Source organism: Alligator mississippiensis, chromosome 4, assembly GCF_030867095.1.
Source record: "Alligator mississippiensis isolate rAllMis1 chromosome 4, rAllMis1, whole genome shotgun sequence".
Lineage (NCBI taxonomy): Eukaryota > Metazoa > Chordata > Crocodylia > Alligatoridae > Alligator > Alligator mississippiensis.
Window position 1 is genome coordinate 43,339,332 of NC_081827.1, and position 72,089 is coordinate 43,411,420.

Below are 72,089 nucleotides of genomic sequence, written 5' to 3' on the forward strand. Positions count from 1 at the left end.
CTAGCAGACAGCCGATTTAGACTGGACATTAGGAAGAACTTCTTCACAGTTAGAGTGGCCAAGGTCTGGAACGGGCTCCCAAGGGAGGTGGTGCTCTCCCCTACCCTGGGGGTCTTCAAGAGGAGGTTAGATGATCATCTAGCTGGGGTCATCTAGGCCCAGCGCTCTTTCCTGCCTATGCAGGGGGTCGGACTCGATGATCTATTGAGGTCCCTTCCGACCTTAACATCTATGAATCTATGAATCTTTGGCATTTCATGGGTGGAAGGGGCATGCTTCTTGTCAGTGAACCCAACTTCAGAATAGATTTAATGTAGACCTTGATACCAAGCTTTATCTGTCAGGAAATAGGCAGATTATTTCAAAGTGAGGTGCTTATTTTAATTGCTTCCTACTAATTGGCACACAATAGCCATGTCAAAGATTAGATTTCTTTTACTTCACAACATTTCCTCCAAAGTACACTGAAGACACAATTCTGTTTCCTTTTGTGCAAACAATGGCAACTTTTTAGCCATATCATTGTCACTTATATTATCCCTACACTGTGGGTGTGTAGGCATACTTGCTTAGACATTGTTGCCTATGTACTGAGTGGGTAGCAACATGGCCACATGAATTTACCCTTTTTGGACATGTAAATGCATCAAAGTTCTGACAATACAGCCAACCAGAATTCCACAACTAATGAGGGAAAGAAGAGGACCTTTATACATTTTGAATCAGTGCTTCTTCAAGTTCCCAGCACAACGTTCAAACCACAGGTTAGACAGCATTGAGACCTTTCTCCATTGCTCCTTTAAGAGGGATCTTCTTGGAATAGCCTTGCTTTGCACACCACCATTTTGAGGATTCATGAAACAAGTTGTAGGAGATAGTGCCTGAGATGTCCAGTGCTTGCTGCAGAATTTCATGATGACCAAGGACACTTTCCTGAATCTCTGTGAAGAGCTTACTCCAGAGCTAGAGTTCAAGTACACCGATGTGACAACACTTTTATCTATTTAGAAATGTGATTATCCTTGTTTTGGAAGCCTACCACCCTTGATTGCTACTGCTCAGTAACTAACAGCAGTGAGCAGCCAAACTATTGGAGCTGATATGAGAGAAGTGTGTTGCTATTAGAAGAATATGTTATTGCTGAATGTGGCAAAACTTGCCAGTCCTCAAGAGATTACTGATTGTTTTGTATGCATGAGCTTTCCCAGTTGCGGTGAAGAACTGATGGAACCAGACACAGAAATAACTGGCTAGGCTTCCGTATTACCGACTGCATCTACATGAGTTGTTACTGTGCAGTCATTTAGTGCATGCATAACCAGGTACTAAATGACTGCACAGTAACCAGCATAACTGTGCAGTAGCATCCCCGCATGTTTTTTTTTCAGATGGTACGGCGCAGTAGCAACAAGCTACTATGCAGTAGTGTCACCCCATGGTTAGTGCCTGCCAATACTACATGCAGTAGCATCTCATGTAGACGCTGCCACAGAGAAGGACCTGGGGTTATAATAAACCATAAGCGGAATATGAACCAACGGTGTGGTCTTGTTGCAAGGAAAGCAAACAGCACACTGGATTTTATTAACAGAAGTATCATAGTATCCATTGGCTCTGACCTTAATTTGTGCCAGGGGGGTTTGCTCCAGCCATGCCCCTCCCCCACCCCAGGTAGCATGGCTGGAGCAGAGCAGAGATGAGCGGAGCCTGAGGGGACATGGGGGTGGATGCGGGCTACCCACTGTGGAGTCAGGGCTCCTCACTCTGCTGCCCTTCCCCCAGGAGCCCTGCATCAGCCACGTCTCCATGGAGAGGCACCCCCTGCCCACCCGACAACAGTGGAGGGCACAACTCTACACCACTGCCCCTGCTGCTGCTAGGCAGGGGCCGCCTCACCATGGTGGCATGGCCAGTGCAGGGCTCCTGGGACACAGGGCAGCAGGGCGGGTAGCCCTGAGCCCAGAGCAGGCAGCTCACATCCACCCCCACCCCGCACTCAAATTTGGGAGGCATGTGCCCACCTCCTCCCCATGCCTTCCTCCCTGGGAATGTGCACAGTGGCAGGGAGCCAGCAACCCCCCTTCCACCAGCCTCCTGGATGAACTGCCTGCAGCTCTGCCCTGCTCCTGGCCCCAGGCCCCATGCACCGCCTTGGCTGGGCACTTTCCCCAGGCCCAGGCCCTGCCCTACTCCCTCCCTCACTGTGGGGGCCTCAATCTATACCCCACCCCCACACATAGACTTACCTGGAGGCACCTGGTGGAGCTTCTCTCCACTGCTGCCTGGGGCTGTATTCCTGACCGGGTGTACGTATGTGTGTACACACATGCACATGGTGCTCTCTGCATCCTGCTTCCCGTAAACCCTTGCAGGCTGGAACTCTGCCAACCTGCAAGGGGAAAACTGCCATTTCCTGTGTTTTTCCACAGTGAACCAAAAACCCAGATCCCTACACAATACTGGGAATCTGGGACAAATGCTGTCTTGGAGTCATGCAGCTCAGGAGCAGGCTGCATGGGACTTGATGTTCACATTTCAGGACTGTCCCACCCAATTAGGGATGGGTGGTCACCATACCCTCTTCACAAGAGGGGCCAGGGCCATTATACCCCACATATTCAGTGCCTATGACAGTATTACTTGCAGATGAAGAGAAGTGATTCTTCTGCTCTGTTTAGCACTGGTAAGGTCTCATCTGGATTACTGTGTCCAGTTTTTGGTCCCATACTTCAAGGCTTTAGGGGACAGGGCTAGGAGTGATGGCACATGGGCAGATGCAGAAACTTGAAAAAGGGGGTGCAGGAGTTGTCATCACTCCCTTCAGGGGAGGTTACAGCCCCTTTCACCCCATACCCATCAAGCAGACTGCACAATGGCAGCAGCTGCTGGGGATTTTTTGGAGTCTCCAAAGCAGATAAGCACCTTCCCTTCCCATTCCTCTCTCCCCCTCTCCAGTAGTTGTTGTCTTGAGTTTTCCTCTGGGTGTAAGAAGGAGGAACCCACCCACTGCCACTGTCTCCAGTTGACCCAGGGGTAAGGGAGCACCTTGGTTATTCCTACCCCACTCCAGCTGGGAGCTTCAGTTAAGTGGCAGCATGGGATGCAAGGCCTCCCAAGAAACAGCAACAGGGGCAGGCAGATCCCCACTTCCAACACTTGCTTCTGGACCATGAGGAACAAGCAATGGGTGTACAGGGAGCAGAAGCTCTTGGAAGCTGCTGCCACTGCTGTCTCCAGCTGAACTGTGGCAGGAAAGCCTCAGGACTGTTTCTGCCCAGCTCCTGCCAGTGTCTGTGGGAAGTGGCTGCACAGGGAGCCTGGTCCCTGCTTCCTTCCTCTCCACCATTTTTCTTCCACAGGCCTGAGGGCTGCAGCTACAGGAGCAGCTATTCAGAGTGCCAGGCAACCGCCATCCCCAGACCTTCCCAGCACTCTATGCAACTGTCCTCCACAGCTGAAGCCCCCAGGCCAGCAGGGGAAATACAGTGGTGGGAAGGGAGCAGTGACCCTGCACCCTATGCAGCCACTCTTCACAACCCCCAGCTGTAGCAGGACAGGAATGGTCCTGGGGCTTCCCTGGCCACCCCGGCGATCTGGGGACAGTAGCAACAGCTGGTGGGTCCCCTCTTCCTTACTTGCCCCCCATCTGGTTCCAGTGGGTGTCCCACTCTAGCCCAGGGCTCCAGCCATGCTTCAGATACCTCAGGGGACCCAGGCATCCAGAGTCCTGCGTAAATGGAGCCGCTGGTACATAACCTTTACTGTGGAAAGGGGGGTGACCCCATCATTGCACCTCCTTGGGTCAGCTCCTGCAATGGCCGCAAGCTGCAGCAGAGCAAAATTTAAGTTGGAGATTAGAAATAACTTAGTCAACCATTGGAAAAGGCTGCCTAGAGAAGTGGAATTTCCATTCTTGAAAATTTTCAAGGGCAAATTAAACAGATGCTTGGCAGGGGTAGTTTAGTCAGAGATAATCCTGCCCTGAGCAGAGGGCTTGACTAGATGATGTTGTGAGGTCTCGTCCAGCCCAACTTTCCTATGATCCACTTACTACTGATATTATTACTCATCCTCTTACATTTGCAAATAGGAAGGTCTGTCTCCATTTTGTTCCAAGGCTTTGCTGATCATCATGGTAAATTCACCACCATTCCTGGTGATTAGTCTGGAAAAATTCACAGCATTATTCTTTTTAGGAATTCCTGCATGTTTCTTTTAATACAAAAGGAGTTTTGCTTCCAATGTTAAATGTTACAGGTACTGACAGAGCGTTATCGCTCACGCTCCTGTAATCATTCCCTGAGAGACCCTGATTACCCTTTACCACCATAGCTAATGTAACCTATACTAGAAATCTGGATAATAGAAAAGAAATATTTACCAATAAACAGATGAAGGGAGTAATTGGGGAAAGAGTGGAAGATGGCAATCACTAACTAGAAGGCCACTGAGCAATACTTGCCTGAAAACATAACAGCTTACAATATTCGATAGTGTCTGTGAGAACAAGGGAAAAGAGCCTCTAAGAGGGTTCAGAGGCAGAGATTCAGAGACTTTTGGGGACACTCCTATACAACACTTACCAGAGATAACATAACATTTATCAGGGGACATAATCTCATCCTAGTATAGACAGGAAATTCAAGTGCTACCAGAGGCCCAGTTTTTGTCCTTAGCTATTTTTAAAGCCATCTTTATACTCTTCATTTTAATGGGGAAATGCATGAAGTCCAACTTTTGCTCCATTTGAATGTCCCTTTAGTGATTCTGTCCAAAAACTGTTTATGGTGTAATGTCTGCACTATGGGCCTTCTTGAACTTTGGCCTCTCGTGGGATGAGGTGACCCAGAAGCCTAGCACAACTCCAGTGGCATGCAAATATTAAGTATGCTGACTCCTAGAATGTGCAAGCAGAACTAGCCAAAACCTGGCTGCCTGTCAGCATTTAAATTGGAAGGAGGCATCCAGTCACCTCCAAGCAGTACACGTCACAGAGGAAAAACACACAAGCAAGCCAAAGGTAGAGGAGAAAATAGTGTAGAAAGCAGTTGGAAGACTGTAATAATAATTTTTAGTACAGGTGTATGAAGGGTGCTATGATATAACTTACTGCCAGGTGAACGTGCTGCCCATTCCAACAAAGTAAAAAAAAAAGTCACAATAATTCAACTGGTATTTCACACTAAGGAATTATACTGTGCAGACACAGGGGTCTATTCTTTAACAGTGCAAATCTGTTTACTACAAAGTAAAACCTTTGTGCACATAAACCCTTAGGTTTTATACTGCTCATGGGAGTGAATTGTGAAAAGCACCTTGAGACCCTCCATAAGATATATGTGAGGCTGCTTGAATCAACTCTAACACTATACAAATTAAAAATGTGACTGCTTAAAAGGCTCAAGGCTGTATCATTGACAGAGATGGTGTGCATAAATCACAAGACAAAGATGAAGTTATCATTAAGTCTCCCCGATCACAGGCTGTGTTCCATCATTTACCTTTTGGGGTATAGTTAGTAATTTCCATAAGTTCTTGTCTAACCCAGCAACATTACATCACCTAAATCAGTGGGGACAACCTTTTTGGCAGGCATGCCACAAAGTAGCCCTGTATCCTCCACAGATGCCACTCTGCTCCCTTTCTCTTACCCAATCTGCTGTTTAGCTTTCTGTTCCCTAACAAAGCTGCTGCTCTGCTTTCTGCTCCCTACCCTGTGCTCCCTGCCTGATATGATACTCTGCTTTCTGCCCTATCTGCCCCTCACCAATCTTCCATGTGCCACATACAGAGGCTGCCTGTGCCACTTGTGATACCCATGCCATAAGTTGGCTACCCCTGGCCTAAATATATTGCTATGTAACAGTGCACCAAGGTTTTTGATAAGACCAAAAACTGTGTGTCATCTGAAAGGGTTCTTACACATGAAATCTTTGATTATAAAGTTAGCCTGTAAATTCCCAGTAAAGAATACGCACAATAATTTCATACATGATTAAGCTGAAAGGCCTATTACCTTTTCTTCTGGCCTCTGACAGGATGAAGCGACCTTTTCTAGAAGAGGGTGGAGCCCTATTCAGCAATGAGGTGCAACTAGTGGAAATCAGACTCCTGGGCAGAGTCTCAGCTGGAAACATTGAAAAAAGATCCCTGCCTGAGAGAGAGGGAGAAGCCTGAATCAAAAGAGGCAAAGCTATTTTCGTTTTCATTACCTTTGTTAAAGGGAGTGGCCTGAACTTTGTGTTACAGGAAAACTCCAAATAAAGAACCTGTTTGTTTGAATTCTGAAAGAGGTGTGTCCAACCCCTCTTTAAACCAGTGGACAGAAGCAGAGATATACCTACACATTTCTGTGCCTCAAGTGGCAGCCATGCATGGGGCAGCATCAGTGACTGGAGTGCTGCTGTAGTAGCAGCCAGGTTGGCAAAGCACTGGCTGCTGTTTCTATGCCTCTTGCTAACTTGGTGCCCAGGGGTGTTGCTCCTTCCCCCTGCCTCCTTAGCTACAATATTGGGAAGAAGATAAAATCATGTCATATCTCTTATCTCTGCAGATTATGCTAAAATTAGTAGAACAGCTGAGTTTAGACTAAGGAGTTAAAAAGCAAAATGGATCACCTGCCACCACTTTCAGGCCAGGTATAGAAATTATACTTTCACCTGTATAAGTGATTGCAATTCGGTCTATACCCATAATAGAACAGAATTTCAGCATGCATAGACTGGTCTAAAAATAGCAGAACTCAGTCCAAGATCTGCTGACCCTGTCCCCCTCCCCTCCAAAGGGTCCGTGTGTTCTGTTTGTCAGTTTTAAGCAAAAAAAATGAGTGTTGATAATGGCTTCAGCAAAAGTAGAGAGGTGGGCAATATTCATAGATGCTCAGGTTAAGGGTACCAGTGAATATGTGAAGGCAGACTGCTCATGATGCTTGCTGCTGGAGGTGGCAGTTAATGATAGGGAAGTGGAACCACAAACACTGATATATGTTCTATATAAACTGATCTGCTGCCAGAGGTAGATTCCATGACACAACAAAACGAAAAGTGATACACAAAATAGGAACTGATAGCTAGAAAGTGTACAATTAGTACATGGAATCATGTGCACAAACAATGGTTTCCAACTCTGTTTAATTGAAGAAAACTGATAAGAAGTAATCAAGGTTGTCCAACATAAAGCTACAGCAGTTATTATTTCAAAGGTTGGGTCATATATATTCCAAGAAGCTTGTATTACTGTAAAGGTGCTTACACATAAAAACTTAGATTATAAAGTTAGCCTGTGACAATTCTCTGTAATGAATAACCTCAATAATTCAACATTATACAAATGAAAGTAATTGCCAAAAATACTCAAATAAAGGAAACGGACAAACAGGCCACATCCAGACAAGCACACCGCACATTCAGGAATTCCCCACACTTCTACTTTGCAGCATGGGGGTGGGGTTTTTGACCCCGGGAGATCCCAGGGTTAAAAAAAACAAAAAACAAAAAAAACAGGTGTGGAAAAAAAAACAGAGCAATGCATGTGGCGGCAGCATGTACCTTCCAAAGCTGGAGCCTGGCTGGTTGCACCCACGATCCAGCTGCTAGCCATGTTCCCAGCTGCAGGAGTGCCATGGCTGCAGCTTCCCTGGCTCCAAGGTAAGATTGCTGGGGCCAGAACAGTTGTTGGCCTCAGCCTCCCCTATCCCACCCAGGATAACCTGCAACGTGCCAGCGGGTGTGTTGCACAGGTGTTCCTCAGGGAAAAGTAGCAGCAGCACAAGGTGTGCCACTGCTCCTTTTCCCCAGGGAAACAAACGTCTGTGCTGGTGTGAATGCAGCCACAGTGTCAAAGTTGGCAGCAAATGCAACAGCTATTAAACAAATTCTATCATCACCATGGTAGTAACTTATCAAAGTGAATCTACATCCATTGACACACATTTTTGATGGTTAGATTGTCTATTCTAAACAGCCTGAAGTGTTCTGAATGAATTTAGCTAAGTCAGTTCAAATGGCCATAGCAGGAGCAATCATAATGCAGACCCTGTCAGATGCCAATGAATCTGTGAATTCTGCTAAAACCCTGTCAGCAGTGACCTGAAAATGTATAAAATGCAAACTGTTAAGTCACAACAGGTTGATGTGCTGTGTCACAACCATATGCCTTTTTCAGGACCAGCACTGACAGTCATCTCTGTAAACATGGAGGATTTCACAGGAGTCAAACAGGACATCCTTTCCAGGATTTGCACCAACTACAGTGGTCATGTGCTCTGTCTCTAGGAGACACGCAGAGAGCCAAATAGCAATAGGCCATTCATTCCCTAGGATAAGATTAGCCATTGAAAGGCAGCATGAGAAATATGGCAGTGCTATTTTCATAAAACCAGAGCTTGTCATCAACACAACATTGATGACAGAACAAAATGATATTGAAATCTTGACCATCAATATGGACAACATCTCAATAACAACTGTTTATAAGCCTCCAGGGAAGTGTTTTGCTTTTGTGAGCCTAGGAAACCTAGACCATGAAAAAGCACACATGATCACTGGTGACTTTAAAGCCACAGTGTCACATGCAAAAACTATGAGAATGGCAACTTGGTCAAGATGTGAGCTGAGACATACTACTTAAGCCTGATCCAAGACTCCAAGCTACCTGACTAGCTCCTGATAGAGACGAAGCTATAATCCAGACCTCAGCTTTGTTGATAACAATATAGAAGTTATGTGCAGAAAAAAGCCATGTTGGAACCCATCCCCCCACACTGCACAGACCAGTCACTATCAGTGTCACAGTGGCCATAACTGCAAATATAGCACCAATACATAGATGCTGCAATTTTAAGACAGCCGCCTGGAGAAACATTTCTGAAGACCTTGACAAAAAACTGACATACATTGAACCAGTCTCGGATCATTACAACTTCTTCATATATGCATTGAACAAAACTGCCAAAAGGTATATATCTTGAGGATGCAGAACTGAGTATATACCAGTATGGGAGTATATATTACTCTGATACTACCAGCTGAATACATGCCACCAAATGTTTCAAAGAGATCCTTTCTCAGAAGACACTGTTGCAGCAGGAACAGCCCTAACTAACAAGCTCCAAGAAGAAAGGCAATGGAAATGGGAAGAATTGATCAAAGGAATAGATATGACCCACCCTAATAGGAAAGCATGGTTAACTATTTGCAAGCTGAGTAATGACCCAAAGAATGCACAGCAATACCACCACATCCCAGTCAACCAGGTGGCTCACCAACTTCTGCTCAACGGTAAAGCTTTGAACAAACAGCCTAAAATATGGATTAGACAGTAAGCTGATCTGTAGGAAAATCATTTTAGCACACCATACGCAATGGATGAACTTGATGATGAAATAAATCACTTGAAGAATGGCAAAATAGCTGGATTTGACAAGATATGCACAGAGCAGATCAAACACTTCCATCCTGCAACCAAGTTATGGGTATTATGCCTTTTTAACAATTGCTTATCAACCCTTAGAATACCTAAATGATGGTGATAAACCCATGTAATAGCTTTATTAAAGCTAGAGAAGGATACCTTTGACCCAGAGAACTTTAGGCTTCTGTGCCATCTTTATAAACTTTACGAATGCCTTATTCTCAATTGCCTGTCACCTCATATTGAACAACATCTAATACCAGAAAAGGCTGAAATTAGAACAGGCAAGTCCTGCACTACCCAAAGACTAAACATCACCCAGCATACAGAAGATGTATTCTAGAAAGTGATATAACAGGTGCTGTGTTTATAGACCTATCAGCAGCATATGACACAGTCAACCACTGAAACATGCTTGCCAAAGTCTACAGTATGACACACAACTACCACCTTCTGCAGATCACCATTTTACATAGAAATGTGCAAGAAATGGAACCACTGGAGGCAACAGCTAAGGCGGACATAGAGCTAGGACTAGCGTCCAAGATCAAAGATAATAAAAAGTTCTTTTTCAAATATATAGGGAGGATGAAGAAGGCACCGGGAAATGTGGGGCCTCTGCAAGATGCACTAGACAATCTGGTGGTTGCGCCAGAGGAGAAGGCAGACCTCTTTAATAAATTCTTCACCTCCGTTTTCTTGTGCAGGGACCAGGACTCCCCCACCGTGTTTCAAGACGGACTCAAGGGGAACGCCTCAAGACCTAAGGTTGAGGAGGACCAGGTTAGAGTGCTTCTGGAGGGGCTGGGCATGTTCAAGTCAGCAGGTCCAGATGCTCTCCACCCCAGGGTGTTGAGGGAGCTAGCAGGGGTTATTGCTGGGCCGTTGGCATGGCTTTACGAGCGCTCGTGGTGCTCAGGCCAGGTGCCAGATGATTGGAAGATAGCCAATGTGGTCCCCATCTTTAAGAAAGGGAGGAAGGAGGACCCACGCAACTATAGACCTGTCAGTCTTACCTCAATCCTGGGGAAACTCTTTGAGAAGATCATCAAGGAGCACATCTGTGATGGGCCGGCATCAGGGATGATGCTCAAGGGCAACCAGCACGATTTCATTAGGGGCAGGTCATGTCAGACCAACCTGATTGCCTTTTACAATCAGGTCACAAAAGCATTAGATGCAGGTGTTGCCGTGGATGTAATCTTTCTGGACTTCAGCAAGGCCTTTGACACTGTCAACCACCCCATCCTCATTAAAAAACTAGGCGACTGTGGCATCGGTGCCTACACAGTCAGATGGATTGCTAATTGGCTGAAGGGTCGTACTCAGAGGGTGGTGGTGGACGGGTCATATTCGACCTGGGGGGAAGCGGGCAGCGCAGTCCCCCAGGGCTCAGTCCTTGGGCCCGGACTGTTCAATTTCTTTATCAGCAATTTGGACGACAGGGTGAAAAGCAACCTGTTCAAATTTGCTGATGATACCAAAATTTGGGGTGAGGTAGGCACGCTAGTAGGGAGGGAAAGACTGCAGAAAGGCCTGGATAGGTTGCAAGGGTGGGATAACAAAAACAGGATGCATTTCAATATGGGCAAGTGCAGGGTGCTGCACTTGGGCAGTAGTAACCAGCAGCACACTTATAAGATGGGAAACTCCCTTCTTGAGAGCACGGAGGCAGAAAGGGATCTTGGAGTCATCATTGACTCCAAGATGAACATGGGCCAACAATACGAGCCCATGGGTTGGCAGGGCTAACCGGACCCTATCGTGTATCCACAGGGCCAAGGAGGTGATCCTGCCCCTCTACGCGACACTGGTCAGGCCACAGCTGGAGTACTGTGTCCAGTTCTGGGAACCCCACTTCAAGAGGGATGTGGACTACATTGAGAGGGTCCAGAGGAGGGCCACCCGCATGATCCGGGGACAGCAGGGCAGACCCTACAATGAAAGGCTATGGGACATGAACCTGTTCAGCCTTCACAAGAGAAGGCTGAGGGGGAATCTTGTGACCGTCTATAAACTCACTAGGGGGGACCAGAAGGGTTTGGGGGAGACCTTGTTTCCCCTAGCACCCCCCGGGATAACAAGGAATAATGGCCACAAGTTGTTGGAGAGTAGGTTTAGATTAGACATCCGTAAGAACTACTTCACAGTCAGGGCGGCTAGGATCTGGAACCAACTTCCAGGGGAGGTGGTGCTGGCTCCTACCCTGGGGGGTCTTTAAGAGGCGGCTCGATGCCTACCTGGCTGGGGTCATTTGAGCCCAGTTTTCCTCCTGCCCAGGCAGGGGGTCAGACTTGAAGACCTACAAGGTCCCTTCCGACCCTACTTCTATGATTCTATGAACAATGAAATAGCCTTCATAGGGTAATGTGCTAGCACCAATTGTTTTTAACATATATACCAATGACCAACACATACAAAATAAGCTGAAGATCTATGCATCACATCTCAAGAGGAGGACTTTGTCACTGTAGAGAACAGGCTGGCATGCACACTGAACAACCTTCTCGGATTATTACAATGTGAACCAGCTTCACACAAACCCAACCAAGATGCAGGTCTCTGTTGGTACTGGATCTATGACTCAGATACCTTGTTCCGGGAGGACCCAATCCTCAGACCAACCATGACCTCTCCATTCAATAATAGACTAATTTTATTGATACACAGTGATATCTGATAAGAATAATGCAAACAATTCTATATCTACAAGTCCTAGAGCTGTACAGAATCAGGGTATGTCTGGCCAGTATGCAGGCTTCACTCTAAGGTTCTCTCTTGAATGTCAGATGTCAGCAGCCTGGAGGTCAGAGGCCAAAGCCCACCCTCCCCAGTGGGGTGGGTGAGACGGGCTGGTGGTATGCCTTCTGTTCATGGTAGCCTTGGGTTCCCCTCTTGGGGACACTTTGCTGCTCTGAAATCCCTCCTTTTTTATTCTTTTTTCCTCCTGATGACTCTTCATCTTTGAGAATCTCTGTGGTCATCATACTATCTATGTTCTGTCCTGTCAACATATTCCTTTGTTTCACAAACCGATCACATGCACACATCCTAATTTTCTTCTTTCTGCTCTTACCCTAATTTGGTCTGTTTCCCAAAACCAGAAATCCCAAGGGTCCTGCAGGTGGGCACTGTGACCTGGCCAATGAGGCAAAGTCCCTTATCCCATGTTATGGAACAGTGTGGTACATGCCTTCAGTTTCCCAGCTTGTGTGTCTGCTTGCTGCCTTGAAGGCACAAACAGGCTTTTAGAAATCAATTAACACTTGCTGTTGCCCTGGACCATTATTCTAATATAATGGTTACTTTACCTACAAACAAATTCCCACAAACAAACCTCTAAAAATCATTTTCTAGCCATCAGTCACAATTTCTCAGCTACCCCATAGAGAAGCCAAGCAGAAATTAAACATCATCTGGGATGCTGACTAATCGCCTGACTAACTAATCACCCAAATCCTTTGTACTTGGGGGTTACATCAGACTGAACACTTGTCTTCAAAGCACATGCAGAGAAGACAAAGGAGAAAGTCAGCACCCACAACAACATACTTCAAAAGTTGGTCACCCCGAAGTGGGGAGTGAACCCAGCTACATTACGAACAACTACTATTGCTGTGTGTTACTCCACTGCAGATTCTGCATGTTCAGTATGGGCATGATCAGTTCATGCCAAGAAAATAGACCCAGTTCTAAACAACAGTTGTCATGAAATAACAGAATGTCTAAAGCCAACACCAAAGGATAGCCTGTACTTTCTGGCTGGCATTGCACTACCTGATATTAAAAGAAAGGTAGTGAGCCACAAAGAAAGATCACAGCAGATGGAAGACTACAGCAGATGGTTACACAAAAGTAACTAAATGGCTTAAAATGCAAAAGAGTTTTGTGACCAGTGTTGTGCTGTTGGACAAATGACTGACAGGGTGGGAACAAAGTTATGGAAGGAAAGAAAGTGCTCTGAAATGGACCTGGAACACCAGGAGGACTTTCCAAGAGGGAAGAATATAGATTGGCAAATAAAACAGTGCCTGAATTGCCTAAGCGTGCAAACTGGAAGATCAAAAACAAACATGATCAACTTTGGCTTCTCTAATGGCACTAATATATTTGGGTGCAGTGAAGTGCAGACTCTGGAGCACATACTCCTTTGCCAACTCCTTGTGAGACCTATATGAAGGAGGACCCCACTGCAGCAGTAGAAAGAACCATCACTTGTGCATAATTCTGGACAAACATTTAGTTTATGACAAGAACATGAGAAGGAGAACAAGGAGGAGAAGAAATAGAGGAAATATTTAGCCTCTTATTTTCAAAGACCTGATGAGATTGTTAATGATTGTAAATGAGAATGAAGAGATTAATTTTGCCAGAAAAAACTGTTTACTGTCAAAGATTGATTAGTGTAAAGATTTATCCAGATAACTGATTTGTGCTGGCTCCACAGAAAGGTGGCTCAAAACACAAGATTGGGCATTTTACCTATAAGAATGCAGTACAGGCTACTGCTAATTAGACATCAGCAATGTTTTTATGGGATATAATTTTAGGTCTCAAATGAACTGGTTAAAGTCTACAAAGGGGCATTCATAAGAAACATGATCAAATGGCCATAAAATATCTCACACAGTTGCATGGGTTTCACATTGGAAAAACATGACTGAGTCACTACCGTGACAAATAATAAAAGCTCATGATTGTATGACTGGTCTTCTGTCTGGATAGAAGTGGCATTGAACATTTCATTAACCAGACCTGCACCAAATTCTTGAGCATACATTCAATAGTATATTCTATTCCACCAATGCCTGCTGAAAATACTGATCCAACAGAACAGCTTATAGGACGTCTTGGATGTTTATCTTGCTCGGATCCTTTGATCGGGCATTTATCTTGCTGGGATCCTTTGACCCCAGCTGACATCCTGCCCCTGGGCCACGGGGCTGGACTTGATGATCTTCCGAGGTCCCTTCCAGCCCTAATGTCAATGAAATCTATGAAATAATGGCTTATAGTATAACAATGGCACTTAGGTTCATAATAACCCTGTTTCTATTACAAGTGATCTTAACATTGCAAACCAAGGAGATGTTAATGCAGATCCATTAGAAAGTGCACTCTTGAGAGAGATCCTCCAGAGAGAAGGTGTAATCCAACTCTTGGGCTTAGTTTGTAGCATATCACATATGTAATAGTTATAATGCATTTATAGCTTCTTACATCCATTTATATTAAAGGGGGGGGGCTACAAATGCTGAACAGGTTAATCTTTAAAAAATTGTTTGTGAACTCCGTTGTGGCCTTTATCATATTCTATTTTTGAGAAGCTGACTGCAGGCTGTCAGAGTAGCAGGGTGTGTATATCTAGCATGCCTTAAATATTGTATAAATTTTAAGTTCTAGACATTGATTTGGCTATCATTGGGTCAAGCCGGATCCTTACTTCTGCTTAAACTAGTGACATTAGAAGGCTTTTATCATTTGTTAGACAGGTATGTGAGAGGTCATACTTAGCCAGCCAGACTTCTAGTTGAGTAACAAGACTGTGTCAAAAGCCAAACAAACTGCTGCCAAAATTGAAACAAATTGATATGGTGCTCAATAATGAACAAAACTGACTCCATGTATAACATGACGACACAGGTATTTCCTGCTCAACCTATGCACCACCAGTAAACTTCTGACCTTCCATTGTCTACAGTACATAGTAAAAAAGGATCAGACATATCTTCCTAGACTATCTCTAAAAGTTGAGGGGTTTAAATTCAACCAAAATAGCTCAAGGTGCTCCAGAAATTCTGCTGATGAAATAGTGTGGATGTTATTCCTTTATTAGTGCTGATTTACTGCATGCTTATGTAGCAAAAATGCCAAGGAAAGTATGCAATAAACCAGCTCAGCATACCAAAAGACAGTGTAAGAGCACGTAGTAAACTGGCCCCAAGGCATCATTTCATGTTAAGACCAGTTTGCTACATGCTCTTATGTGAATTTTTGCTAGGCAGGGGCTAATTTGCTGTATACTCTTGTGTGTACTTTGGCTGTACTGGAGCTGCTTTACTACGTTGATTTAATTGTTACGATATTTGCAATGCAGAAACTGGATTTGCATGGTTTCTTTCAAATTATTTTTATTTTTCTTCCTAGAAGCAGGGTAAGAAATAGCTAAAGAGAAAATGGAAGTTATTTGAGTCACAGTTGGGCAGCAGAAAAATATTCTGTAAAATTGTCTGTGTTTCTATAGATTTTTGAAGCCCAATACATAGAGGGTGTGTCTACATGAGACACTTTGCTGTGCAGTAAAGCTAATTAGAGTGTAGTAAGCATCATCAGCTACATGTGCTGACCCTTACTGGGTATGTTTGCATGAGATGCTTTACTGTGCAGTAGCATAGTTTACTGTGCAGTAAGCATGTGTGTCCATACGTGAACATGCTTACTCCACAGCAAACCTCACTAATCACAAGAAAATTTGCTACCTGCAAATGCAAGTAGCAAATTTACTTTTGATTAGTAATGCTGCAGTAGTGCTCATGCAGATGCCTGACTGGAAGCAAATCTGCTCCAGGTCAGCCAGCAACTAGGGGGCAGGAGATTGCTTCTGATCCCCAGGAGCTACCTGCTACTGGGGTGGAATCTGCCAGCAGAGCTCAGGCAGGGACTATGTCCCCCTTTCCCTACAGCAGGGAGCTCCAAATCCCTGGCTACAAGATCATGTTCAGGGTATGGGGGCTGGGAGATTCTTCTTCGCCATTGCAATCAGGGAGCAGGGGGCTGGGAGGCTGTTATCTACCATCCCAAGCCCCACAGTCACAGGACTTGGGCTGGGAGATAAGGATCAGCTCTAAGCTCTCCCTGGATGCTAGGCCAGGGGCTGGTGGGGAGCATAGGGCCAGAAGACAGCTGTCTTTTGGTGGGGCCTGGGAGATTGCTCCTTGCCCCTAGGAGCTGTGTGATACCAGAGCAGACTCTGGTGGCAGAGCCTTGGCGGGGACAATGTCCCTCTGCCCCAGCTGCAGGGAGCTTCCAGTCCTGGCCTCATGATAGGTATGGGGCTGTGAACTATCTCTTAGCCCCTGCTCTGTGATCTCGCTTGTGGAGCAGGGGCTGGGAGCTCCCTGCTGCCAGGGCAGGGGGACATTGTCCTCACTCAGGCTCCAGGAGCGGACCATTTACTAGTACCTTCAAAGATAAAAAAAACAGCTAGTGTAAAATTGCTGAAATAAATGAGCAAGGGACAGAATCATTTTTTTTAACTCTTGCATACTTGCAAAATTACAAAATTCAGCTTCTTCATAGCTTCCCCAGCCTTAGTGCAAGTAGATGAGCATGTCTGCATATTACATACTATTAGCAGCAGCAAAAAGCTTATGCACTCCTTTGGCCTATCAAGTAAAAGCCGGGCAAAGCCTATCTTCACCTTTAACTAAAATAAAGAATATTTACTGATTAAAAATCTAGCAATAATTCTTTTGCCAAATGCCCCATTTTACAAAGTCTCACTCATATCAATAGATACATTGTGTAAGGACTGCACATAGGAATATTCATTTCAGGATTTGTTTTAGCTACTGCAGTATATTGAATGTAGTAAAAGTTTTACATTTTTCCCATAGCAATGAGGTGGTTTCTTTATCTTCTACTTTACAGATTAGTAGGCTGCATATTTATTTAAATAACAAATAATCAAAGGGTGAATACAAGTGTTACATTTGTATTAGCAAAATCACATTTAGTCCAGCAGAAACTCTAAGGGCACATCCAGACAAGTGCAGTTTGCAGTGCCTCAAACCTGTTTGAGGTGCCACAAACTGCACACAATGCACATGCAACTGTGAGCTGCAAATTTGCAGTGCGGCACAAAAATTTGATACTAGGAACTCCCAGTATCAAAAAAAAAAATGCAGCAAAAACAAACAAAAAAAGTGGTGTGGTGCATGCTCTAGAAGTGTGCACCAGAGCAACTGGTGACTGGGTCCTTCAGGGAAACACTCTGGTTGTCAGCTACAATGTCTCCCCTCCTTTAAGTCTGTCCCAGCTCCTCCAGCATGCCAGGAGCTGGGAGAAGTGGGTAATAGGCAGTTTGCCCAAAGCAGGTCATATTGCCCTACACCACAGTCCATATGGAGGGGTGTGCACAGTGGCAAAAAGTAATAGCACAAATCTGTGATGATACTTTTTGTGCCACTACAAGTGAATGCCTATGCATGTGGACTAGGTGTGCAAGTATTCAATTCACAGTACTTAATCTGATCCACATGCAGTGGAAATTTAAACCTCATTTGACAAGGGTCAAGTCTAGTCCAATAGTGGTTAGACCAGTTTAATGAATGCTGGGTCACTTACCCTTTAGTTCCCCCTCTGACCTCTGGCATCCCAGTGTGCATTTTCCCTCTCCTCCTCCTCTCCACAAGGAAATGCTCTGGCACCCAGTTTGAACTCCACTTTTACTCCAGCTTGTTGAACTGGTAATGTTATACAGTAAATGTTTCACCTCCTGTTTATAAGTGACCTACTTTTTGAATAGTGAGCACGTACAGTTGCTACCCAGACATAGTGTGAGTGGAGGGGAAAAGGTGAGCAATACCTTCATGAGATGAGGTGATTGATGATTGGCTGAAAAGGTAAGAATGGTAAAAAAGTAAAAGAAGGAATGCAGTGACTGGTCACCTCATGTTGTGCAGATGATTGATGGTTGTTTCAGGTGAGAGGTGTTTAAAGGCCATTTCTGAGGAGAGAGTGCTTGTAATGTGCAACTGGGTCCTGTCTCTGTATGACTGGCTGTGTGGAGTGTCTGTAAAGGTTTGTGATTCAAGTGGAAGACTAAGAGATGAGCTGATTGTGGTACTGTTGATTGTCGTCTGATGGATTAACCAGTGGCTGCTGTTTGTGATCCTTTGTGATCCAACCATTGGTTGGCTGAAGAAGCAACCCTGCAGCCATTGAGGGTATCACAATGTATCAACCCTCCCCAAGTAAAGAACTGAGCCTCCAAGTGGGAGAGAAGTTCTGGATGAGAGGTGGGCTATGGGATCTTTAGTGAAAGTGCTTGCTCCGATCTTAGAGTAAGTTAATGTCAGTGACAAGCTAAGCTATACTACTTGCAGTAACATTGGAAGCTTGAGTAAGAAGTCAGCATTTGATCTTTAATCACACACACACACACACACACACATATAGTTCTTTTGTTATTCTTGTATATATGTAATATCTCTTTCACTTACCTGCTTGTATTGTATTTTGTTACTGAGCTTTGTTACCATTTTAATATAGCCCTGTGAGCTCTTGAGTCTGATTTATTATTATGCTTAGTCAATTAGTTGTCAGCTAGAGTCGGGCTGGGGGTTTAGGTTGACAAAGAGATACTAGGCTGTCCATTTCCTTATAGAGGCAATTTGAGTGAGAATTAACAACTTTCATTTGTGTAATTGGAGTTTGCTCTCTACAACAGTAGTAGGCAACAGTTTGGTCAGAGTGCCGAAAAAGACACAAGGTCCACCTTGTAAAGTGCCAGAGTGCTGGCATGCCAGAATGTGACAGGGGGCAAGTTTGGGGCCGATCTCAACCTTCTCGGGCCCTACTATGGGGTTACCCACCCAGTTGTGGGGGCTGGGGTTTTAAGGCACCCCTCCTCGCCTTTCACTTGGGAAGGTTTGCAGTCCTGGCATTTGAATGACACTGCCCCACCATGGGCAGTTCCTTCAGACTTCCCTACCCCTGCAGGGTGCAGTTTCAGGTCATGCCCAGGACCAGGAGCCTTCAAGTCATCCGCATAGCTCCTTCCCTTACCTCTAAGATGTTGTGAGCCTCAGCTCACCTGGGTGATGCTGCTCCCTTAGCTAGAAGCAACACGCTGCTGTCTCTACCAGGCTTGCCTTTGTTTGAAAATGGCTACCTGAATCAGGCATCTGCTGGCTGCCTGCTCTAGCCCTTAAGGTGCACTGCCAAATAGAAAAACAAAACCAGGGCAGGGGGTACATGACAGGATGCACTGCATATTAATATAGTTAATAATAATAAATGTTGCCCTTTTTTTTTTTTACAGTAAATACCAGGTTTTCTAAAAATTCTAAACTCGGTGACAATAAATAGAGCTTCATATACTACTTTTGCCCTTGTGTATTCTTTTTTTGTTAAGCATGTTGTGATGAGAGAAGAAAAAAAGAGAAAGAAAGAAAGAAAGAAAGAAGTAAGAGAGAGAGACAGAAAGGGAGAAAGAGAAAGAAAAAAGAGAATAGAGAAGAAAGAGAGAATAAAGGAGAGGAGAGAGAGAAAAAAGAAAAAAAGAAAAGGAAAAAGGGAAGAAAGAGAGAAAAAGGAGAGAAAAAAGAAGAAATAAAGAAAGAGAGAAAAGGGGAGAGAAGAGAAAGAGAGAGAAGAGAAAAAAGAGAGAAAGAGGGAGAGAAAGAAAAAAGAGAAAAGGGCTGGGGCAGGTGCTGTGGAGGAGAGCCGCCCTGGAGGCTCCCAGCCAGCTCAGCCCTGAGTGCTGCCTGCAATGGCTGTTCCCGGGGCTCAGGGGGCTCCCATGGCTGGGCCCTTGCATTGGGGGTGGATTTGCCCTCTCACACTGTGCAAGGCATGCAAGGAGGCCAAGCCCAGAGCCAGGAGCCCCCTAAGCCTGGCATCCTGCCCCAGCCAGGTGGCATCCCCTCGCAGGCAGGGTGGCTACAGCCCATCCCTGTGGAGCTCTGCAAGCCAGGTCAGGCCAGGCCTGGCCAGGCCCACATCGGGTCCTGATGGATGCCCCTGCCTGGCTGCCCACATGCCCGCTGTGGCCTAAGTCTGTTTATGTTGCAGATGGCCCTGGGATGAGCACCTCATCTCTGAATGATTTTAACCCTCTGAATCTAGGAAGCCACATGCCTGGAGACACCATTTCCCATATCAGGACCAAGGATGGTCTGTCCCCTTTCCTCAAATGGCTCATCAGATGCCCTGCTATTGAGGCAGAGACCACTGACTCATCCTTTTGGTCCCAGTACAGGGAGCCAAGTATTACCTACCCTTCCTCCCGATTCCAGCACGGGGCCAATGACTGCCCACTCCCATTCTTGGTCCCAGTTCAGGGACCGAAACAATGTCCACCCCTACTCCTGCTCCCAGTGCTGATCCTGATGATACCAAGGCAGGTCCCATTGCATAGAAATGTAGGGGTCAACACTGCACTGAGCAGACATGATGGGGACCTGGGTGCAGAGGGAACTCCAAGCCCCCTGAGGTGGTGACTGATCATGATTCACACCCATGGATAGAAAGCTGGGAGGTAGCAGGGTGATTTCCTAATTGCCCCTGAGGGCCTGTCTGCAGGCCCTGCTACCTATGACCTGGCTGAACCCTCATGCAGCCATGGTAGTGAATGACACCCTGTAGAATGACAGAGAAGTTCTGGTTGCTGAACTCCATGGCGTCTTGGGAAGGGGGTGGCAGGGGAGAGGATGGGGATGTGAGTGCTATTGATGGCCCTTATGGAACTGGGAAAAGCCCATTCAACAGAAGCTGGAAATAATTTCCTAAATGTTGATGAGATGGATGACACTGTTTGTCAAAACATCCTGCTCTAGCTGTGGACTTGCCCAAGCTAAATTAGATGGGAATGGAGTAGAGGTGGTCAGGGTTGGTGAGCTTCCAGATGGTGATGGCAATGCACCTCTCTGGAGTCAGGGGTCAGTTTATGCCAATAACCTGCTGCTCAGTGTGCCAAGCCTGCTAGGTGACAACATCCATGAAGATGTCCCAGCACATGCACCAATATCAGGACCTTGGTGGCCCTAGGGTATGTAACTGACCCCCTAAGGTATGGAAGATGCATGCCAGAGCAATTATCTCTTAGGTCATCTAAACACAGGCACATGTAATGCTCCACAGCCTCCAATGAGCGTCGCACAGAGCAACAAGGATACTCCACTGCTCCTGGGTCCATTGGCTTGTGTGCAAGGGGTACAGATCCATGGGAGGGTAGGAGCAGAGAAACTGACACACTTACACATAACTAGAGAGGGGCTACATTTCAAGGTTTCTTCCTGGGAGCCTTGGAGCAGGGAGGAAGGAGTAGAGGGGTACTGTGGTCAGGAGTTCCCGATGTGGGTAGTTACCAGCAGCAGCGAGCCAGTCAATGGATTTTAAAGCACTGTGTGGAATTTAGGAAAACAGAAGCTTAGAAAATACTTATTTTAGTGTCACATCTGAAATCCCATGAGTCTGTTCAACAGTGCTTTCATGTTTTGGGGGAATACTTTTTTAGAAAACATTTTTAAAGAGAATAAAATATCATAAGAAAAGGAGGAGGAGAGAAATCTTGTCCTTGATCTGTCAGAATTCAAATTGCACATAAACTACACTGGGGAGGACAGTATTAGAGAATACTTCCACATCTCAGATGCAGAAAAAAAAAATCAAGGTCAGTCTGAAGGTGTTAAAGTTGAACAAAGCCAAAAGGAAATCTACTGACAGCCCCTGGAATAATGAAGAAGAAAAAAAAGCGGTAGACTTTACACATTTTTTAACACAGAAACTCTAAATGGAGCTGTGTTAAAGAGAAGTTTCTGGATTTAACTTTGACCAATGCAGGGCAAAACAGAAGAATTTCAGATGGAAGGAACAAGTGAAACTCAATGAGATCCATCTGCATTTGAGGGTGTATAAATATCATTTAGATTATTTTTTCCTTGATTTATCTGCATAAATCCTTTTTCCTTTTATTTCTCTAGCTACAAACCACTGTGTTAGATTACCAAATATCTGAAATGATAATCAGAGGTAATCTCATTTGGTAGTTAGATAAAGGGCTAACTAAAGAAGCATAGGACTTGTCTGTGGCGCGAAAAGAGTCAGTCTTCTTTTCCTAGGAGCAAGTGAATGCATCTGTTGCTTGATGATTGGTTTAGTTGCTTGCAGGGTTTGTTCAGGGCCCGGATGTCATGAGTAGACCAACATCTTGCAGTTGAATGTGTAAGCAAGGCTTCCTGACTTTTTTTCATTTGGGCCACCAATTATGATCACAGAAGGCCGAATATCACTGAAAACAGTAGTAACATAGGTAATACTCTTACCAAATGGACTACCAAGTGGCACTTGGGGGGGCTAAATGTGTTTAAATCAGCAGGCCCAGATGAACTTCATCCAAGAGTGCTGAAGAAATTGGCCAGTGTCACAGCAGAGCCACTGACACAGATGTTCAAGCACTCATGGTGCTCTGGTCAGGTCCCAGAGGACTGGAAAAGGGCCAATGTGGTCCCTATTTTCAAGAAGAGGAGGAGGGAGGAACCAGGAAACTATAGACCAGATAGTCTCACTTCTATCCCTGGGAAAAGTCTGGAAAAAATCATTAAGGATCACATTTGTGGGAGCCTAGCAGGGGAAATAATGCTGAAAGGAAATCAGCACGGGTTTATTGCTGGTAGATCCTGCCTGACTAACCTTGTTTCTTTTTATGACCGGGTCACAAAATGCTTAGATGCAGAAGTCAAGGTAGGTGTCATCTAGAAGGCCTTCAATACGGTATCACATTCTGTCTCTTAAATAAACTGACAGGCTGTGATGTAGATGATTACACGGTCAGGTGGGTGGCAGATTGGCTTAGGGGTTGCACCCAGAGCATGGTTGTGGATGGGTTGATATTGACCTGGAAAGATGTGGGCAGTGGAGTCCTACAAGGCTCATTACTTGGACCGGTGCTATTCAATGTATTCATCAGTGACTTGGATGAATATGTGGAGAGCACCCTGTCCAAGTTCGCAGATGATACCAAATTATGGGGCAAAGTTAATACACTAGAGGGTAGGGAACAGATCCAGGTGGATCTGGACAGGTTGGAAAAAATGGGCAGAATGAAATGGGATGCAGTTCAACAAAGACAAGTGCAAAATGCTGCACCTGGGCAAAAAGAACCACCAACACACTTACAAGCTAGGGGATGACCTTCTCAGCAACACAGCAGTGGAAAGGGGTCTTGGAGTCATAGTTGACTCCAAGATGAATATGAGTCATCAATGTGACAAAGTGATCAACAAGGCTAACCGCAATTTATCATGCATTAGCAGAAGCATGATGAGCAGGTCCAGGGAGGTGGTGCTTCCCCTCTATGCAGCACTGGTCAGGTCACAATTGGAGTACTGTTGTGGATGCCGCACTTCAAGAGGGATGTGGAGAATCTTGAGAGAGTTCAGAGGAGACCACTCATATGGTCAGAGACCTTCAGGCATGGCCCTACGAGGAGAGACTGAGGGACCTAGATCTCTTCAGCCTCTGCAAGAGAAGGCTGAGAGATGATTTTGTGGCTGCCTATAAATTCATCAGGGGAGGGCAGCAGGGCATAGGAGATTCTCTATTTACTAGGGCACCCCCTGGAGTAACTAGGAACAATGGCCACAAATTGACCAAGAGCAGATTTAGGTTGGACATTAGAAAGAACTTCTTCGCAGTAAGGGTTTCCAGAATCTGGAATGGACTTCCAAGGGAGGTGGTGCTCTCCCCTACCCTGGAGGTCCTCAAGAGGAGACTGGACAAGCACCTAGCTGGGGTTGTCTGACCCCAGTACTCTTTCCTGCCCAGGGCAGGGGATCATACTCAATGATGTACTGAGGTTCCTTCTAACCCTAAAAACTATGAATCTATGAATCTACCTAAACCAGTTCAGAAACTAGGTTTAGTCAATAGGAAAGTACCAAAATGTTTGACTGTTCAGGTAGTCAGCCTGGGGGGAAATGAACTACTGGGACAGAATGTAAAATTGGATATTACAAAGATAACACAAACATGGTGGAAAAGGCCTAGAATATCTTCAAGTCGAAGTTCATAGATTCATAGATGTTAGGGTCGGAAGGGACCTCAATAGATCATCGAGTCCAACCCCCTGCATAAGCAGGAAAGAGTGCTGGGTCTAGATGACCCCAGCTAGATACTCATCTAACCTCCTCTTGAAGACCCCCAGGGTAGGGGAGAGCACCACCTCCCTTGGGAGCCGGTTCCAGACCTTGGCCACTCGAACTGTGAAGAAGTTCTTCCTAATGTCCAATCTAAATCTGCTCTCTGCTAGCTTATGGCCATTGTTTCTTGTAACCCCCGAGGGCGCCTTGGTGAATAAATACTCACCAATTCCCTTCTGTGCCCCCGTGATGAACTTATAGGCAGCCACAAGGTCGCCTCTCAACCTTCTCTTGCGGAGGCTGAAAAGGTCCAATTTCTCTAGTCTCTCCTCGTAGGGCTTGGTCTGCAGGCCCTTGACCATACGAGTTGCCCTTTGCTGTACCCTCTCCAGGTTATCCGCATCCTTTTTGAAGTGTGGCGCCCAGAATTGCACGCAGTACTCCAACTGCGGTCTGACCAGCACCCTATAGAGGGGAAGTATCACCTCCTTGGACCTATTCGTCATGCATCTGCTGATGCACGATAAAGTGCCATTGGCTTTTCTGATGGCTTCGTCACACTGCCGACTCATGTTCATCTTGGAGTCCACTAGGACTCCAAGATCCCTTTCCACCTCTGTGCCACCCAGCAGGTCATTTCCTAGGCTGTAGGTGTGCTGGACATTTTTTCTCCCTAGGTGCAGCACTTTGCATTTCTCCTTGTTGAACTGCATCCTGTTGTTTTCTGCCCACTTGTCCAACCTATCCAGGTCTGCCTGCAGCTGTTCCCTGCCCTCCGGCGTGTCCACTTCTCCCCATAGCTTTGTGTCATCTGCAAACTTGGACAGAGTACATTTGACTCCCTCGTCCAAGTCGCTGATGAAGACATTAAAGAGTATCGGTCCAAGGACCGAGCCCTGCAGGAACCCACTGCCCACACCCTTCCAGGTTGAGACCGACCCATCTACCATGACTCTTTGAGTGCGACCCTCTAGCCAATTAGCCACCCACCGGACTGTGCAGTCATCCACGTCACAGCCTCTTAACTTGTTCACCAGTATGGGGTGGGATACCGTATCGAAGGTCTTCCTGAAGTCTAGGTATATGACATCCACCCCTCCTCCTGTGTCCAGGCGTTTCGTAACCTGGTCATAGAAAGAGACTAGGTTGGTCAGGCACGATCTGCCCGCCACAAACCCGTGCTGGTTTCCCCTCAGCATAATCTGCCCTGCCGGGCTCTCACAAATGTGAGCCTTGATAATTTTTTCAAAGACTTTACCAAGGATGGAGGTGAGACTGACTGGCCTATAGTTGCCCGGGTCCTCCTTCCTCCCCTTTTTGAAAATGGGGACCACGTTAGCCCCTTTCCAGTCCTCCAGGACTTGGCCCGTGCACCATGAGCGTTCGAATATTCCCGCCAGTGGCTCTGCAATGATGTCGGCCAGTGCCTTCTGCACCCTGGGATGGAGCCCATCTGGGCCTGCCGATTTAAAGGCATCCAGTTCTTCCAAATGACATCCACCTATAGGCCAAGCTGGTGGAAAGAACTGATTTTTTTTATTATTTAGATAAGCAATTTTCTAAACAAAGGAAATGGACTACCAAGGGGCACTTGGCCCCCCTACGGCTGCCCTACCCGCTGGGGCTCTGGCCCTTTAAGAAAAAAAAAGCTGAGAAAAGCCCCAGGACTCTCTGCTCCTGGTGCAGCCTCGGGGTTTTGGGGGCTCATGCAGAGCCCCCCATGTGGTGCAGGGCAGCGGGGGCAGTGGGGATCGCCCCCCTCTGGCAGGAGCGGTGAGTCCTGGGGTTTCTTCAGGTTGTTTTTTTTTCTTAAAGGACCAGAGCTGGCCCAGGCGGGGCTGGGGGGGCAGGGAGGGGGGTGGGGTTCAGGAGTTTATGCAGAGCCCCCCATGCAGCATGGGGCAGTGGGGGCAGCTGGGATCGCCCCCCGCCTGCCAGCACCTGCTGAGCTGGGCAGGGGAGGGGGGGGGTTTCCCCAACTGCTGGGAGCTGGGGCAGCCATTGTTGGGCTGGGAGAGGGGTGGGGGATGGGCCTGGCCCGCCGAAATGAATCAGGACAGTGATTTGAATCACCGCATCGAATCACTGTCCCCAAATTGGCTGAATCCGAACCCAAAGCGAACACTAGCCACTTCGCAAAGGCCTAAAAAGCAGGTGACCTTGGTTTTAGCTTAAGCTCAGAGAGGGTTTGGGTGCCTCCTAGAGGATTCAGGGGCTTTGATTTAGTTATACCAGGGTTTAGCCAGGGCCCATTATAGAGACTTAGACCAGAGCATCCATGGGCCCAGATGGGGCTAAACTGGACTAGGGGATCTCCAAACCTGGTGAAGTGGCTGAGAGCTGGACAGATAGGTCTGCGGGCCCAGAAAGGGGCTGTGTGTGGGACCAGGGGTCTGAGAGCTCAGGGAGAGGCTGGGTAAGGGACCAGGAGATCTGAGGGTCAGGACAGGGGCTGAGAGTGTCAAGGGAGAACATCAAGGATTGATGAGACCCACAAGGCTTGGTGCATGGTGTAGGGGAGGAACTGGGCCACACAATTTGACCTTAAGGCTACAGAGGCCCAGCAGAGGTACAGACATGCTGAGAGGGCCTATTAACCTTGGGGGCAGGACTGTGATGAAGGGGACCTAGGAGTGATTGACACAGGCTCAGGCTCACTCAGAGCCTATGAGCAGCCTCCCTCTTACACAACCTTCAATAAGATCAAGGAGTGGCAGGCAAGTGATCATGGGAGGGCTACAGTTAAGCTTGAGCTAGGCAGGGGCTACAGAGTCAACAGGGAGTGCATGGCTGCTCCTGTGGCCATAAGCCTTCTACAAGGAAATTTTTAGTTGAAGAAGTTCCCTACCCCACAAATATTGTAAGTGAGGTATGGAACTGCATAAAGTGGACAGAAAGCTGTGCTGAAAGGGGGATGGATATTATTGGCAGAGTTCCTGTGTAAGGCTTAACTTACTAAATATTTTTTATTAGCGATAGTGGTACAAAAAGTAGAAATGATATGCAAGAGCTGGATGATGTGAGGACTGGTGGAATAAAAAAAGAAAAAGAAAATGTAATATTACAAGGCCACATGTTTAAGAAATAATAAGAAGGCAATTCAGAAATCGAAAGAATTTAGAGCCAGAAAGGTGACCACATGACTGTTATGGTAATGTTTTGACATACATGTTAATAGGCTGGAAGAAAAAGATAAACAGTTAGACGGATCAATAGATTTGGGAGTCCAGAATTCTGTGTATGGTAAAAAATGCTGAATATGAATAACACCTGTAAATGAAAGATATAAACATGCCTTCCCACATTGAAGGTTGGGAGAGGTCAGATGGAAGATCATTTGACTGCTCTCTCTCCTGACTATCTAGCTTCAGAAATCTTCTTGGATAAATTCAAGTAATACAAATACCAGATGTTTTGTTTACTTACTCTGTTTTCATTTTCTTTTCTATCTGTTTCTTTTGATTTTGTGTTCTCATCCGATATCTTTGTACAAAATGTGTGACCTCAGGGTGCATACCTCTTACTCACACCTCTCAGTCTATAGTTTAGCCAGAGGACCCTATTCAAGCACCTACTGTTCTGTTCAATTAAAACCCCTAAGCTAGCTATGGTATCTCATTTATACGGAATCTTCTTTTGGGAGGTGTATAACTGTTCCAGAGCACTCTTCTTTTAAATTGATATTCATAAGAATCAATCCCCCACTGCCAAATCATTAACTGTGCACAGCAAAACAAAATAGCAATTTTCAGGTCAGAAGGAAAAGAAAACTATTTTCTCAATGAAATTCTGGTTGGAAGTGGGATGGCAGAGCAAAAGCAGTCACTGAAACAAGATATGGGACAAAAAACCATGGCTAAGGCCATTGCTTTTGCAGAAATGTTAGAAGGAAAGCACAAAGCCCTAATATTCAAAGACTTATTTTACATCGTATCGTGATGATGATCTGTTTTGTAGCACAGAGCCATCTCTCACCATAGCAGCAATCAGAACTGATTCAGTGAATCATGCTGAAATAACATGCCACACTTTGGACTCTCCCATTTACATAATGGTCCCATCCATCCCTGCTTAAACTTGAGATTTAACAGGATCACAGTCCCAGCAGAAGCAAATTCTTACGATTGCAAGTTGTATTCTTTTTTTGTTCCAATGGATTTCTTTCTTGGCTTTCTATGGGCTACATCCCCAAAACAGCCCTCCAGGTCCAGGAGATGCTTGTACATACAAATGCCACCTTGTTATTCTTCAGTCTGTTTTGTCCATCTCTGACTATAAAAAGCAGCTGGAAATTAGTTATTGCTTCCTATTAATGATTCATTTATAAAAGGAATTTTGTGCAGTAGATGTTTAGAGAGAATTTGCACTTTCATTTTTTAAAATCATTTTAGCATGGTATGCATCAGTATGTTGTTTATCTATGAAGGCACAATGAGCAGCTGGTTTTCTGTAGTTTACCTGTGACATTTCATCACTTGAAAATGCATCCATCAGAGGTTTTTCTGAGAGCATTGCCACATGGTGTGCCCCCATGCACTGAAATCAACATTTAAAAGCCACTACTTACTTTGCACTATTTCCTGTAGTCACTGATAGAGAAGGGCAAAGGACAGAGAGCTTGACTGCACACAATTATGGGTACACCCAGCCTTTGGCAGTAACATAGCTTTTTGTAGAACACTGCTGAAAAATGAGTATTTATGAGTTCTCATTCTACAATATATTTCAAAGTATAAAACCCACATTACAGTAATGCTTAGGGTCTGCCAAAGCCCACAAAGCAATAAGAACAAATTATTCATGGGAGAGTGTATGGGGAGGACTTCTGTGTAGGCAACTCAAGAACGTGGTCATGTCATCCTTGCTCTGGTATTACCTAACTTAACTCAAAATCTAAAGGCCAACTTGTGTCTTGAGCTATTTACAATACTAACAGGGCATATCTATACATGATGCTACATTGCAGTAGCAACACACTACAGCTACGTAGCATCTGTGGGCAAAACTGATGATGCCACACCTACGTTGTGGTACTGATGCTCTCCCCTGTTATAACGCATCGCTACAGTGACATAGTGCCTAAAAATAACCATGCACGGTGCACATAGCACAGTGCTGGCTGTAACTGCACCGTCTTCTGACAGGGAGTCAGACTTGATGATTCGCTCGGGTCCCTTCCGACCCTACCAACTATGAAACTATGCCATAGTGCTCACATTGAGATCAATAAGGTGAATGTGTAGAGGCAAGAGCAGAATGTATTCTCCAGTTGAACCAGAAGTTTTTCCTGTCAATTAAAAAAAACAAACAAGCTTGTTTTCCTGTGAAATTTTTCAAAGAATACAAGTTTTGGTTGATTTCTACTTTTGATTTATTTGAACAATTCATCATCACCAAACCTTTTGTGTTCTTTCAGTTTTGACAAACAGCTGCAAAATCTAGATGAAAAAATTTCTGCTGCAAAATGTTCCACCATTTTTCATCAAAACAAAGTAAAATTGGTGAAAATTTTTCCATTTAGTTCTGATGCCAAGTCTCTACAGTCAGTCATGGACCAGCTACATCCATGGCAAAGACTTCAGCTGTTGTGTCTTATTGTAGGGGCCTAATGTAATGAAGGATTTGGTGCTAAAGGATTCGGACGGACTGAAGTGACTAAGTTGAATATCAATTAGCAGCGCTCAAACCCTTAACTCCCTGGCCACCTGGAGGTGTTTCTTTGTGCATGTCCTTTTTTTTTTTTTCCGGGTTGAGCAGACTTGTGTTTAACTTGCACCTAATCTTGACAGCTAGATGGAGGAACATCTTAGTAACCCAGAGGAGTTTGATCCAATATGCATATTCAGAACACACTTATTATGCAGTACAAACTGAAGTAGTGGCCACCACTTTCAGGCCAAATAGGAAAAGGAAAAGGTCATGCTTTCCTGCTATAAAACACAGCCTAATGATTAGAGTTTCAATGCCCGTCTCAGACTAGAGAGGTTCAAATTCCTCTCTCCCACCTTCTAGATTGCCATAGGCATCATATTATAGCCTTCCCTATACTCCTGACTAGGAAGCCTGAGGAAAGAAATATTAAAATACATCCTTCTGGTCAGCATTTCTTACCAGCTAGTTCTCACCAACTCTATTGAATATGCTTAACTTCAGGAGGCTTGCGGTTCAGTATGTAGCTCTTTTACACATTCTAAGATGTACAACTCTTCTTATGCGCTGTAGAGAGATCTTACAGTGAGGTTAGGGATTATACTCAGGAAGCCAGACCTCAAGAGGTAGGCATTGAGGTACCCAATATTTAGATGCCTAAGGCCTTTTCGGAAACTGGTCCTTAATATCAAAGCATCCTATAATGTAACTCTCTTAGGTATAGAGATTGAGAGATTACTACTAACTAGCCTTCTGATAAAACAAATCAAGCAACTGCAGCAGTTGTTTCAGTGCCAAAACTAACAATTTCACATGAACTTGTCTTCACTGCTTCTTCCATTTATCTTGGTAGTATACAAGAGAAGTTACTATGGAGTTCAAGGTGAGACCTTAGCATAATCCCCCTTTTTCATTGGGTTGACTGCATGATCCAATGCCTGTGGGGTGTAGCTGCTGTAACAGTAGAGCAATATTAAAATTCAAGGATATTTTGAGGATGTTCCTTCTCTGATTTCCTACATACATTCAGCAGGACAGTAGACTGGAGACTGATCTCAGCTACCCCAGTATAAATCCAGGATAATGCCAATGTCTTTAAAACACTGGCTCCCTGCGCAGAAAAGGAAACGTACTTATAAAGCTCTTTGTATTCTCCTCTCTCTCCACATGAAACAGCCTTCACCTTTTGAGTCTCCTTTTGTGTGGAAAATGTTTCCAATGCACCAGCATAAATACAGAGACATATGGGGAAGACCACAAATGTGGCAGAATGGCTTATAAAAATAAAGCAAGCCTGGCCAAGTTGGATTTGAGAGACTGAATTCAGCAGACGGGGCATTACTACATCATCTGCTCTTTTAGGCTGAATGCAGATATTTAGGGAGGTTATATTAGGTTCAGAATGGCCACCTATCTAAGATAAATTGGGATGGAGGGCGGTTTAGGGGGACAGGAGAAGCAAGTAGGCTCAGGGAAAATTGGAGGACAATTGGGAGTGTGGGGAGGCAGGCAGCATCTGCGGGAGTGATGGTGGGATCAGGGATGCAGGAAGAGTTCACAGGTGAATGTGGGGTGGGGCAGCCAGGATCTGGGGGTTGGGGGACAAGCAACATCTGTGGTGGGGGTTAAGGAGGCAGGTGGCATCCATGCGGGGGGTTGTGGGGTCCAAGAAGTCTGGTCTGGAAGGGTCAGAGGGCTTCAATGGGCTTTAAGGGGACTTGGGGGGACCAGGAGCTATTTTTAAGATCTCTGACCCCCCACCCCAGTGAACCTATACCCCCATCCCTTCTGCCCCTCCCCTCACTAATATTTACTTGCTTGGCTCTGGCAGTGGCAAATGCTGATAAAACTGGTAGCACCTGGAACAGCATGTGGGATGGGAGGTTGGGGGTCAAGGGGCCAGAGGGTTAAAAATAGTCTGATGCCAGGTGGCGGGTTGTGAAAAGTGCAGCCCTGGGGCTGGTGCTGGGGCTGGGGCCAGGGCCAGTGGCTGAGCTTTCCCATTTGTGGGGCTGCGCAGGTAACTGTACAGAAAGAAGTCCCATGCCCCAGTCTAACCTAGATCAAGTAAGTCTGATACTCCATCGATCCAAGTCCATCTTAGACTGGGTTCCACAATTATAAGACCAGTCTGGGCCTGTGTCCATGGAATGTCTGTACAGTTACAGGTTCAGATTGATTTCTGATCCCTGAGTGTAGGTCTGAGACCAGGTCTGAGTGTAAGGTCTGCACCCAAGCTGAACTAAGATAGGTCATTTTGAACCTAATCTAACCCTTCCCCCACTCTCCCAAATGTCTGCAGTTAGTCTTAATCTGTCTGGATAGCAGCAAATTATACAGTACATTAAAAGTAGATACTTTCAAAAATAAAAACTACCTCCCAAATTATTATTGTCTTTATACTACCTCCTCCCTTTTGGGCCACACAGCACTGACACTGCATGTGGCTCTGGCTCCACTTCTCACCACCCACGAACCAAGAAATTAAATTTGTTGGCTTGGTTCTCCCTATTAATCTGTATGAGTTATCACATAGATCCAACTACCCCTTCAGCACCATTTTTCATTTTAGCTTTGGCTTGCTTTCATAACAGTAAATCTTTAGTTCATTTCTGAACCTCTCCTCTGCTTGTCTGCAGAGTCAGGTAACAGCATCCTTTGGCTCCATGGAGCAGGAGATAGAGACAAACGCCAGTCACAACTATCCCTTCACACTTTTTACATGGTATAATGAAGCAAGGGTTGCCTCAGTCCAGGTATCCTGGAGACATGCAAACAAGTGTAACTCTGTTTATATTATGCATGTTTATTCTATAATGGTAACTTTGTCTATTCTTTCTCTGCATACCCTCATACAAGTTCAGAAGTTTGGGGGCTACTCACACACCTGTTTTTACTGTTTGTTAGCCTGGGTTTTACTGTTTGTTTAAAAGTATATAATTGTAAAGGTCAGGTGGATCAGATTTTCTTCCCACCAGCCTTCCCTTCCAAAACTGTGCAGTTTTTAGGCACACAGATGTTACTAATGGAAATTAGGTGACAATCACCAAAAGGTCAGCACTCGCTGTGACTTGTACAGAGGTCTGTAGTGGGCTGGCCCTCGGTTCCAGTAAAGATATGGCAGAAGCAGGAGAGACTTCAGACATGAATCATTCCCGCAATGGCCTCACGCATAGGCACTGATTCCATGCATGCTCCAGGGATCAAACACCCACCAAAAAATTTAGCAGGTGCTCAGCACTCATGAACCAACTGAGCTGGCAGGGAACTCACCTGAGCACGCCTGGGAGGGATCATGTAGTCACCAGCGCCCTAAGAAAAAAGTGCAGAAGCAATCTGGGAAACTGGCATTCCTCCAAAGGCCTGGGAGCACATGTCAGGAGAAGCCTGCCCTCATTGGCCTGGGGTCAGCCGGGAAATTTAAGAACAAGCCAGAAGACAGACTGGCATTTGGCTTCCCCCAGAGAGAAGAGAGCACAGCAGCAGGGAGCTGTGTGACCCACATGGAAAGATAGGACCAAGACAACCGAATGAAGGAGCCTCAGAGGAGCTGGGACGAAACCCAGCTAGGACCAAACCAACCCAGAAATGAGAAAGCTAAGTGAAGCAAGCAGCTGGGAGCCTAAGGGCCGGGTAGTCAGGCCAGGGGCCAGGCAGAGCAGAGGTCTGCACCCCAAGACCACTGACAAAAGCATGGCAGTGGGGACATTTAAATGCAGTCCAACAGTGGGGCTCAGAGATTAGAGGGGCATTGATGTGAGGAACCCCTTTGAGGGAATTCTAGGATTAAATGAGAAATCAAAGGGGTCAATTCACAAATCCCAAATGAATAGAATGAAGTGATTTGTACCCAAAGGAAACAAATTCATGGACAGTGAATGAATTTGTACCAGTGATTATCAGGAATCTGTATTTTCTGTTTGCTGAGAAAAAATGTGGATTTCCCCTTTTAAAGGGAAACTCCACACCTTCCCTTCTTCACATATTTGGAGACTGGGGATGATGGGCAGCAGGCCAGGAATGAGGAGTACTAGCAGGGCCTGGGGGCCCATAGTGTGAAAGTGAGGAGCACTGGTAGGGCCCAGGGGGAAGTGGGCTGGCAGTGAGGGTCACTGGCAGGGCCAGGGGGTCAGGTGTGATAGACAAAACATTGGATATCACAAAAGTTTATAAATATGCTGAAAATACCAACTGACTCTCCCCTCCCACTACCACCCCTTGCAAAAAAAAGCACCTACCAGCAAAAACTAAAGTCAGTGCCTATGGCTTTATAGCTAATCAACTTTTGGAAGAAAAATATGCTTCTGAACACAAGTTCCTATAGTAAGCTGTCTACACAACTCAAGGCAGTGGCCAGCCAATTCTGTGGGCAAATCATGGGGTTGGCTGCCATTTTCACAAACTTATTATCATGGTAGGGACCTCCCCACACCTCTGATTGGCCAAGGGGCCCTGATGGTCCCTCCCCCTGCCACTGACTGGTGGAGAGGCTGTCCAACAGATGTTCTCACACCTCACACCTGATTAACTGAGTGCTGCCCTGCCCCTTGCCACTGATTGGTCTGGAGGAGCAAGGCCACATGACAGGCAGCCCTCTCAGCCAATCAATGGTAAGGGGCAGGGGTGACAGCCATCTTGCCTGCTCACTTTCATGCCAGGCTGCATAGCCAGGAGGATTGCTAGCTCCCACTGGGGAGCCAGCACTTTATTTTTAGTAAGTTTTTCCCCCCCTGTGGATTGTGTGGAGATTGCCTGATTTTTCAGTTTCCATGAAATCTGCAAATTTGTGTCTTGAGTAGGTCCCTACTTATAGTGGGTTCAGGTAGAAGACTGATACGTAACTGTAACAGCTGAAAATCCCTAAGCCTGCTGTTGAAAGACCTGGGGTTGCACAGGCAATCTGAAGAGGACCAATGGAGGAGTGGTGATGACCCCTGACAATGAAGGAAGAGTGGCAGCAACCCTAAGGGCAAAGCAGCAGTACCCCTGATGCAGGCCTTCCTTCCCAGCAGTTGCTACTTTGGACTGACATAGGTGGTAAATCCCCCAGAGCAGAGTGCCAGCCCCTGGCAGCCAGGAGAAGCAGGGTCCTCCAGGTGGAACTCCCTACCTGCCACTGTTGGCTGACATAAGTTCTGGAGCCCTGACATGGCATCCCTACGTGAATCTTCCTTTGCAATTGACTGGACTAGTTGGAGCTCTCCTGGGTTAGTTTGCCGGTAACCAAGACTTCTATTTCAGGTTTCAGTTAATGTTTAGTAGCTAAGGCAGGGATGGGGAAGTCCAGCCCATGGGCCAGATCAGGCCTGTGGCAGACTCCATTTCCTAGCAGCCCCTGCCCATGTCACTGTGGCTGGTTTCTATGGAGACCCCAGCAGTGGTGGGGCTGTGACAGCAGGACCTGGGCTTCTGTGGAGAGGGGCGTGCAGGCAGCAGATCATGGCTCTGCCTTGGCTCTGGACCACGCTGCCACTGCTGCAAGGTCCCATCCCCAGAGTAGCTTCCTGCCCAGCTGTGTGCCCTGTCAGTGATGCTGGGGCTAGTCTCCATGAAAACTCTGGCCCAGCACTGTCACAGCCCTACCGTTGCCAGGGTCTCCATGGTGGCTGCTGCAAAATGGAATCCAGCTGCTGGCCAGATCCACCATTTTGCCCACCCCTGAATTAAGGTCTTCTTTAAGAATGTGTATTTGCCCCTTTTCCCCCCTGTAATAAACTCTGTTTTGTTGAACATTGTTTGTGAGTAGGGAAATGTGTTTACTTTACAACAGAGAAGCACTTTAGAACAGCCAGTTAACATTTGTTTCTCTAGGCTTCCTGTTGGGGACTTGAGCCAGGTTTGGAAATTTGTTGTTAGATCCCTGACTTTGAACCCAGTGCCTGGCAGAAGGATTAAGATAGTCAACTACATGAACAAAAAATGACTGTCTCATTCCAGTGTAGGGCTTTCCTTACAGGACTGTGTATCTCTTTCTTGATCATGAATAAGCATCTTGCATATGGAACAGCTGTCCCACAGGAATTTAGCAGGTGGACACCATTCCAACACAGGACACCTGTTGATTCTTTGCAAAGATGCAATGTACTAGAGAACATATACTTCACTAGGTTTCAACTATTAGAGGTTCCAAAACAACAGGGCTTCTTTTATAAATTCTCTACTAAATTATAAATAAGAAAAAAATAAAACTACCCTGAGAACTGAATTCTGGGTATAAGCAACTGATAATTCTTAAGGTCTAATGTCTAATGTCATGATCAGAACATGAAGGAAATCCATTGACATGCTGAACAACACATTCCAATGTGATTTCAAAGGTAGTACCAGAAGCAACGTTTAAAGTATTGAAACCAATCCATCCATAGTGTCTGATGAAGCAGTCTATGAAATCTCATGCCTTTCTGCACAAATTCATCTATAAGATACCATACCGGCCTGCCTTCAGGCTTCTTTAAGAAAGTCTTATAAATGAACAAAAACCAGAACCCAGAAAGCCAAACCCCATCAATTTCTGCAATGCAAAGGGCTCTATCTCCAAATAGGACTAGGATTCTCTTAGCTACTTCAAGCTGGAGTAAAATCCAACTGTTAAAGTTTCACAAAAATCATAATAATTTTCAAGCATGTTTTGCTAAATCAAATTGCACTGGATCTCCCTATATTCCAGTTAAAATAAAAACCCTGCATTGGTAAGTCGAATCTTTACAGCTGAAGAAAGCAACAAGTGAAAGGTTGGTTCCTGTAATCATGGTTACCTATGGGAAAAAAATTTCTCAGATGTAAATGTAACTAGAGGAACATACAGTGGCGAAGAAAAATCAGGACCCTAACTACAAAAATAAATGCAACTTTTAAGAAATAATGCTTTTGTGCATATATGTCCAATGCAACAAAGGGGCAGGACAGTAATGTACAAGACAGAGCCTACCTGCCTTGCTTTTCAGAGACAGTGGGTTTGAAGTCTGTGGCCCTCTTCTTTTTTCAGACAGGGTTGATCCTGCCTTGAGCAGGGGTTTGGACAAAATAACCTCCTGAGGTGTCTTTCCCCTTTATTATTCTATGATTCTATGTCTATACCTTCATCAATACTAAGCAACTATATTACTCAACAGAACCTTTCAGAGATTTTTATGCTAAGTACAGAGAGTCAAAAAGCCTGAGGCTGAATCAGTTCCATCTTTGCACTGAACAATAAGCAAGTGAACAGGCATTCACTTTTGATTCCAGAAATGCAGCCACATACCAGCAGTAGCCCAAGCCAGAATTTAGGGGGCACTTGAGCATACCTACCTAACTAGGCTAGAGCAGACAGCTTGGGCCAAGCCTAGCCCACCCACCCTGTGTGGGAGGGGGGGGGGGGGGGTTGCAGGGGAGATGCAAAGTGTCCTGAGATGCTGGAGGACTATGAGTTAACTTAAATCTGAAGGGGATCTGGGATAGAAGTTCAATAAACCATTTTAACCTCAATCAGTTAAATCTGGTATTACATCTATTCACAATTATCTTAAACCAATTTTGGCCATTTTGAAAGCTGTTTATGTGCACCGAACTTCTGCTGTGTTACAGATTTGAACCAGTTTCTTATCAGTTACATCACTTTATGTGTATTTTTTGTCCCTAGGCCTTGGCACTCAACTGCCTAATCTAATTATTAAATGGAAAACAGGCTCATGAAAACAGTGCAAATGGATACAAGAACTTTGCACCTGTAAGTTGACACATCTGATGTCTGAGACTGGCAGACAGGGTCTTGCGTATGCCATGTATGATGGCGTTCTGTGTCAAGAAGATAAAAAGAACTGGTACTTTAAAAAGGGACCTCAAAGCACAGTTTCACTCAATTTTTGTAGCATTTGCTTTTGTTAGAATGAATGCCTGGCTGCATTTTCAAATACCATAGATCTATAAAACATGTAGGACATTAGGTCTGCATAGGACTTGGCAGAACCTCTCTTTTTTTTTTTTTTTTACAAACCAGTGTAATCATCTTTACACAAATCTATTCAATCCACAAACTTTGGGACTACTGAATACCATAGTATAAGAGAGTAGATGCTGCTGCAATATCATAATTTGTGCCTGTTCAGTGGGAGAATAAGCAGATGTAAAGCACAAGATGTCAGATGCAAAGGGCAATGCCTTAAGTCAACAAAAAATTTCCCCAAATCTAGACAACACTGACATTTCCCCAATGTGGCTATAATCTATTATTATTTTATAAATTTGCTGTAAGGATTGAATTAGTTTAGAGCCCAAGCCCTGAGAGGTGGAGAATGCCACTTGTTTAAGTCACTGACCACTTATCAGAATTAGAGCCATATATAAAATTGTTTTCCCCAACATAGAAGATGTAGTTTGGATTGGACGGGCCTGCTAAACTTGAAGTCAAATACTTCCAATCCTGGAAGTCCTCTCTCAGGCACAGTCCTACCAATTTAACTACAGATAATACTACTTCATATTTTGCCTCCAAGGGTGTAAGTTTGCATGAAGGTGAAATAAAAAGACTAAAGGTCAACACTGAATATATATTGAGATCTCTAGTCAGCACTATGGAGGGAAAACAACAAAAAAATAACAATTCTTAAATTCATACTCTACAAAATTTGTCTTATATTTATATTGTTTCAACATCTGGCCTGCCTGATTCAAGAGGGAACATAGAATTCTATTGCAGATGCTGAAAAATTATATTTAGCAAAAAATCTGAGAAGCATAAAAGTAGATTCCCCCCCATCCTTCTCCCCTCCCCCCACCAAACATCAACAGTACTGAAAAAAATGCTGAGTGCAAAGTATTCCTTTGTGACAGAGAGGCTGAATTAATTGCAGTTTTACACTACCCTTCTGCCAGGTGCTTCATTTTTAGATACTCAGTATTTTAATGGAAGCCCAACATCTTTATACATGTCAAGTGAAGGCTGGAGTGTGTTGGAGCTATCTAGTGACACAGCTAAGTAATTCTGTTGTTCACCAATCATTTCATTCCATAAAGTTTGACTTCATTTGAGGTTCAAAGTGCAGTGTTTCACCTTGACTTGTCTAACACACAACATTATATATATTTATAAAAGAAGCTTACTAAAACAAAATGCTATTAACTGAGCAGAGTTCACCCGTCAGAAGAGGTGAGTGCAAGAATGGACCACAGATGACTGATGGTAGTCTCACATTTCTCAGTACACTCCAGCAGGTGCTGAGATCCTATGTAGCTGAGGTTGTGTAAGAAACTATGCTGAACAGATTAGACTTTTATTTGTTGTTTGTCTGTTAAGTGATGATCTGTCTGGGATGTGTCTTCCTTTTTTCAGTTTTTTAAAGATACCTTGTAATTCTTCCTTACTGCACCCAGGCTCAAAAATATGTGATAACTACTTGTGGGTGATTGCAATACCTTACTGCAATGCCACAGGCTCCATGTAAATTACAAGTAGCAAAGAAAACTATGACTGATTCTTTAATTTTCTTTTTAATGATACTGCAACTTGCAATATTTACATCCTTTTTGGCAACACACCTCATTTTGGCACCACAAAAAGACTGATAAATAACATTTTATGTCCAATACCAAAAACATAGGTTATTACACTTTGCTCATTTTCAACGGCTCAGATTTATATGAGTTAGATGGCTAATAAATTTCAGAAAGGTTCTAATACCTGCATTCTTCAGAAGTTTAGTCTTCAGAACTGCTTTTAGCTTAAAATTAAAAATATTAAGGAGGGAAAGTTAAATGGAATGTTTTGGTCTTCAGTAACATCAGTGCCAGCTACTTCATGTGGAAAAGTTAAAGTTTAAAATACAAAAGCAGAAGACAACAGTTATCCATTATCATCAGGTACTAGGAAGCTTCGGTCACTGATTCGATTCAGCAGAGATTCAGCCCGATTCAGTGGCCGAATCTGCCAAATCGAATCAGGAGACCCTTTAATCTCTCCAAATTGAATCGGAACCCTCCAAATTGATTTAGAGATTTGAAAAGATTCAGCAATTCTGACTTAGACACAGCTTTAAAAATTTGTTCTACATATTTCAAGGTACTAGGCAGCTTGTGAATGCTGTGATGGGGTATCCCACAGGAGCATGGGGGGCTCCCCAGCACACTTGGCAGCAGACCCAGAAGTGGACCAAAAGCATTTCCGGTCCACTCCTGGGTCCTCCCAGGAGTGTACAGGCCTCCTCCCCCCCCCCCAGCTCGGTGACTGGTGCCTTCTGGGTCTAGTGGGGCACCCAGGGTCCCCCCACAGCCGATCATTGAACCCCCCACATTCAGGAGGGGGCCCCCACATGCTCCCCAGTGGACCTGGAAGTAGACCAGAAGTACTTCTGGGTTCACCACCAAGTACACAAGGGGGCCCCCCATGCTCCTGTGGGACACTCCCTCTGCCCCAGCATCTCAGCGTTCATGAGCTGTGCTGGTACCCTGAGGTATGTAGAAAAAATATTTAAAGCTGTGTCTATGGCTGAATCGCTGATTCTTTGAATCAGCATCAAATTTCGGATTCAGCTGAATCGAATCAGGGACAGTGATCCGAATCAACTAATTGAATCACTGTCCCTGATTTGGGCCAAATCCAAAACAAATATGGCCCACTTTGCACACCCCTATCAGGTACATTCTTTAATGGCTTTTTTGCTAGTATTGTGGAGATTGGGAATCAGGGATGCCATGCCTCCTGGGTTTTCTTTATTACCGGTATTGCCAAAAATTAAGGCTAGAGACAGAAATTAGACATAAACCAGTATAAGTGATCAGAAAACAGTTCAAATCTGTAACACAACAGAAGCTTAGTGCACATAAACCACGTTCAAAATGACTGAAACCAGCTTAAGATAAACCTGGATAGATGTAGTATAAAATTTAACTGATTTAGGTTAAATCACTTTATTGAACCGCTGTGACAGATCCTCTTCAGATTCAAGTTAACTCACAATCCCCCAGCATCTCAGAATGCTTTGCACCACCCCTGAACCCCACCCCACTCCCACAGGGTGGGTGGGCTAGCTATGGCCCAAACTGGCTGCTCTAGCAGAGAGGCATGCTCTAGCATCCCCCAGTTCTTGGCCTGGGCCACTGCTGGCATGTAGCTGCATTTCTGGAATCAAAAGTAATGTCTGTTCACTTGCTTATTGGTTCAATCTGCACAGTTTAGACTAATCTGCAAAGATTGAATCTATTCAACCTCAGGCTTTTTGAGTATCTGTACTTACCCTCCAGTGACTTAGGCATAGGTTTTCAACTGATTCAGGCCTGCATCTGATTTGTAGAGTACCTCAGCATCCACACAAAGTCAACAAAAAGAAAAAAAGTCACCAATCCATTTAGTCACAGCTAGAGACATTACTTTGCTATAAATAAAAATAACATTTAAAGCTATTAAAAGTCCTCTGGCAAAATGTCTCTGCCTTCTATATAGAGGAAGGAGGTGATAATTTCCCAGAGAATTCACAGTTAGCAAAATAATTAATCAGATTCAAATATGCTAAGTTGTGTTTTGTTTTGCTTGTCCATCCCGTTCCCGTCCCCCCCTCCCATCCATGTGATAAATGTAATTTACTCAGTCTGGACATAATAAAAGTTGGATGCATTCTGAGATTTCCATCTGGATTTCTGAAAAATGATAGATAGAATTTATCATGGGGCTGCCTCTTAAATCCAGAACTGACAAAATCAAAAAGCCCTGGGATCATACTAGCAGGCACTTTCAACTTAGCTTAAAACCATAGTTCTGGTTTGAGTTACCTGCTTTCATAATAGATATGTGAAAGATAAGAAGAATAGGAAGGTAAAAAGCCTGAGTGCACAACAAGAAATGAGTGAATGGGTTATGTGGCAATTTCTTATGACTTGCATTGCTTTAGTAGTACTGAATAGTACCAAATGTGCAAATAAGCCACTCAAGACCACACAGGAAGCAAATATATTCAGTGGCAAATACATTCACATCACTTTAAATGACCTGCAACAAAAATACAAGATTTTGTATAAGTGCTGTAGCATGTTATAAAGCAGACATTGAAGAACCACCAGTCTCCCACTTTAAGTTATTATTATCAGTAGGGCAATAAATATTTTTATAACAGTTTACACCTTCAATATGTTATAGAAACACTAGCAACTTAATCTTTCTAGTACTCTTACAGGGCAAGGAAATTACATTATACTGAATAAACAGGGTAAAGAATTGATCAAATCATGTTCCTTGTAAATTTGCTTAACAAATAAAAAAAACAAAAACAAATAGAAAAGCCAAAATTTGAACTCACTATCTTCATTTTCTTTTTTTTTTTCTTCAGTTTACCTTCCAACACCTAACTTGAAGCCCTGCTCTTATGAGATTCTAAGCTTATACATAACATGCCTTTCCATTAACCCAACTCTGTTAGGACTTAATAATGATTGTTAAAAGCATTTACAGAATACAGAATTTAAAGAATTATTGCCAGAGATTCAAGGGACCTTCCATACTTGGTCAATCTCTGATTTAGTTAAATACATAAACATTTAATCTAGTAGAGTTCCAAGACTGTCTCAGGGATTTCTTGCCTAAAATAAATAAATTCTGGTTTAAGACCCTGTGTGTCTGGTGCTCTGGATTTGAAGTTGGACAATCACTACTGAGAGAACTTGAAGTTTCTTTTGCTATGCCAACACTGATAGTTAATGTCAACTTAAGGTTGCCATCCAGCCTATATATGGTGATTATCTGTACTATATTCCCTAAACTCAATCTACAGCAGCAGCCCAGCACTATTTCTGAAAATTCAAGTGAATTTACAAGTCTGAAGCCACCCCTGTCTTCACTGGCCTCTTTTCAGTTGTTTGGAACTTTTCCAGACACTGCAATCCTCAGGGACATGAAGGCCACCGGCAGCAATTCTGCATTCTTCATCCCTGCAAGTAGAGACAGGTTTGTAGAGAGAGAGGAAATTTTCAGATCAATTCCTAGAGAAGGCTCAACAAGGGAAATCACAGTCCTGAGCTCAAGAAAGAAGCAGCAGAATATAGACAGCTTTGGTCCAGGCTACTAGGTATGATATAGATGAGAAAGGGTGGCTCACATGGTTCAAGCTGGTTGAGGAGACTTCCAGGTTGGCCCTGAATGTTGCATCACTTCCTTTCTAAATCACTAAGAATAGAATGCATCCAACCCTTTCTGGGGGACACAAAAATAGGCTCCAGCTGCTGTTGCAGTGGCAAGTTACATCTGCCCTGGGCATGGAGCTGCCCTACTACACCTTTTCTGAAAAAAACTTAGCATAAATTCTGAAGCCATGTTAAAAGCATAGAATTCAACTACAACTACATAATTACTGTGTTTGACCTTGGTTGATTAAATACATAAGCAAATATGTAAGGTGAGCCCCTTTGTTTGGAAGAAGGGAAATTCACTGAAATGGGATAAAAGTAATGGTGCAGATAACCAAAGTGAAGAATGCTTCATGTGAGAAAGTAACCTTCAGGATCTCAGATTTCTAAATGAGGAAAGATCTTCCCTGGCCATTTCTACACCATAAACTTAGCATTCCCACAAACAATGGTACATGATGGCTAGAAAATGATATTTAGAGATTTGCTTTTAGAAATTGGCTTGTGGGTATAGTAAATATTGCATTAGAACAACAGACAAAGGGAACGACAATGGTTTCAAGAGTCTGTTTGTGACAAAGTTTCACATTCTCAGGCTTCAAGGCAGACACTGTGCCCAGAGTCAACAGACAAGCAGGCACATACATCTTGGGAAACTGTAAACATGCCAAATAATCTACCATAACAAGCAATAGGAAGCATTGGTACCAGGTCACAGTGACCAGCTGCAAAGACTGAGATCCCTGGTTTTGGGGAAATGATCAAATTAGGAGGCTGGAAATACCCAAATTAAGGTACCTGCAAATAATCAAATTAAGAAGTATGCATGTGATATGTTAAAGAAACAAAGGGATATGCTGACAGGAAACCAATCAGCGGTATCCAGAAATGAAGAGTCATCAGGAGGATCCCTAGGCCACCATGGGCAGAGGGCATGCCATCAGCCTGTCCCACCTGCCCCACCACAGGGGAACTTGGCCCTCGACCTCCAAGACTGCTACATGCAGAAAAGAACCACAGGGTGGTGCTTGTGTATTGGCCAGGTGTACCATTCCTCTGTGAAACCCTTAGGACTGGTAGATAAGCAAAATCGGGGGAAGGGAAGTTATTTTGTTTGCTTTGCCTGCATTACTCCTATCTGCTATCACTATGTATCAAAAATTTTGCCTATTATCAAATGGAAAAAGTTGTGGTCAGTCTGAGGGTTTGGGTCCACCCAGAACAAGGTATCAGGACTGGATCATAAATCCAGTGCCAACAGTACACAGCTCCACATGTACTACTAGCCAGACTGGAATCAGCATAGCTGGGTCTGCTTGGTGTCAAGGACAGGAAATTGGCATCAACTCCCACAAGTGCTTATTAGCCTGCCCTTGATGCCCCACAGAGATGCTATACTCTGCCCAGTTCAGGAGGAAGCCCACAAAAATGGCACATATCAGGATACTGCTTCCATGTGTGGAAATGGAGCTGAAACTCCTGTTGCTTAACTGTTTTTGCATTCTTGTTCTGGGTTCTTTCCATTGGCAGTCTACCTTCTGAACAAGTATCCAGTCTGTCAGGGATCAGGGCTTCAGTTAATTCTATTTACTTATTCCATAATTGTATCCCTAGCAAGTAATTCTCTTCAGGAGCAATTGGCTAGCAGCATTTCCATAGAACAATAAAACTCTGTATTTTTAATACATAAAAGTGCCAAGAATTGCAAATCTTTACCTATATTTAAGAACTTAGAACATTCTTAGGAATTCTGGTGGAAAGAGAGGGGGACCTACACCATCCAAAATTTTATTACTGTCTGTTTCAGCAAGCAAAGGAAAAATAAGAATCAAGATAATAATTTCAATAGGTTACCTTATTTTTTTTAATACCAGGAAATTTAGGAAAGAGTTAAGTTTGGTCATCTTTCCCTCTGTGGAAATCATCATATAATCATTATACCTATTACTTATTAAAAAGATGTATCGCTACAATGCTTTCCATCCAATACTAATGCTAAAATGCAAGAAATACAGGCAGGGCAAAAATACTATTTAGCATCATTATATGCTCAAAGAAATTGATTGGTAGATCTTCATAACATCTGAAATGCTGGTGAGATAGTTATCCCCATCAGGCAAACTGCGAAAATCCCATGATGCCTCTTAACAGCACATTTGCAAAACCTGATCTATGATCGCATGGCTTACTTAAAGCCTCATGACCTGTATTGGGTCCTGCTTGTGCAGTTGTTTGCCAGTCCTTGGAACACAAACTATGTATGTCGGGATGGGAAGACAGATAAGTGGGATCAAGGGAAGCTAGTGGGTCCACAGTGGGAGATTGGTGGGTCAGCAGAGGGAGGGGCTGTCTATTGGGGTGGTGGGTTTGGGAGCTAAAAGCAGTTCAGTTGTGGGGGAGGGGGCGAAGGGGGAGTCTCCTTCTCGTGTCTCTACACTACATTTGACCATTTTGTTATGTTTATGGTCATTTACTGCACTTTGTGAGGTCTTTCATTGTACACGTGCCTTCAAGCAGTGGGCATTGCAGCAGAAGTTGAATGGCTCTGTAGCCCAGTCACAGGTGGTTGAACCAATGGTACAGCCCCACTTCTTCATTAGTTCCTCGGAGCATCCAACTCCAGTACATAGGCAGTTAAGACATTGCCAATTTGCCACCATGGACTGACCAACCATGGCAAGGATTTGGTCACTGGAATATCTATTTTTGCACTATCAGGTATTTTCTTCAGCCCCTCCTTCCACATCTGTAGTCATGTCTCCCTGGATGGGACATTCAGAGGTTGTGCACTGGCAAGGAAGCTACTGCATGATTTCAGACATTGGTGTGATTTCAGACATTGGTGTGCAGCACGTGTCTCACATCTTTAGTTTGTCTTTATCATTCTATCCTGTTGGCCACTGCTTTTCTGATGTCAGGCAGAGTGATGGCAGTCAGAAGGTACACACTGTTTAGGATGGTAGGCTTCAGACATCCTGTGATGCACTGGCAGCTATCTTTCAGAATTGGGTCAAGTTACTTAGCATGTGCAGATCTCCCCCATACAGGGCAGGCATGCCCAGCATGGCAGAAGCTGAAAGCCAGAGCAGTGGTTCAGATAGTTGAGTGGCTAACTCCCCATTTCAAGTTGGCAAGCTTATATAAAATGTTGTTCCAAGTGCTCACCTTTGCTTTTGTCTTCTTGATGTGTTCTTTGTGTAAGAGGGTTCAATTGAGGATGACTCTAAAGTAAACTGGATTTAGACAGTGGGATCCCAGGTCATGTAAATGTTGAGCAGGTGGTTGGCCTCATGGTCTTTTCAGATGGAAGGCAATACTTGCGTTTTCACTGGGTTGGCATGCAATTGGTTTTCAATGTAGCACGGGATTAGGCCAATTAGTGCCTCAGGGGGGTTTCGACATGGTCAAAGCCAGTGTTTTAGGCTGTTATTTATGCAGACAACCTGTGCATGAAACATTTTGTTTCCAAATGGATTGATTGGTTATTTAAATAGATGTTATAATAGTGGTGCAAGTATGCTTCCTTGTGGGAGGCCATTAATCTGTAGCTTCCATCTGCTTTGCTTCCCATCCAGGCTTTACTTTCCCAGTCTTCAGTGTGTTAATACCAGAATCCTGCTCTGTCATTAAGAATGGGCTTGTAAAACCCAAGTCTTTGGGGTACTTGTACTTCTCCAGTCTGAGGAGGCAAAGGAGGAGGGTTGTTTGCTTTCGGTTTGGGGGCTTTTACCATTGAGAAGTATCTGGTGAGCAATTTGTTTATCGGTGACATTATGATTTTGATCTATCTTTCATGGGTTGTTGCTTAGTTTACATATTGTCACCCATGCTTTTTTACTATTATGTGGCATATCAGTTGACTCAGGGTCTGCCAAGATTTCTTCTGTGATGATTAACATTAGCTCCTTCCTTGTAGCGATGGAGTTGCAGAAAAAGGGTCTAGTTCACGTTGTCACCTGTAGTCTGCATACAGGCCAATGGTTTGCAGAGTGAAGCCTAGTAATTCATGCAGCAGCCCCATGGGATGTTTTTCCTTGCAGATTTCTATACAGCTATTTCATACCCAAAACCACATTTTTGAAGGGAAGAGTAGAAAAAGCACAGCCCTGGGGCTGAACTCTGAATGTGTACAGATGTTCATTAGATTGGGCTAACCCATTTCCAGTCTAACTTGGTTCACTTCCTCAGGTGAGCTAAGTTAGTTCACATCTTCACTTAACCCTACTTAGGTTGATCTAAGTGTAATGTCTGCACCTGCCTTTGACGAGCCTATACAACAGCAGACAGTCTGTTTTCTCAATCCATATAGAAAAACTGGATAGGGGAGTTGTGTTTTATAAAATACCATAAGCTATATAAGTAATAATGGACACCATAGAGCCTTTTAAAACTGAACTGCCTCATAAGTTTTTTGGGAAAGCTGTTAGAGTCATATTGAAACCCCTCAGAGCCACTATGGCGTTAAGTCTTATGGCTTTTTCCTTCTGCCAGTCAATCCATACTGCTGTTGTTTTCACATACAAAAATTAATGTTTACTTCATCAGCACAGTTGACTACTCATAAGCCAGCTGGCCATGGAAATTTTAGCTGTCCACTCAAAACACAGGACTAACAAAGCTGAAACAACTGAACTAAGTCTGCCAAAGACAACAAATTGCCTGTATTGAGACAGCTGAACTCAGCTGCATATTTTCAGCTGTTTGGCTGCATGAGTATTTTTTTACCTATCCTGGCAGATACAAAGAGCAAAAGCAACCACTGTGCTAGGAGTTCTCCAAGTGTGTGGGGCAGGGGATGGAGCTATGTGCTGCCATTACTGCCTATCTGCTTGGTTGGAGACTTTCCTCCTTGAGTTAAAGAAAAAGAAAACTTTCTTGTTGGGAGCTGAGACCATTGTGAAACCAGGGTCTCCCAAACTTCACCCAATATATAGTGGTTCAGTATTCACTTCCATAAACCGTGTTGGGAGATAGGAAAAAAAACCTCTCCAACACACTCCCTCTGGTTTTTGATAAGACAAAATTTCAATCCAGATTCAGTCCCTTGCTGTTAATTGGTGTGGTGAGGAAGGTGAAAGACTCCTTCCTAATTCAGATACCATCATGAGGAAAGTAAGAGCAACTCTGGCCTACTCCCCTCTTTCAGCTCTGTGAGCAGTAGGGTTTGCTTTAGGCTTTATTTTTGTTTTTTCACTTGTTGAAGCTTTATTTTGAAACTAGTTTGAGCTTTGCAAGTACTTCTTTTGTATAAGCCCACTGATTAGTGCTGTGTTATTGAAGTATGTTTGATGGCTTAAAGACACATTGACTAAGAGCAGCAATATAAAGCTTTTGTTTTATGCTTTTTGCTTGTGTAATATCAGAGAACTACTTTCAAGGTTTTGGAGCTTGGAAAATTTGCCACAGTTATTTATTGCAGTAGATATGCAATGGCTTTTATACTTCTATGCTTTTAGCATATTATTTTATAAATGCCATAAACATGAACAAAATTTTATTGAAGATAGGACTCCATTGAATGAATTCTCATAGGATTAAAAAATAAGGGATTTCATAACTATAAGTATGTTTGTTGTTAATTTTTTTCAACAAAATAAAAACATAGCTGATTAGGTGATAAAATAAATTGTATTCACAGAGTTTAAGTACTATGTTGAGTGAAAATTTTTCAAAATACTTATTACAACTTACATTTTAAAATAACTGGTTTGTTTTTCAAATCAGCATATTATCTTAGTTTTCCCCTAGATTATAAAAATCAAGATGAGCACCAGACACTGTGGACTGTCTGTGTTTTGACATATATTTGTTGACAAGTACAGCAACAGCTTATGGAACATATGCCAGTATGTGCAGTGTGCCTTTCAGAGGTAATATACAGTAATATATGGGGAGATTTTCCTAGGTTTTCCTGTGATACCAAATATTTCTTGCATCTCCATCATTTTCAATTCATGGAATCTGTCTTGGAGCATCCTGGAAAATGGTTCCACTCTAAGACTACTTGGGCTCCTTGATTTCCCATCAGACAATGAAACTCCTGAGAAGCCATGTGACTTGCTTCTTATAATTCTTCTCCAGTGTAGCAGGGGGTCCCACGAGGTTACACTGATGGCACGGGATTTTCATAGATTCATAGATTGTTAGGGGCTAGAAGGGACCTTGTAGATCATCAGGTCCAGTCCCCTTGCACTAGGCAGGAAAAGACAACTGGGGTGAAGTGACCCCAGTGATGTGACTGTCCAGTTTCCTTTTGAAGATTTCCGGGGTAAGTGACTGCACCACCTCTGGAGGGAGTTTATTCCCCAGTCTGGACACCCTGACTTGAAGGAGCTTTTCCTGGAATTGAGCCTGAAGTGGCCTTGCAGGAGTTCTTTCCATTACTCCTGGTCTTCCCCAAGGGTGCCCTGGTGAACCGCTGTTCACCGAGTTCTTGATGTACTCCCCTGATGTAGCAGTAAGCTGCTACCAGGTCCCCTCTCAGACCTCTCTTCTGTAGACTGAAGAGGCCCAAGTCCCTCAGCCTCTCCTCGTATGGCTTGACTTGCAAGTCCCTGATCATATGGGTGACTCTTCTCTGGATGCTCTCAAGTTTTTCCACATTCTTGTTGAAGTGTAGCACCCAGAACTCCATCTGTGGCCCCAGTGCGGAGTACAGTGGAAGTATCGCTTCCTTAGTTTTGCATGAGATACAATGGTTAATGCATGCCAACGTGTTGTTTGCCCTGCTGGCCACAGCATCACACTGCTGGCTTACATTCACGCGATGGTTGATTGCTACCCCTAGGTCCCTTTTGGCCATGGTGCCAGTCAACTTGTCGCCACCAAGCCTGTAGGTATATTGGGGATTGTTTGCCCCCAGATGGAGTGCCTTACACTTCTGAGTGTTGAACCTCATCTTGTTCTGCCCTGCCCAACTTTCCAGCCTGTCCAAGTCTGCCTGTATCTGCAACCTATCTTCTGGTATGGCCACACTCCCCCATAACTTGGTGTCATCCGCAACCTTGGCCAGTGAGCTTTTCACCCCCACATCCAAATCATAAAGATGTTGAAATTGATAAAGATGTTGAAAAAGATTGATAAAGATGTTGAAAAGCACCAGTCCAAGCATGGACCCCTGAGGGACACCACTGCCACTTCTCACCAGGACAATGCATATTTGTTCATGAGAATTCTCTGGGTCCCACCATGGAGCCAGTTTTCCACCCACTGAACTGTTGAGCAGTTAAGCCCACAGTCTTCCAATTTTTCCATGTGGATATCATGGGATACTAGATCAAAAGCCTTTTGGAAGTCTAGATATATAATGTTGACCTTCTCTCCCATGTCCAGATGGTGAGAGACCTGTTCATAGAAGGAGATGAGATTGGTAAGACAAGAGCTACCCGCAATGAAGCTTTAATGAGTTTTTCCAGGATTTTCCCTGGGATGGAGGTTAGGCTGATTGGCCTATAGTTGCACAAGTCCTCCCTCTTTCCCTTCTTGAAGATGGGCACAATGTTGATCCTCTTCCAATCCTCAGGGATCTTCCCTGTGTGCCATGATTTATGAAAGAGCTTTGCCAAGGGTTCTGCAATCACCTCAGCCAGCTCCATCAACACTCTCGGGTGAAGTCCATCTGGTTCTGCTGACATACATGTTTAGCTTTTCTAGCTGATTTTGCACCAGCTCAGTATCCACAGTGAGAAAGCTGTCATTCCCACCATGCCCCCTTTGATCCTTATCTCACTTGTCTTTCCCCTTGGTCCAGTGAAATACCAAAGCAAAGTGGGCGTTCAGGAGTTCAGTTTTTTCCTGAGTGTCCATTACCAGCTGTCCTGAGGTATTAAGCAGGGGCCCCATTCTTCCACTTGTTTTCCTTCTGCTCCCTACATACCTAAAAAAGGACTTCATATTGTCTTTGACTCCCTGGCTAACTTAAACTCAGTCACCGCCTTAGCTTTCCTAATCATTTCCCTAAAAGTGCGGACCACTACTGTATAGTCCTCCTTGAGGACTGTCCCTAGCTTCCACTGTGTGTACACATCTTTTTTCTTTTTCAAGAGGACCACGATATCTCTATTGAGCCAGGAGGGCTTGCCAGTCCTTCTACTACTTTTCCTCTTAATAGGAATGGTTTTCTTTTGTGCTTTAAGAATCGTGTCCTTAAGGAACAACCACGCTTTGTGCACCCCATTCGTTTTCCATCCCTGGTCCAGCATCACCTCCCCTACTAATGCCCTGAGCCTGCTGAAGTCAGTATTTTTGAAGTCCAGGACTTCAATCCTGCTAGTTGATTTATCAACCTTGCGGCAGACAGTGAACCCGATGAGCTCCTGGTCACTGTCACCCAGACTACCCTTTAATGTTCAAGCCACATATCAGATCATCTCTTTTGGCCAAGACCAAATCTAGGAGAGCGGTACCTCTGGTTGGCCCTTACACTTCCTGGGTCAGAAAGAGGTCCTCGATTACAGTTAAGAAGCTACATGACCGATCCAACCTAGCCGAGTGTTCCTCCCAATCTACGTCTGGGTAATTGAAGTTGCCCGTGACAACCAAGTCCCTTGCACGAGCGGTCTCTGTCAGCTCTCGAGAGAACTCCAGATCAAGCTCCTCTCCTTGGTTTGGTGGTCTGTAGTAAACACCCACAGTTAGGTCTCTCTCACCTCATCCCCCTGCCCCCCAAAGCTTGACCCAGAAGGTTTCAAGCTGCTTATCTTTGGAGCCAATGTCAGCCTCCAGAGAACCTGCTCCCTCACATAGGGAGCTACCCTTCTGCCTTTTCTCTCTTCTCAGTCCCTTCTGTACAGGGTATAGCCCTCTACAGCTATGTTCCAAACATGCAAGGAGTCCCACCAAGTCTCCGTCATCCCTACCAGGTCATATTGCCCACTAGAGAGCTGAAGGGCTAGCTCCTCTTGCTTGTTCCCCATACTCTGGGCATTGGTATACAGGAAGCCAAGGCCCCTAATTGACACCCTCAATTTCCTGAGACGCTGTAGGAGAACCATTCCATTAGCATTTTCAAAAACAGTTATCTTAGTGTCCTCCATGTGGGAGCTTTCCTGTGTGCTAGTCCCCAGGCATGCTCCATTTGGAGTTTCCCTGTCCCCCAGCAAAGTCAGTTTAAAGCCCAGTCTAATAGATCAGGCACGCTGGCTGAGAACGGGGCCTTACCTATCCGTGCGAGCTGGATGCCATCTCATTTCAGGAGTCCTCCCTCCCTGAAGTTCGTGCTGTGATCAAAGAAACCAAAGCCCTCATGGTAGCACCACTGTTGGAGGCATCTGTTTACTACTTCCACACAGCCTTCCCTCTTGGGTCCGTGGCCTGCGACATAGAATACAGAAAAAAAAATAAAATGACTCAAACTCCCTGTTCCTTGAGCCCAGCCCCCCAGAGCCCTGTAGTCACTCATGACCCAGTCCAGATTACTCCTGGCTGTGTCGTTTGTGCCCACAAGGATGAGGAGCATGGGGTAGCAGTCAGAGGGATGGATGAGCCTGAGGATCCTCTCTGCAATGTCCCAGATGAGGGCCCCAGGAAGGCAGAAGACCTATCATGGTCCAAGGGGTCCAGATGGCAGATAGGTCCCTCCGTGCCCCTCAGGAGAGAGTCCCCCATGCCACCAACTGGCATCCCTTCCTAGGGGTGGGAGTACTTATCTCCTGAGTATTTACCTCCTCCTCTGGTGTCTCTGCCAGAGCCTCCTCATGCGTGATGAGGAGAGCATACCTGTTACACAGCATCATGGGAGGAGTAACCCTAGCTCTGTGTGCTCTTGACCTGGAGACTACTGTCTTCCAGGTAACTCCAGGAGGGTCTTTATGGCCAGTCTTTTTTGTGGCCACATTCTCCTCCACCTTCTTCTCTCCTTTTTTCCTGAAGTAGGGCCTGGCAGTACCTGCCAATGTAATCTTCTTGGGCTCTGATGCTGCATAGCTGATGTACCTCCCCCTCAAGCTCCTGCACTTGTCCTTCCAGAGACTCCACCAGGGAGTATACCCCACTAGTGGGGGTACCCCCATGCACAGTTGCCAGCAGCCGTGCCAGGCAGCCCCCGCAGTCCAGGCCCACGGGCTCTGTCTGGGTGGAGGTCTCAGCAATGCCATGACACTTGCGGGTACAACAAGTCACCACCATGCCCAAGAGTGATTATGTGGTAATAGGCTATGCTACTACCCACAAACTGCACCAAACTGCTTCCCCCTTTGTTGGGCTTCTGACTCAGCCCATACAGCAGAAAGAATAAGGAAGTCCTCTGCATTGAGACTGTGGGTGCGATTTCCCAAAGTACCCTCTCTATCTAACACAGTTTAACCAGCACAATTTTGGACATATGCCAGCTAGACATAGAAAGATAAATTGCCAAAATAGGTATTTAATATCTTTTTGTTGCCCTGTGGGGTCAGGCCAAATCTCAGGATCTCAATATTGTGCTGTTCAACAGGAGGGTGTGACACAATTGCACATATACAAACACACAAATCAATTAGGTGCATATACACACCCACTACCAACTCAGGCACATACAGATCCAAACTAGCCTAGGCACATGCATACCTATCACCAATTCAAGCACATACACTATACACCCCAAAAGTTAGACAAAAATCAATTATCCATACCCGTACACTCAGTACACATACACAGATCACTAATTCATATATGACACATTTTATATGTATATACATACACACATATATATATACATACACACACACACACACACACATACATCACCTACACATACACACAGGTAAGTTCCTAACTTGGATGGTACAGTATGTGTGTGTGTGCTTGGGGTACCTGGGATACTTGGGGGAAGGTTAAAGTGAGGAGTGAAAGTTGGGGGAGAGTTAAAGTGTAGGGAGTGAAAGTTGCTAGAACTGGGATTAGAACTGGTGAACTAGAGAGAAGCTGACTGAGGAGCTAAGGCTTGGGTTTACTTAAGATCAAGTGGCCCCAGGGTTACTCAAGGTCACTGGTGCAAGGGAAAAAAAGAGCCTGGTGGCAAGGAGGAGACAGCCAGGAAAGAAACTGAGGCAGAACCCTGGGAGCTCAGGGGAAAAGGAAAAGGCAGTGGGGATAAGACAGTGGCAAAGAAACAGAGGGTTTGGAGGCAGAGAGGAGCTCAGGACAGGTGTTGGAGGTGGCGGTGATCCAAAAGCAGATGAAGGAGAAATGAGACAGAAGTTACAGGGGCAAGGAGCAGAGATTGAAGCAAGGCCAAACCATTGATCCTATGAACCCAGCTGACTTCCTGCCCTTTGGGCAGGGGGCTGGACTTGATGATCTTCCGAGGTCCCTTCCAGTCGTAATGTCTATGAAATCTGTAGTAAAGCAAAACCCAACTAAGGGGTCCAAATAACAGTTTTATTAAACAGACAACACGCTACACAGCCCCATGAAGTTATTGGTTCACACACACATGCACTCACAATGGCAACAGGAAAAAGAGACTCAGTGGAAGGGTCGGAGTCCAGGTAAGGAAGAGAAACAGAGTCCAAGTCCTTGGTTGAAGAGGGGGTGGGGGTGATAGCTACCTATCCAGGCAGGAAAGGGGTCTTTGTCCAACAGGTGTTGTCCAGAGGGGGGGGTCGCTGGCAGGGTCTCTGGGTGGATAGGTGGTGTAGCATGGTGCTGGTCCAAATGGAGAGGGCATCTTCACTACCCCTTTTTATGGGCAGACTACCTCTGATCTCCGATGGGAGGGCCTGTCCAGGCAATGTCAGCCCTGTTCCAGGGGGGTCCAGGTGTTCTTACTGAGCATGTGCAGCCTTGGCACAATGGTGGGTTGCCTCATCTTTTGTTTCTTGAATGGTGAGGGTGGTTCCAAGGGCTGGGTCGTTGGTCCAGTTATTGGTGTTGATGGTTTGGTCACTCAGAGGGAGATATTTTTAGACTTACTGTCATTGTCTCTCGAGCACCCTCATTTATCCCCATTCATTCAGGAACCAAGTTACATAGGAGGGGTAGTATGAGTCATAGGTTACACAACCAGGCCTGGGGACGGGATAGAGACTTGACAAACAAAATGGAAACTTGACATGACTTACACTAACTTACCTAAAACAGTAATCACACAATATAAAAGCAGTAAAAAAAAATCAATACAAACATAATAATTATCAGGGGAAAAGGAAAAGTATAAAACAGTGGATATCTATATCAAAATAGCAGGGCACTTATTTGCAAAGAGGGGAGAGAAAAATAAAACTTACTACCTAAAATAAAATGTTAAAGCTTATCCTACATCTTAGCTTACTTGTACTTATCTATAGGGAATAGAGAGGGAGAGAAAAAGTCAGAAATGGCTGGGGAAGGGAAGAGAATGCATTTTAAAATAAATTTTAAAAAAGAAAAATAGGGTTTTGCTACATTTTCAGTTTTATATTTAATTTCTCTTCTTCAAATTAGCTGCTTAACTGCAGCATTAAAGACTCTTGGAGGTTCCAGATTTCATATTATTGTCAATGTAATATGGAAAGCAAAAAAACAGCTTACAGAGATAATTTCTTTATTTTCCCCCTTAAAATTTGTAGTAAATTTAGCATTTGTGAAAGATATCAGAAGTACTAAAAAATGATGGTATGGATAATGGCAACATAGACTTTGATATGATTTTATACATATGCATCAACAATGGGTCCTGCCTGACCAACCTGATTGCCTTTTATGACCAAGTAACTAAATCCTTGGATGATGGTGTCGCTGTGGACATAGTCTTTCTAGACTTTAAGAAGACCTTTGACACTGTCTCTCACCCCATCCTCATCAATAAATTAAGCAACTGCAGCATTGATGCCTGCACAGTTGGATGGGTAACAAAATTGGCTGATGGGCGCACCCAGAGAGTAGTGGTGGATAGGTTGTACTCAACCTGGTGAGATGTGAGCAGTGGGGTACCCCAGGGCTCAGTCCTTGGGCCTGCACTGTTTAGCATCTTCATTAGCAACTTGGATGAGGGGGTGGAAAGCACGCTGTCCAAGTTTGCTGATGACACTAAGATGTGGGGTGAGGTGGACACACTTGAAGGGAGAGAGAGGCTGCAAATAGTTTTAGACAGATTACAGAAGTGGGCAGATGAAAATAGGATGGGGTTCAATGTAGATAAATGCAGGGTGCTGCACCTTGGGAGAAGGAATCCACAGCATACATACAGACTGGGGAGTTCCCCTCTTGAAAGCACAGAAGCAGAAAGGGATCTTGGAGTCATTATTGGTTCCAAGATAAACATGAGCCGCCAATGCCAGACCGCAGCCAGCAAGGCCAGCCATACCTTGTCATACATCCAAAGGTGCATCTCAAGTCGGTCCAGAGAGGTGATGCTCCCCTCTGTGTGACTTTGGTCAGGCCGCAGTTGGAGTACTGCGTCCAGTACTGGGCACCGCACTTCAAGAGGGATGTGGCCAGCCTGGAAAGGGTTCAGAGGAGGGCCACCCGCTTGGTAAGAGGGCAGCAGGACAGGCCCTATGAGGACAGACTGAGGGACCTGAACCTGTTCAGCCTCGGCAAGAGGAGGCTGAGGGGGGACCTGGTGGCTGCCTACAAACTCATCAGGGGAGATCATCAGCAAATAGGTAGAGCCCTTTTCTCCCCAGCACCACCTGGGGTGATGAGGAACAATGGTCATAAGCTGATGGAGAATAGGTTTAGGTTAGAGATCAGAAGGCAATATGTTACAGTTAGGGTGGCCAAAATCTGGAACCAACTTCCCAGGGAAGTGGTCCTTGCCCCTACCTTGGGCAAATTCAAGAGGAGGTTGGACAATCACCTGTCTGGGGTCTTGTGAACCCAGCATTCATTCCTGCCTGTGGCAGGGGGTCAGGCTAGATGATCTGTTCAGGTCGCTCCTGATCCTAGCTACTATGATACTATGAAGCAAAAATCGTTTGACTAGATAGTTCGTTTTCTTGAAGGGGTGTGGTGCCAGAGCATTTAAGGCATCTTGCTACAGCTCTGGAAGATTGAATTCAAGTCTTGCTCTGAGTTCATGCCAAAGGCCACTCCCAGTTGTAAATTCAGTCATTCAGACTGGAGAATTGAAGGTGGCTGGATCTGATGCTAGATGCATCATTTTTTCACATGTTGTTGGCTAAGATCCTATGTGATTTAAACCCACTAGCCCAGTGGGTCATTAGACTTAGATGAACCTTCCTTTCTTCAGTTTTTTGACCTTTTTATTTCAGTGCAAAAAAGCCAATTTATTGTGATACAGCCATATTAGAAACAACCTTTTTACAACTAGGTCACCAAATAGATGTTGAATACATTTTGATCATGTTAACATAAGAAATTTGAGGTAAAAAGCTTCATGTGTAGCTGCTAATCAAATGTGAGGGGTGTTTCTAGTAGGATTCTGCAAGAATCACTAGCAGGGCTTATGAGTCTCAATATTTCCATCAGTATCTAGAAATAAATATAAATTCATTGCTGATAAAATTGAGAAGAATACAAAGAATAGCGAGTGATAAATAATGATGAAGGCAGAGCAGTCAGAGTGATCTGGATTCCTTCGTAATTTAGCACAAGCCAAAAAAACTGCTTTTTAATAGAGCCAAATGCAAAGTCATGCACAGTGCTGCTTGGAAAAAAAATGCAGCTGTGTTAGACCTGAAACTCTTCACAAATACAAAATGAATCTGTCAAATGTTTAGCTGGAAAAAGAATGCTTTGTGGTGATGCTGCCACCACTCTCAGTTTTATCCAATAGCTCAGTAGTTTGGGCACTCACTAAGCATGTGGAAGGCTTGGGTTCAAAGTCCCTCTTCTGACTGAGGGGATCTGAATATATTTTTGTCACCCTGCAACAAAATGCTCTTACCAGGCTATACAGTATTCTGAAATGCATCTCCACTAATTTCACTTTGTATGAACAATGTAAATATTCATGAAGACAGAAAGAGCAAGAATGATGCAGTATTTTCTTGCGCACAACACACCCTACGCAACCCCACACAACACATGCTTTTGGGAAGGCAGGATAAAGAGAAAAAAGATTTCTCTACTTGTACCTACGTTTATGGCTCTGTCCCTCTCCTAATCTTCATCTCACTCACCATCCCTTTTCTACTTAGGAAAAAAAAAATTATGGTTTTAACCCTGTCACAGCTGAGTCTCCAGTATCCTACAAGAGTGTATCCAGCATGCTGTTTGTCCCTGAGGAATCACAAGATCCCCATGAGTGCCTCACCCTTTAGGATCTTGGATGAAAGGGAGATAAAGATTAAACCACAACCAGTTTTGTGAGTCTAGTCCTTCATTTCCTTGCTTTTCTTACAGCATCCAAAAACAGGTTTTTTTGATTCGATATTATGTTGTTTGGTCTGAAGTGAATCTCCCCTCCCCGCCCCTGATTATTTTGGTTCAGTTGCTGAACTAAAATAATAAATCAATTTGCACACAACCCAAATTGTGTCTATTTTAGGGTAGAAGGAGTCTAAGCACTGTACATAGTTGTCATCCAAATACTTTATAAAGTTTTTAATGTGTAGTTGTTAGAGTCTGAATAATTGTATTGGTGGTGACTGAACACTTATTATGTGATTTTAATTACTGAGGGCAATCGAACACTTTTTCCCTAGAGCTATTATGCTGCAAAGTTCTTTTTAGTACCTGTTTTCTTAAGGGTTTTTGTCTTTTGAGAAAGGGAAAGGTAGGAAAAGAATCTACTACCATACTTAATGTGAGTTAGTATTGGGCCATCACTTGGTACATTAGCTGAAACTAATTTCGGGAGGGTTGTAACCAGTTTCCAATTTTAGCACCCAGAGAGATTATTTTTGCTCACCAGCTCACAGGCATGGAATGGAATCAGTTAGAAAAAGGTGAGAAGACAGTATCCTTTCATGCAACATACTTGACAGGATCCCCCTATTTTGAACTAGTTGCTATAGACCTCCAGGGAGTCACTAGGATTGTCAGGGTGAACTCAATCAATGTTGGGATCGGACTCCATTAGTATTGTTAGTTGGATAGCTGTTACCAGTCACATCAGGCTCCCTTAGCTGGGATGGTCTTCGCTTGCACTCTCAGGAAACAGTCTGTGATGCTGTGCCCCTAATGACCTCATTGTTACAAGAGACTACAGGCTTCTCTGCGTGACAAAAATCTTGGCCAGGTTTATTATCTACAAACAAGCCTCTTACTGGCTTGGAAAAGCTTTATGTTGAAACTGATCCCACATAGGTTTTTGGGATATTCATTTTTTTCATGTAAGACTGTGTAGGTTACACACCTACCACTGCAATACATAGAAAATCCATTAAAATAAAAAATTCTTCATACACAGAAGTGAAAAAGTCAGAAGCAAACCTGGAAGCCTACAATGAAATATTTTATAAACTAGGTGATTGTTGCAGATTTAACCATGGTGTTTGCCTTCATTTCAATTTTAACATAGCATTTAGGTTTTTTAAGAAGCTTTGTTATCCTTTCATTTTTATGCAGCTTGTCCATTAGTATTCAGGGAAATATTTCATTATTGTTTATTAAGCCTAGGCAGCAGCTAATTATATGCCATCTGAACTCCTCAGAACCTGTGACAATAGCAACAAAGTAATTTTAAGTATCATAGACTATTGTTTGTATCTGACAAATTACACCTAAAATGCACTCTGAGGGTGCATCCACACATGCAGGCACGTGCGCTTGAAGCAGCTGAAATAGAAACAGCACAAATTTGAGCTGGGGCTTTTTGCCTCAGTGCATGTACCCAGACATGCCCTTTGCAGTGGGGCAAGTTGTGCCACTTAGGGCAAAATAACCCACCCCAGCTACTCCCAGATCTGATGCCAGGAGGAGCTAGAGGTTGGAGCCAACACCTGTGCTGGCCCCAGCAGTATAAAAACCTGCCCCGGCCAGCAGCTCAGGGCTATGTACCCTCAGGAGCTTCTGAGGCCCAGCCACTTGGTATCTGGGGACACTACCCCTTGTGTCAGATGGACTGCTGAAGCAGCATCCCCAAATCACTTTTTAAAATACCTCAAAATCCATGTTCTTCCACAAGTAGAACAAAAGACCACTATATATATATATGGCGGGGGGGAAGGGGAGGATTGATCAGTCAGGCAATGTTTTATTGCTATATTTACAATGTTAAAGCAATTTGGAAGCCTCCCAGTGTCCCTATCAACATAATAAATAAATTCTAAATATCTGTATGTTGTGATGTTTGCTTCTGGATTTCTTATCACATGATTGGTGTGTGATGGGGGGATGTGGCATTTGCAGGAGCGGGGTAGGAAGGGGTATGGGTTTATGGGTGGGTGTGGAGGAATGTGGGGGGATGCGGGTAGGGGTGAGAGGATTGTGGGGGGGCTGTGGGAGGACTGTGGGGGGGCTGCTTCAGAGGATGGGTCCCCTCCCTCCCACAAGGCACAGCCCACAACACAGCACATGGACTGCCACTCCCACAGGGCCTCAGCCCTCCTCTGCAGGGCCACAGTCCTCCAGCACAGGGTCCCAGCCCCCCTGCAGGGTAAGAGCACCCCCCCACCTCTGCAGGTTCCCAGCCCCTCCCTGCAGGACATGCCCCGTATGGATGTGCACCAAGATACTGAATTATTTTTATAGCAAGTGAAACTTCTGTTGTCATGTAGGTCCTATGCAATTATGTCAAATCTCTAGAAGATCAATACAATCTATTCAGAGACAGAAGATCAAAGGTCAGTTTGGATGAGGTGTTTTACTGAAATATCATCATTTTAACTTCCTTTCTTACCACAGAGAATATGTTGATAAGGAGGCCACTGAAAAAGCTTTGTTGATCTTTGAAGTATTAAAGTCAGGGTTGGCATGAACCAGAATTTCTGAGATCATTCTTTGTCAGTATTATTATATTCTCCCTTCGTAAAGAAAGGCTGCTTAAAAACGTTTCCACAGGCAAAGTCACAGTCATTGTGGTTCATTTCTTGTGGACAACAGAATAGAAAACCTATAAAGAGTTGAGATAAATATTCAGAAAATATTTTTTTCAGATGCTAATCTTTCTATATTAAAGGACAAGTTTTTTGAGAATATCGATCTGTAAGGTGCTGGCATATAGTATTTCATTTACACTTTTCCCAGCTATAACTTCATATTTCCTCTTGTTTCAGCTCACTGATTCTTGACTCTTAACTGTTCTGACTCTTCTTACTTGAGAGAGACAGGTGCTCAAGAAAAGGATCAGTATGGCAGGAAGTGCAGCAATATAACCAGAGAATTTGATTCACATTGACATCATAAGTAATATTTTTTATCATTCGCCTGCTCTTATTCTCCTGAAGATTCATTCTTCTTCTATTTCTTAGACCCAACTCTCTCTTTTTTAATTTGACGTCACCTAAATGTCTATATTTACTTGTTTTTGCCTCTGAATTGTCACTTGTCATCCTACTTTTTCTTTCCTTTCAGATCTAAGCAGTGAAGTTTGAAAAAGCCCCAAGCAAAATGAAGAGTTGAATAGGAATCTGAATTAACTGCTGAAAAAATCGCCAGCATTACTTTTTTAATAATGATTTATTATACTATATTAGATGGATGTATCACAGCTTTGGACAAAGACAGATCACAACTTATTATTGTACTGCAGATAGGATAGTGGTAAAATGGCATTTGAAGAATTTACTTTTTAAATTTACTACTCTTCATTTCTAAACCTTTTTGAATATTTAAAACATGAAATATGGCAATCTGCCATTTTCTGCTTAATCTTTAAATCACCAGCTATGGTTCCATGTTGTAAATTTGATTAAGGCAATAAAATGATGAGAGGTGGGCAACCAGGGTAGCAGCCCAGGGAACCTACTTAGAGGGAGTACAAGGACAGCAGCTACTGCCACTGCCATAGCCTAACCAGCCTCTTCTACCAAGGGTAAAGACATGGGTAGTTACACAACATAAGCTACCTTCTGCCTCACTATTGTTTTTTTTTTAATAGCCATTAATGATCATGTAGCCCTTGTGCTGGATATCCAAAATCATAACATTTGGGAATTCAACTCTTGAAAAATGGCCACCTAAAATATGTTGAGTTGGTCTAATAAAAAAGATCAGATTTACCCAAAGAACCTCGTCCACCTAAAAATACTACACAGCTAGACAGAACTGTTGTTTCAGCAAACTCAGTATTACTACCAGTCACCATATCATACAAGAAGCAAAAAAAACCTTCTGTAGCATGAGCAAGTGAAAAAAATAAACTTCTGTCAGCATGCTGTGTACTTTCTGCTATTGATTTTTTCTTTGTGTTTATGGAATAGTCTTCATGACAAACATCCGGTTCAGCAAATGCATGAGATAGTTGTAGAATGTTCTACAACTGAATCAGCTGTGGTACCCATACATCACAACTGTGGACATCCAAGGGACCTTATTTGCTTGCTGTGTAGCTAGAAGACAGGTTTCACCTTTAAGGAATAATCTACTGATATTTTAGAGGAAGAGAATCTGGTATGCTTGCTATAAAACTGGGGTAGATATAAAGATTTATTTTTAAAATCTGATATGATCAGCACCAACTAATCAGGGTCCTTCTGGCTAGAAAAATGCTACCAGCTGTACTGAATACGGTTCCAACTGCATAGAAGATAAAGGAAAAAGCAGGAAGTGAAACATTTTTACTAGAAGTCTAGCCAAAACCAATTTCTTAGATCTCAGAATATTAAAGGATTTTTCCCAACATCAGAAGAGCAAACTTTTGGATATGTTCCATGATGTAATATCTCCATCATGTTCCAAGTTCTTGTGTTTTGTGAAATCAATAAGTAACTGTTGCAAACTCCATAACATGATCAAGAGCGGAGTTTGAACCCTCAGCTGCTAACAATGCAGCATAAACATATCTTCAGACCTCATACTGGATGTGTATTTGGGATAGTTTGAAAGACTAGATAAATTTATGGATGGTAGATCTATTAATAAATATTAAACGAAACAGTTGAGATGTTTCCTCTGGCATCCTTAAACCAACGATGACTGATGCAAGCTCAGGGGGCTGAGTATACGTGAATGCACACACATGCCTTCCCCCCACCTCAAGCCCAGCAGGTCAGTCCATGAGGGAGGGAAGGGGTGGCCTCCATGGTGAGGGACAGAGTATGGCAGGGACAGGAGCAAGAGTAAGATGAGCGGAGGCCTGGCCAGGCAGGGTGGTGGGAGGATTGAGCCTGAGCACTCACCCAAGCATGCAGGGGGATCCAACCGCTGTGTGCACCCTGGCAGAGGCCCCAAGGGGCACATGCCCCACTCCATTTGTGTGCAGCAGAGGCGGGTGCCATTGCAGGCTGTGCTTTGCGCCCCAAACACCACTGCAGCTGGCCTGGGAGCAACCTAATGCCACGTGTGTCCTGCCACCAGGTCAGCAGGGAATGCACATGGTGTCAAGCCACTCCTGGGCCAGCTGAAGTGGGGCTTGGGGTGCAAAGCCCAGCTTATAATGGCAGCTGCCTCCAACCCATGCACAGATAAGGGGAGCACGTGCTCCCCCAAATGTGGGACAGTGCAGGCTGCTGCAGCAGCTGTGAGGGAGGGAGTGAAGCTGAGGCAGAAGCAGGCCCTGCACAGCTGGGGCCTGGCATGGGATGGAGCCATGAGTGACTTATATAGGGGGGCATGCAGCCCAGGAGTGCATGGGGGGGGTATGTGCCACTGGATCAGCATGCAGGATGGGGTGAGCTGGAGCTGGGGTGATGCTGGACTCTTTCCAGCATGGGTGTTGGGCCAGGCTGTGCTCAGGCAGCGTTGGCAGCAGTGCTGGAAGCAGGGCTGCAGGGGAGGGGCGGGGGCTACAGCCACCCGAAATTCACTGTAGTCCCCCCCAAGCTCCCTTCCCAGTGCCACCACTGCCCACCCTGAGTGCAGCATGGCCCAGCCCCCCTGCCAGGAAGAGCCTGGTGCAGCTTTCCCATCCCCCATGGCATGGGAACCATGTACTGGAGATCTACGCACAGGGGAGGGCGGGCTGCTGCTGCGGGCTGGGGCTGGGGGACTGTACCAGGTTCTTCCCAGTGGGGGCTGAGCCATGCTGTGCTCAGGGTGGGAGGTGGCACTGGGAGTGGAGGTTGGGGGGCTATGGCAAATTTTCAGGTAGCTGCAGCCCTCCCCTCATAGCCCCATGCCCTGCACCGCCAGTGCCTGAGCACATCCCACCAGGAATAGCCTGGCACTATCCTGGCCCCAACTTGCCTTGTCCCATGTACGAGCCCGCGGCATATGCTCCCCATGCCCTCCTGGGCTTCATGCCCCCCCCGCCCCATGTCCCTGGATGAGTTTCTCGTGGCTCTATCCCACACTCCACCCCAGCTGTGCAGGGCCTGCCCCTACCCCAGCCCCACTCCTCCTCTGTGTGGGACAGATTGAAGCCCGAGAGGTGAGGGAGGGAGCAGGGCACAGGCAGAAGCAGTGGCTGGGAGGAGTGGGGGACAAGAGGAGGCCTGGGGGATACAGCCCTCACTGCTGGGGCTCCCTCTATCACTGCTGGGGCCTTGATCTGCCCCACCTCCAAATGGGTCTTTCCCCTCCCCCTGCCCTTTCCCCCACAGACTTACCTGCTTGGGGGCCGTGCTCCCAAATAATTTTTTCTCCCTCTGCCTCAACATGCCCCCCACTTCTCTCCTCATAGACTGACTTGCTGGGTGCAGGGAGCAGGGGGTGGCATATGGTAGATTTCATAGAATTCATATACATTAGGGGCTGGAAGGGACATTGTGAGATCGAGTCCAGCCCCCCTGCAAGGTAAAAATCCAAATGCCTTTTGAATGGGTTCAGAGTAGGTGCTTGCACCACCTCTGGGGGGACTCTATTCCAGAACTTGGACACTCGGTTTTCACCATAAAGAAGTTTTTCCTTATATCAAGTCTGAATCAGCTTTCTAGAAGCTTGTGGCTTTTAGACCTAGTTATCCCTTGGGGAGCCCTGGTGAACAACTGTTCTGCAAGGTCCTGATATACCGCCCCCCACCCCATATACTTATAAGCAGCCACCAAGTCCCTCCTGAGTCTTCTCTTTGACAGGCTAAAGAGTCCTATGTTCCTCAGCCTCTCCTTGTAAGGCTTGCTCTCTTGGACTTTGATCATATGGATGGCTCTCCTCTGGCCTCTCTTGAGCTTATCCACATTCTTCTTGAAGTTGGGGGAGCCCAAAACTGGATGTGGTACTCCAGCTGTGGCCTCACTAAGGCTGAGTAAAGCGGGAGGATGACATCCCTGGTTTTGTTCGAGATGCATCGGTAGATGCATGCCAGAGTTTGGTTTACTCTCCCAGCCATGGCACCACATTGAGGGCTCATGTTCATCTTGTGGTCAATCAAGATCCCCAAGTCCCTTTTGGTCATGGTGCTAGCAAGCATAGCACCACTGAGCCTATAAGTATCATGCTGGTTTTTTCTCCCAAGGTGGAGTACCCTGCATTTCTCTACACTGAAAGCCATCAGGTTTTGGTCTGCCCACTTTGCAAGCATGTCCCGGTCAGTCTGTATCCCCTAGCCTGTCCTCCAGCATGACCACCTTCCCCTATAGTTTAGTGTTGTCCATGAACTTTTCCAGTCCACATCTGATGCTCGAATCCAGGTCATTAATGAAGATATTGAAGAGTACCAGCCCAAGCACTGGGCCCTGGGGGACTCCACTGGTAACTTTGCGCCATGTTGATTTGTTCCCATCAACTAGTACCCTTTGGGACCGACCCCAGAGCCAGTTCCCCAGCCATCAGACTGTGAGATGGTCAAGGCCACAGTTCCCCAGCTTGGTTGTGAGGACATCATGGGAGACCAAGTCAAAGGCCTTCTTGAAGTCCAGACAAATGACATCAACCATATCTCCCTTGTCCAGGCAATGAGTCACCTGGTCATAGAAGGAGATGAGGTTGATCAGGCAAGACCTTCCAGTAATAAAACCCATGTAGGCTGGCATTCAATAGGTTGCCTTCTGTTACCCTGTTGCAGATGGATCCCTTGATAATTTTCTCCAAGATCTTTCCAGGGATGGACATCAGACTGATAGGTCTATAATTCCATGGATCATCTTTCTCCCTTTCTTGAAGATTGGGACCACATTGGCTCTTTTTCAGTCTTCCAGTACATTACCCAAGTGCCACAAGCTTTCAAATATCTTGGCCATAGGGCATGCACACCAGCTCTTTTAACATTCTTGGGTGTAATCCATCCAGGCCCATGGACTTATGGATGTCAAGCCTCTCGAGGTGTTCTCTCACTTGATATACATCAATTGTGGGCCCATTTCCCAGGCCCTGGTTGCTTTGCATCCTGTCTGACAGCGTGACCCCCCTTGGGCGGGTGGAAAACTGACACAAAATAATCATTTAAGAGATTGGTCTTTTCTTGGATGTGAGACATCAGCTGCCCCATTTGATCTTGTGGGGGGCAGTGTTGTTTTTTGTTTTTCCTCTGACTTCCCATGTATCTGAAGAATGACTTTTTGTTATCCTTGATTCCAGTGGCTAGCCTGAGTTCAGTTTCTGCCTTGGCTTTTCTGGACTGCTCCCTACAGGTATGGGCTAGTGCTAAGTAGTCCTCCTTGGTGATGATTCCAGTTTTCCATCTGGTATAGGCTTCTCTTTTTTTTCAGGAGACCCAGAAGTTCCCTGTTGAGTCAAGGGGGATTCCCTGCCCTTTGACTGCATTTTCTGAGGGACGGAATGGACTTCCCTTGTGCATTTAGGATTGAGTTCTTTAGAAACAACCATCCGTCATGGACTGCCCTTCCTAGGGGCCCATGGTCCCTTAGTGCCCGATTTACCAGTCTCCTGAGTTTGTGGAAGTCAGCCTTCCCAAAGTTGAGGATTTCTGTTTTACTGAAGGATTTGCCCACCCTGCGTTGGACAGAGAAAGTAATCGGATCATGGTCGCTGTTACCAAGCTTCCCCCAATCCTCAGATTACTCACCAGATCATCCCCTTTGGCCAGAACCAGATCCAGCAGTGCCTCTCCCTTAGTTGGGCTGTAGACCTCTTGCATTAGGTACAGGTCATCAATGCTGATGAGGAAGTTATGTGACCAGTCAGACCTGGCCGTGTGCTCATCCCACAAGATGTCAGAGAGGTTGAAGTCTCCCATGATGATCATACATCGGGAACATGCGGCCTCAGCCAGTGCCCTATTGAATTTGAGATCCAGTTCTTCTTCTTGGTTTGGAGATCTGTAATAGATTCCTATAAGTATATCCCCTTCCCCATGCTCCCCCTGTATTTTAACTCAGAGGGTCTCAAGACACCCTCCATGGTTAATTAATTCAATTTGAAGGGAAGTGTGCTGTTCCTTGACATAGAGAGCTACACTCCCACCCCTCTTCCCAACGCAATCTCTCCTGTAGAGGGTATAGCCTTCTATACCTACCAACCAGTCATAGGAGTCCCATCAAGTCTCTGTTATCCCTATGAGGTCATAATCATTATCAGTCAGAAGAAGGGCCAGCTCTCCTCTTGCTTCTTCCCTTTCCAGGTGAGGTGGAGGCCATCCCTTCCCAGCTTATTCAACTGTCATAACTACAAGGATATTGTGTCATTCTCTTTCATTGAAACAATTCCATTTTGTGTAACTGATACAATTTGCCTTGCGCAAGAGACTGACTTGAGAGCCTGCTGCTGGGGCACTTGCCTAGAGCTCAGGAAAAGCCAGATTCAGGGACAGAGTTTTCTTGGGTCTCCCACATCCCAGCTGAAAACTCTTACCACCTGGCTACTGGCGACTACCTCCAGAATTTGAGAACATTTTCCATTGAAAATGTCACCAAGACAAAAGTTTGTTCAAAAATCTTTGTTTTCAACTATGTGGCATTTCCAAATGAAAAACATTTTAACAAAAAGTTCTCCGACACCTCTAAAAAGAATATCAGTATCCAGCCCATTCTCAATTCATATGCTTTACCATCCAAACAACATAATACTTCTGCAGCTTCCGTTTGGTTCTAGCACAGAGCCACCACCAGTCAACAGATGCAAATTCTTCTGATGTCAAGGGATGAAAATAACAATAGAACTCTAGTATGTGTTGTTATATAGCGTCCTGTATGTGCAGTTTATAGATGTAACAGATACACACACACATCAGTAGTACATCTCTTTGCCAAAGTAAGCGTTAAGAAAAGCAATGGGAAAGAAAGGTTTGACCAGGAATATATACATTTTGTGGAGCACATTGAGAAGAGGACAGAATTCTATTAAAAGGGAAGTATGCCACTGCTCAAAACACTGGGTCAGGTTCAGGCACTCATTGAGAGAGTCTCTACTTCTAAATGTCTGATTTTAATTGTGCTGTTCTGGGGATAGCACTTCTTGATAACAGAAAGGCTTATGTGAAGCAGGGAAGGACAAATGCTGGGAAGGACAAATTGGAAGAATCAAGGAAACTAGAATTCTCCATTTCAGTTACCCTGAACTCTGTGGCTAGGTATATAGGCAGACAAGGTTCTCTGGGTGAATCTGATATCTTTTATTAGACCAACTAAACGATATCAGATTCACCCAAAGAACCTTGTCTGCCTATGTCCTTAGACCAACATGGCTACAACCTACACCCCTGTGGCTAGACATTCAAAAAGCCTGAGGTAGAACTGATCCAAGTCAGGTGGTTTTCTATGGATGTGTCTACACATGCATTAATGTGCTTTTCCTAATGTGCATACAATTTAGTACCTTCAATATGAGGTACTAAATAACCTTGCATTAGGCTGCACTAACGTGCAGTAGCATGAGCACACACTTTTTAGGTGACACCTAATGAGCAGTAGCCTATTCTATTGTGCATTAGTGTATTAGCACAGGTCTTTTTTACACACCATTTTAATGCTCAGTAGAATAGCCTACTGCACATTAAAGTGCATATGTAGACGTGCCTTGTAAGTGGCATAGTTTAGATTGATAGTGAACAAAGCACACATTCGTCCTTCAGAGGGGCAGCGGCGGGGTGGGAATGGGTAAGTCTTAGACCAGGTTCCACCATTTTTAAATCAATTTTTATGTGCTGAATGGGTACGGGCATTGACCATGTAGCCCAGAGGTACTCGGGTATATACTCCCCTTCTCCAACTGAAGGGACTTGTTAGCTGGCAGGTGTGCAGTGGGGGAACTGCAGACCACTCAGTTTCCCTCTGTCCCTATAGAACCAGGCCAGGCCAGTCAGAGGACTTAACTATATACAAATTTATTTACATTAACTTTTCACAAGGAAAAGAAACATGGATGTAAACATATGTACAATATACGTATCTAAACTAATAACATAAACAATACCCTCTGGGTAAATGCTATAAAACCTTACACCAGTGCTCTAGATACAGGTATGTCACAGGTAAGTATTTGATCTGAAACAGATAAACCCCAAAATAAACATAGATAGCCAACAGATAAACTATAGATAAGTATAGGTGAACAATAAATAAGCCACAAATAAATACAAATAAACAACAGGTGAAATAATAGCAAAAGGGGGTCCTCAGCAGAGCCCTAGGACACTACTCATCTACTAATTTACAACATGAGATTTCACAAAATATAAGGCATGACATCACACCACTAATGGCACAAGAACCTCAAAGATAAACTTAATCCCAAGGGGAAACCCCAGTGCCTTAGGGCTTTTTCCCAAGACCTTCAAGGAAGCTGGTAACTTCAGGGGGGCCCTCTACTTTCAGGAGCCCTTAACTAACCAGGGGGGATTCCCCCTCCCCGTTTTTTCCCCGTAACTCACAGCTCCCAGGCCTGGAGGGTGGCCCTCATCCTCTGCACCAAGCTGCTCTCACGCCTGTGGTGGGCTTCAGGGTGGGTCGCTGTCCTCTGGAACAGGGCTCCGTTATGCAGGGCTTCTGAGGCCTCTGGCTCAGCCCTGTCTGGCTCCCTGGGCTCAACCTTTTGCTACGGGGGTTGGAGGCCCGGGCTGCCTCTGCAGCACTGGACTCAGCCCGCTTCCGGACCCTCCTGCACCGAGCTACCAGCCTCGTGCCAGGGGTTGGGGCCCCGAGCCACTCACACACTCCAAAGATCCTGCTCCATGCACCATGTCTCTGGCTGCATGCCAGAGATTTCAGACCTGAGCTGCCTCATGCAATTCTAAGGTCTGGACTCGGTGCTGTGCACCGAGAGCCTAGCTGCTGGAGCCATCCACTGTTCCCCACTTATGGAAGTGTTCAGGGGTGCTTCTAAGCTACTGCTTTGCCCTGCTGAGCAGCTCTTCTCAGCTCTTCCAAGTCCTGCTCTTCTGTCCCAGATGTGTCTCTGCTGGGCATGCAGCTCCTTTTATACTCCCCAGGGCTCTGCCCCCGAAGTCTTCTGGACCTGACAGTGTTGCAATCTTCAATCAGGTCCAGAGACAGCTCCTCTCCACCTCCCCTCAGGAAAGGGGGACTTAACTCTTCTTGCTGCCTCCTGATTCATGGATGGGCTCCACCAATCAAAACAGCAAAATCTCAAGCCTGGGACTCAACCCAAGCTCCATAAGGCAAGCCTGCTATAACCAGTTTGTGTGCTAATTTTCTGTTCTGTTATAGGTATAGACTAGTTTCCGATCACTGATACCAGTAAAAATGTAATGTCTATACCTGACCCATATATCACAGGGGGAGGACTTGGGAAACAGCCAAGTAGTAGACCAGCCTTTCTTTAACTACTCAGTAACTTTAGCACATGCCCCATTTCCCAGCTTTAATCCTCCCCACAGTTCTGTCTGAAATTAGAGAACGCTGGCTTTGGGGTGACTGAGCTGAAGGGAAAGAATGAGTAAATGATAAAAGGAAAAGCAACAAACTGGGGAAAAGTTGCCCATCAGATATGACTCAGTGAAGTCTGCAAGACAGTCACGATGTTGACAATTCTGGGAGGTCAGGATTAGCTCAGATTCAGCTGCAAGGAGAAACTGATGGTTCTCCACAAAAAAGCACTAGTATGAGACCAGAACCGGCTTCAACAACATCCTGCCAATATTAATGCATCCCCATCCTTTTTCACAGCAGTCAGAACACAAAGTTACACATTACTTCTGGGTACGTGGAACAGGTTATAGACTCTTAGGATTTTCTCGTACAGATTTACTGATGTGATTTGAGCACAATATGTTGTATAGCTATTGTTGTAGCTCTCTGTATTAAAGCTTTCTAGAGCACTTAGAAACCTTTGGTGCTTAAAGAAAGGAAAATTATAGCCATTGACATTTTGCAGCTAAACAATAATTCACGAGTAGTTAAACTAATCAATCTTTACACTGGAGATATGAAAGAATTTAGTACCCCTAATAGAATATTAAAAACAGATGTTATGACAATGGTATTCACTTTTGTCTCTCAATATTTGATTAACAGGAATCACCACCCACACAGCTTTTCTGAAGGAAAAAATTCTTCTCAGATAAATTATATTCCTGATATATTTACTACAGAGATGTTCACCACCAGAATCCCAGGGGAGACCTGCAGTCAGAAGACTTCAGGAGGAAGAACCCTGCTCACCAGCTAAAGAAAGTGAGTCAATTAGACCTCAATGAATCTGAAAGCTAGCAGACAGGTTGTTCTGGGGTTGCTCTCATTCAGCATTACTGGGCAGTGGAAAATCAGGAGATACAGCACATGCTTCTGCAACCATACTGAGGTTTGCTTCTAGAAATACAGGTGGCCACTATAGCACAAGGGTGGAAGAAACTAATGTAAGTACCATTCCTGATGCGTTGTTGATGGCAGTCACCTCTAGCCCTACAAATCGTCCTGCAGTGTACTCATCTCCTCACTACCTTTCTGTTAAGTGAGGAGCAACTAGCACCCAAGGGAGGAGGTATTATAGGGAAAAACATGCTTTAACTTTTAGAAAATGAGGGAACGTGAGGGGAAAATATACTGTGACAAGAAACAGTGATGCCCCTGAAGGAGAAAGCACAAAGTTTTACAACACATCTAAGCATTACTGAATTTTTGGCCATGTATATTAAAGCTTTCTTTTCTGTTTTAATATATACATTATGTGTATGTAAATGCCGGTATTAACATGGCCAAGCTATGTATCATACATTTCTATGTTGTCTGACTGCATGCAAGTCAAACAACATAGAAATTTAGTGATGGGAAAACTTTATACGATTCAAATTCTGCATGCTTTACCAAACTATGGAAA